Here is a 70,650-nt window from a genome sequence, read left to right as displayed (position 1 = left end):
GAGAGTCTCTTTTAATTGCAAAAACCTATTTATTATCTAAGAAATTAGCATTTGGTGGAGCCTCACTTAAATCCCAAGTTTCACATTTTAGAAGGACTTCGTATTTTGAATCCATATCAACTTTCCAATGTGGTGACTGTAAGGCCTGTTTAACATTTTTAGGAATATCATTAGTAAGATTAATATCTGTGGTTGTAGATGCAATTAAGGTAGTAGAAGAGCTATTTTTAGCTTTAGATCTAGTTATCATTTGATGAGTGTTTTTGGGTGAAAGAGGAGGTGAAGTAGGGGTAATTGAATCTCAATACCCATATCAGAATTATAGAACCTAGTGATGCCTGAGAACGAGACTAAAAGCTCTTGTCTGCTGAATTTGATGAACTGATTGAGTGATCAGAACCACTATCTGGAGACTCAGTATGAGTTGAACATTCTGAAATGTGAGGAGGAGCAAAGAATGGAAGGTACGCTTCTAATGTAGTTACTGTATCAATATTTGTTGGGCCAGGAGTTTAAGCCTGTGATTAATGAGAGTTTGATGGAACAGAGGTGTAGAAAAGCTTAAATATAAAAGCTGCAATCTGAGATGTAGTTAGTGTATGCTGAGTATCTATAGAATGATTAGTCGAAAATGTTTTTTAGTATGAACACAGCCTTTCATCAAATTTAACATATTTGGCCATATGCATTTTTTCATTTCTTGCTAAGCATTTATAGTCTTTGAACTTAGAATCATATCCAAAAAAGAGACCAGAGTTCAAATTTATATTCAAACTTGGTCTTATTATAAGGTCGTAAAAATGGATAACAAGCACATCCAAAAATCTTAATGAAAGTATAATCTGGTTTATGTTAAAATAACACTTCATAAGGACATATATTTTCCAAACTTATAGTTGGGAGTCTATTAATAATGTAAATTGAACTTGTAAAAGTATCCTCCCAAAATTGCATTGGGAGAGGCGCTATTGCCAGCAGAGAAAGCCCCATCTTAGTAATGTGACGATGCTTTCTCTCAACCGAACATTGTTGATGTTGAATGTAGGGGCAGGATTTGCGATGAACTATGCCTTTTGCAACTAGAAAAGTGTTAAAAGAATTCGAAAGAAATTTTGCCCCATATCAGTTTGGATGGATTTCAGCTTGCAACAAAGTTATTTTTCCATAAGCAATTTATAATGTTGTAGGGTTGTAAGTTCTTGAGATCTCTTGCTTAGCATAAATATACTAATAAATTTAGAATCAGCATCAACAAAACAAATGTAATACTTATAGCCATTTCTAAATGTAACAGGGGCAGGACTTTAAATATCTGCAAACACCAGTTCAAATGGTGATTTGTATGTAGTTTCAATGCTAGAAAAATATAAACGATGTATTTTGGCAAGAGAACAGGTTTCACACATATTATCAAGGTGAGGATTAGAAGGTATAGGCAAAGAGCAATGTTTAAGAACAGTAATAATAATTTTTATTGCACAATGACCTAATCTTTTATGCCACAATTCAATGTTTGATACGGAATTATAATTGAAAGCAGAAGCATTACAAGTAGATGCAGTATTACTATTTAAACTGGTAGGAAAAGTATGAAACGGATTACTTTGATTATTCACTAAACTAGGTTGAGGTTTAAGAGAAGAAGTTGGATAACATAGAGTAGTACATGAAGAAGAAATAGACTTTGGAACAGAAAAATGATCAAAAGAGATGTGTTGTTAAAGTAATGATAGAATCTATATTAATTATTATTAAATTATTTCTAAATATTCAGTCTAACAACATTTATGTTCTAGATATTCAAGTTTATCCTTTAAAACAGAGTGTTAAAAATAATTTATGTGTTTATCTCTAAATTCTAAGAAATTATTAGAGTAAGCAAGCAAATTACCATTACCAAAAAAAAATTAATTATTTTATTGGTTTTTATAATTTTACTAAATTTTTAATTAAAGTTTTATAGTTTTTTTTTAAATTAGGTCTTTATATTACTTTTAATTTTATAATTAAGTCATTTTCATATCAAAATTGGTAAAATTAACAAAATATTTCTCCCAAAATACATGTGATCAAAGATCTAATTAGGCTTTTAATTATAAATACCTTTAATCTGCAAAAAAAATTCAATTAATGCTAATACTTTTTACAATTAGAAGGACCTAATCATAAAGTTCAAAATAGTATAAGAACCCAATTAAAAAAAATAAAAATTTAATTAAAAATTTAATAAAACTATAAAGACTAAAAAAATAATTAATAAACCAAAAATAAATATTAAATAAATATTTATTATAATCTTTGACTATTTACCTAAAGGACAAAAAGTCCCTTCACAATTTAAAAATTTTTAATTGATTTTTCACTAATCAAGTATTTGATCTAAGTGACTTTTATAAATTATGACTTATTGATATATCAATGACCATTTAAACTAATTATTTAAATAGAGATTAATTAAATTTTTTTTAATTATGTAGGAATATTTTGTCTTTTAAACAAATAATGAGAACTGATAAACTAATAAATCAAACATCAAATGTTATCACTTTGTTCATCATATGCTTCTTGTATTATGGTGCATCCATTTAAGCCACTTTCATTTTCACTCCTACCCAAATACCCATCATGCTCTTCTTGGCCACACCAAATAATGTTTAAATAATGTTTCAAAATCACAACAACATCTTCACAAGTGTTCTGTCCCCCTTTTGCTTGCTTTATAACTAAATAATGTTATGCAATAATATATAATAGTGTAAATGTAAATGTATAAAATTATATATTAACTTGTGGCTATGCTATATACACACCTTATTATATGATTTATTCCATACTTTTCAACATATACAATGGATAAAAACAGTCATAACTATTTAATTTATAATTATATATAGTTGATCTAAAAAAGATAAGAGTATTTTTAATTTTTTATCTATAAACCATAAAAGATGAGATAAGCCTCAATGTAGTCCCTGAAGTTGCACTCGAGCCTCAAAATAGTCCCTGAACTTAAAAGTTCCTCAGAGTCATCCCCGAACTTGCAGTCCGGGACTCAAAGTTGTCCTTCCGGCAATTTATGGACACATGGCGCAACCGGAAAGCTTAGCTGGCAGCGTCGTTGACATGTAGGACTCACAACGGCTAGCTGATGTGGCAGAGTAAACTCTTCCGACTCAATTTGGTCCCTCAAGTGAAGTTAAAACCCTAATTCCCAAATTTCAAGGCCACATTGTTCACTCTACTCTCTTCTCGTCGGTGCTGTGTTCTTCTCTTCTCCCTCTCTGAAACCCGTCGGTTATGGCTAGCACGAGCAATGCAGCTGGGAGCTCGAACAACCCACGATCATTTGGAAGCATCATGAGGAGAATGAACAGAAACAGAGAAGCTCGTTTGCCAGAATGGTGTGCCTGCAGGTCGAGACCAGTGCTGCGATGGTCAGGGACGGATTCTAATCCAGGAAGACCGTTCCTGGGTTGCCCAAACTACAATGTAAGTATTGTTGTTGTTGATTGCTGTATTTATGGATATAAATTTTGCTGATTGAATTTTCTTTGATGTGCAGACAGTGGGTAAGAAATGGTGTGGATTGTTTTTGTGGGTTGATAAAGTTTTGGAAGATACCATGCCATGTGATGATATGTAAAATCCCCACAATACCCCTTGTTCCTCTTTTTTTCAAACCAAACCCTAACCCTCTTCTAACACACTCACTCACCTCTCACTACCGCACACACTCTCACTCCCCTCACACCCGCTTCCTCACAGCACGCACACCCAGACTCTGACGGAAAAAAGAAAGAAAGAAAAAGGAAAGAGAGAAAAGGGGAGACTGCGAGAAGAGAATGGAGGAGGAAGGCGGGAGCTGTCCACGCCGAGCCACCATGCGAGGAGAGAGAGAGTCGCACCTCATCACCGCCGGCCTGGAGCACGCCGTTCGTGTCCCGTCGCGTTGCCGCCAACCGCGTCCAGCTCGTTGCAGTTGCATCGCCATCAGAGGCCAAAACCGAGAGAGGTGCGTCCGAGAGGAGGGACGAGTGCGAGAGAGGAGACGCGAAAAAAGGACTACCGCTGTTCTGCCTCGCCGCCGTCGAACTGCTACAGCCGCCGTGCCTTGTCTTCGTCGCCGCTAAGCTTCAACTACCGCCATCTCTGTTGGGGGTCACCGTCATTGCTGAATGAAGAGGGAGAGTTTGAGTCGGCCAGTGAAGGGAGGAAGAAAGAGTCGCGATGGAGGAGCCGTTCACCATCGTCGCGTCTGTTGTTGCCATCAACGGAGCTCGTCGTCAGGGGAGCATCACCGACGTCACTACTAATGAACCGTCTCCGTCCCTGTTGTGATCTTGCTCAGCCCTACGCCCCCTTCATTCTTGTCTCTAAATCAGCACAATTTTTCCCCTGTTCTGACTCCATGTATGAAACTGTAACGCTTCCACCTTTACTCTGCTATATTTTCTTCTTTTCTTACATGCTCTGGTTTTAATTGCGATAATATATCTCTGTTTTAGTACTATCGCCCTACTTTTGTTGCGTTTCTACTGGAAATTATCTTGAGTACTGGTATTAGTGCTATCATGGAACGGTTGGAGCTGTTGATGTTATGATTACATCTGCGATGTAGCCGTGGAAGTTGCTGCCACCGCCTCGATCCAAATTCTGCGCTCATTCATTTCATTTTACGTCAATCCTCCTCACCTTGGATTCTGGCACTCCGGGTTCGATATCTTCAGTCCCTTAGGACCATGTTGTGAGTAGGCTTTACATTTATAATGGTTTGGTTTTACGTCTATAATTATTTTGATATATGGGACTTTGAACTTAGTTATACTCACAAAAATTATTATCAAATGATTTTAAATTGGTTTTACTAATTGATTTATTAGAACTAAATATTTATCCTTGTGAAGCTCATTTTAATATGCACATGAGACTATATATTTTTATGAGACTATATGTATGTTTAAAAATAAAAGTTTATATTATCTTAAAGCATTTGGTTTTATTTGAATATGTATTTTTGAAGTATTGAAATTTGGTTGGTACTCACTTATTTTGGAATTGTGAAATATGGTTGAAATGCCTTAAGATTGAGAAAATATGATTGAATATGATTCGGATGAGAAAGTATTATCTAATTTGATTTGATTCGATACCTTATATATTTGAAAGATCAAAGATTTGTTGTATTTGAAATTATATGTTTTGAATTGGTTTGGGAGGCTCGTATTAGAAAACCGTAGTTAACCGCGGTTATGACGTTAACCTAGATGCATCTGGCTCAGACCTCAGCTAGCAGGGGCGTTGCTAGCCTAACGTGTAGGCCACATGTTGGATCTGTTATTCCGTACGGACACACGAGAGGAAAGGGCTACCCTTAGAGGTGGAGCCGCCTAAGTGTGGACTATTTGATTTTATTTCTGTATGAGAACTCTCTTATTGATTCACATATTCATATAAATTATTATTTTCTAACTAAAATTATTTTTATGATAATGTTTATATGGTCTCATGTGGATTATAGATGTATTGTCTAGTCACTGGGTTGCAAAACTCATTCCGTTTTTCTAAAAATATTTTTCAGGAACAAATACTTGAATGTGTGAGCCTTCTATTTAAGAGTAATAATCTGCAATTGGTACTTCATTTTTGTTGAGTTCTTAGACATCATATGCTCCATATGTCACAGGCAGGATCCATCCATATCTATTTATTTTACCTTTTATTAAAAATATGAAATTATTCATTTTAGAAACTGTAAATTTCTTTAAAATATTTGTAACTTTCTTATTTAATTTATATTTGAGTCTGATAGGCTTGCTAGGGAACTGTTTCCTGAGCGCCGGTCATGGTTCATTTTGAGCCGTGACAGAGTGGTATCAGAGCTTAGGTTTAATCTGTGTAATATGGAGCAAGTGTCCTATGATAGGATCACAATTGTATAAATAGAAGCGCGCCTATTTGTACAAATTGTGGCACTATCAAAGGCCTATAGGAATGTCCTCTTTGTCCTCTATGTCATTGTTATCTTCTGATTATTGAGAGCATGCATCCTCTACCGCTTCTTACTACTCTTGTCCTTTTGTACCCAATCTTGACATATCCTTTGGTAGATTTTCTCGAATGTGTTTTTGCAAGGGTTTCAGTTTTGGTTCTGGTTTGCGATTTCTTTCCTAGCTAGTTCTAATTTTCTCCGATTTTGTGAATGTTTGCTTTAATCTTCTTCGTCTTTGGGTTGTTCTCTATGATTCCTAATGTCAATAGTTCATGAGTTACTTAATTAAAAGATTCGATTTATGTTTGTTGTGAATTACCATCTGATTTCCTTATAGAATTGTATTTGTATTTGTGGATTGCATGAATTTGCTGAGTTTCTGATCGAGATGCTTTGTTCTGGATTTGATAAGCGATATTGAGATTTTCCTTCTTATGTTGATGATTTTTGAAGCTAACATAATTTTGATTAGCTTTTGATTCTTTTTCAAATCAATAATTTTGAAAACAGCTATTTAGTTGCTCAAGAATGACTATGTGATGAAACATATGAATAGAGTGTTATTGTTGTTTGTTCGATTGCTGATTTTCTTTGCTTAAGTGTAGTGAATTATTTGAGTGATAAGTTAGCTGGATCAAAAGTCTTTTTCGATCTAGAAATTTAGTTTTGTTTTTCTAATTTGATGATTTGTTTCCATTATGGTACTTTGTTGCTGAATATGAATTTTTGTCACGGAACTACTTCCTGCTTGATAAGTTGAGAGAAAGATTGTGAACGCTTACCTTTTGGTTGGTGATTATAAGATGAATTTTGCTTTTGAGTATGATCTGAAACCTGAGAATTTTTTTAACCCCTTGTTTTTCTGAAAATTTTCTTATTTTCAACCATTGTTCTTATTCTCAGAGGTTTAGGGAGATTGGTTTTTTTTATTTGTAGTGCCTTTGTGATATTTGGATTGTAGATCTTAGAGATTGGAAAGAATTGTTGACGATTTTTGATAAAAAAGACTAGATATCTAATTTCTTAAAGCAAAATAAATTACTTATACGAATTTTTTTCTTTATTATATTCAACTAATTATTATAAACCATGCTTTCTTATTATGTACCCCTTAATAACTCTAGTTTTAAAATTATCTTATTTCTCAACGAAACTTGATGTTTCATGAATTACATTTGGTTGGGTTTGTGGAATAAAATAGTATAAGTAAAATTATGTACATACTTGAGCTATATAATGATACTTTAAATTAAATTTTCACTAGGATTGAAAATATATTATTTATTTTAATGTGATAATATAGAATTTTTGTGAACTTTGTTGCTTTTAAATTTATAAGTGGGAATCAATATTTAAAACAACTTGAGATTTTATTAGGACAATCATAATATATAGAGACTATTGTGGTAAATTTTTCAACAAGTTAGGATTTTTTTATTGAATGATTAGTAATTTGAAAGTCTTTTCTCTTGTAACGAAGTTATTGCTAATTTTATTATTAGTATTATGGAGTATTTACTTGAATATTTCCTTGCTTTACATCTTAATCATTAGCTTCTTTGTCACGATTATGGAAGCTCTGTTCTCTTGCTTTGCACTCATTTAAGTATTTAATTATTATAATTCTTGACTCTTTGCGAAGTTGTTAAAGTATTTCAGCATTTGGCGTTTTGATTTCCATCATAATGTATTTTATACATAAAACCCCACCATTTCTTTAAGCTTTTTCTTTCCTTTTTCTTTTGAGAAATTTCTTTTACAAAGATTTCACATCTTCCTCCAACCATTGATGATTATATGCTCCTATTTTTATTTTATTTATTCTTATGCATATTAAAATTTTAAGAGCCATTAATATCGGTTGAAAACTGCTGCAAAGCAGATATAGATATTTGTCTATATAAAATATGTGCATCACTGTATGCATAATGACTGGTTTACAATTGGTAATTTATAATTTATAGTTGTTGTTCTCCTTTTCACATAAAAAATAGTCAACCTTTTTCTATAACCATAGTTATACTTGCATGTGTGTTATTCATTTATCTAAAAAAAAAAAAAGAAAAACAAAGATAAAGTATATATATTTATGAATATGATTTTTTTTTGGTGTTTTATCTTTACAAGAAATCTTATTTCATACTAATTTTCTAAAATTCTTTTGCTACGTGCTTTGATTATATTAAGAGCAAATTCATAATTGGAGATTTAGACCAAAAAAAAAAAAAAGAAGAAAGTAGTTATTATAATTGATCCTAGTGTGTTAATTGCCAATACTAAATTTTAGTTTTATTATTATTATTATTTTATATGTGAATTTATTTGTAACTTCATACTAAGTTTAGCTACATGATTATAGGAAATCATTTAACTTTATTTTATAATAATGACAAAAATGAGTTAAATATATAGGTGAATTTTGGCCTTGGGAATAATGAGATGATTGCTTACATTTTCTCATTATGTTTTACGCTATTTATCTTTTATTTATAGTCAAAAGCTATTAAATTTTATTCTAGTATACTTAGTATTCAAGGTTATGGCAATAATTATTTCAAATGGCCTTTGTCAAAGAATTCTAGATAAGAGAAAATGAGGATGTTAATTTTTGTGACAATTACTATTTTTAATTTTCATAATTGTACAATTGTCTTTCTAAAAGGTGCGGTCAAATCTTCTATTTGTTGTTTTGCTTTGTCCCTCTGTTATTGCCTTTGTCTTGTTACTTGGAATTTGGATTTATAATTGTTGTGGGTATTTTATTTACGTTGTATATTTGTTGCTGTTTAGTTTTCCTTACCTATAGTGCTGTTGCTTCTTATTGTTTTCTTTAACTTCATTTGTCCTATTGTTCTTATTATGCTCGACAAATATTATAAAAATTTTAGGCCTTGTATGTTCTTCCTCTTCTTTGATTCTAAAAGATTGTGTTTCTAGTCATTCTCTTAAATCTTTGTGAATATTACCGTTGATTTTAGTGGCCATCTCTTGTAAACTTCGTACTTCTTTGGTCCAACATAAACTTGTTTTGACTTCATACACCATCTTTTCTTTTATTTTTCTATCGAAGTTTCTTGATTCAGATTTCCTTGCTAAGATGCGATTGATTCTCTTTTTGGCATGCTTCACTGTTTTTGTATATCCTTGTTTAGTTGCGATCCTACGCATCTCCCCGAATTCTTGCGAACACCATCTGTGATGTTTGCTCTTTTCTGCATAAGTTTTGAATCCTTTTAAGCAAACTCGTGTTTGTTTCAATGTCACGTGCGATTCCCAGATATAGCAAGCGATACGTTAGTTTTTTAGGACACAGCTATCGATGCGGAAGTTCGGAAAGTTGAAATTCGAACACTTGACATAAGACTGGTTGCTACCATGGATATGTACTACAGAACCAAGATTGTATTTAGAAAAGATTGACGAACGATGGTGCGGTATTTTACAACCACACTTACTAACCGGCAAGTGCACCGGGTCGTACCAAGTAATACCTTATGTGAGTAAGGGTTGATCCCACGAGGATTGATGGATTAAGCAACAATAGTGTTTGATAGGATTAGTTAGACAAACAGAAAAGAGTATTTGAATATTCAATCGTGCAGAAATTAAAATAGTAAAGTAAATAAATTGGGAAGAGAATATGGAGAAAATAGTTAAGGGTTCAGAGTTATCTATTTTTTCTGATTAACTTTTCTTACTAACTAATTTAATTATGCAGGATTTAATTTATGTCACGTATCCTATTAAATTCAGATAATTAAAATTTAGGAGAAATAGTTTTCAAGCTGTTGTTCAGGTAAAGAGCTTTTCCAAGTTTTACAAGAACTCAAATAGAAAGATGGTCATACTTCCGTTCCACCCAAATTCATAAAATAAAGAGCGAAAACAATTCTTAAATTATAAATCCATACATAAATAAAATAGAAAAAGCAATAAAATTAATCCATAGAAATAGACAGAGCTCCTAACCTTAACAGTGGAGGTTTAGTTGCTCATGGAAAAGAGAAAATAAGGATTCAGGTAAAATGTACAGAGCTCCAATCTGATGGCATCAGATCCCTTTTTATAACTAATCCTAATAAATTTAAAATCTAATATTTAAAATTAAACTTAAAATAATATCTTTTCCTAATTTAAGATTTGAGTTTAAATTTGAATTAATTAACAGATCTTCAGTTGATGGGTGGGGACCACTTGTTCTGTCCATTCTGCAGCTTCTAATATGTATTTTCAGGGCTGAAAATTGAGTTAAAACAGCCCAGAAATCGCCCCCAGCGTTTTTCTGCATTTTCTGCACGTGGCGCATGTGACGCGTCCGCGTCGTCCACGCGTTCGCGTCATTTGTGCAGATTCCAGTCCACGCGATTGCGTCAGGCACGCGATCGCGTCATTGCGATTTCCTCCATTCCGCGCGGTTGCGTGAGCCATGCGTCCGCGTCGGTATTCGCTGGTCATCTCCTTGGCTTCTTCTCTTTCTCTGCAGAAACTTCATCAAATCCATCCGAATGCTACCTAAATTAAATAAAATTGCACAAAACTCAAAATAGCATCCATAGTGGCTAAAATATAATTAATTCTTAATTAAACTCAACAAATTAGATGCAAATTCACTAGGAAAAGATAGACAAGATGCTCACGCATCACAACACCAAACTTAAACTGTTGCTTGTCCTCAAGCAACCAAAACTAATATAAGCTTAGGATGTGAATTTGCATGAGAATGAGAGTTCGATTAAGCCCATGTCTTCTCTTGTAGTGGGGTTTATAACTGCAATCCTGAATAGTTTTGGCATTTCTCTTTATCCTTTGAAGTTCAGAATGATTGGCATCCATAGGAACTCAGAATTCAGATAGTGTTATTGATTCTCCTAATTCAGTATGTTGATTCTTGAACACAACTACTTTATGAGTCTTGGCTGTGACCCTAAGCATTTTGTTTTCCAGTATTACCACCGGATACATAAATGTCACAGACACATAACTGGGTGAACCTTTTCAGATTGTGACTCAGCTTTGCTAAAGTCCCCAGTTAGAGGTGCCCAGAGTTCTTAAGCACACTCTTTTTGCTTTGGACCACGACTTTAACCGCTCAGTCTCAAGTTTTTCACTTGACACCTTCACGCCACAAGCACATGGTTAGGGACAGCTTGATTTAGCCGCTTAGGCCAGGATTTTATTCCTTAGGGCCCTCCTATCCATTAATGCTCAAAGTCTTGGATCCTTTTTACCCTTTGCCTTTTAGTTTAAAGGGTTATTGGCTTTTTCTGCTTGCTTTTTCTTTTCTTTTCTTTTCTTTTTCTTCTTTTTTTTTTCGCCAATTTTTTTTGCAAGCTTTGTGTTTTTCACTGCTTTTTCTTGCTTCAAGAATCAATTTTATAATTTTTCAGATTATCAATAACATTTTTCTTTTTCATCATTCTTTCAAGAGCTAACAATTTTAACATTCATAAACTTCACTATCAAAAATTATGCACTGTTCATGTCATGCTTTCAGAATCACAGAAAATACCACCACATTTAAGTAAATCCGACTATTTTTAAAATTAACTCAATTTCTCATGCAATACATCACTTCTTTTTCTTTTATTTTTAGATTCAAGTTCAGTGAGTGGTACATGAAACATCTTTTCAGCGTTAAAGCAATTAAATGAAAACTAAACTAGTCCTAGGATTCTAACTAATAAAGGATCATGCAACAAACAAAGAAAAATAACAGGAAACTGGAACATAATATAGAAAAGAGGGAAGGAATAAAAATGAAAGGAACTCAACCACCTTAATTATCCTAGCGGTCGTTTTATTCTTCAGGTTGTGTTCCTCCGTGAAGATGATCCGCCTCCCTTTGGTGCCATAAGAATAGACAAAAAACCTATAAGCGAAGCGTCAACACCAATTTTAAAGGTTTGCTTGTCCTCAAGCAAAGAAGAAATGAAAATAGAAGAGACAAATATTAAAATGAAAGAAAAAAAATATAAAAGGATAAGAGAATAAGAGAGAATTAGGATTGGGAGAGAGAGAGAAAGAAAACTGGGCGGCGCAAGCGACGCGTTCGCGTCAATGACGCGATCGCGTGCGTCGCGCATTCTTCATAATGACGCGTTAGCGTCAGGCACGCGTCTGCGTACCCTAGATTTTGTGCGATTCGCGCGAAGCCAGCCGCGCGTCCGCGTGACTTTCTGTTCGCATGGCTTGGGAACTAAATCTTCATACGACGCGTTCGCGTGGCCGACGCGGACGCGTGGATGGCCATTTATGCAATTGACGCGGACGCGTCGGGCATGCGTCCGCGTGACCAATTTTGTGCTTTTAGCACACTTCTTGCCTCAAGCCAGCTTAACTCTCTGTCCAGACACCTTTTACATCGATTTTTCGGGTCACGCGTCCGCGTGGATGACGCGGTCGCGTGAAGTGGCAAAAATCATGAATGACGCGGTTATGTGAGCCATGCGTCCGCGTGGGCTTGTTTGTGCTAGAGGCATCATTCTTGCGCCACTCCCGTGCAACTCTCTATTCAAATTTATTTTTCACGCACACATGATTGACACGTTCGCGTCAATGATGCGATCGCGTCGTGTGCCTCTTTTTTTTTTTTTTTTTAGCCTGAGGTGTTCGGTTCCTGGAAGAACATAGCTGCATGATCAGAAAATTAGTAAGAACTCAATAAAAATAAAATAACTAAGAAAACTACTACTACGAAAAATAGCTAAGGATACGAAATTATCGGGTTGCCTCCCGACAAGCGCTTCTTTATCGTCACTAGCTTGACGGTCAGCTCCTCTAAGGAGGAGGATCATAGGGGCTCAGCTCTTCACCCCTTACTTTGAACTTCTTTCCTGTGTCTCCATAACGTAGCTCAATATGCTCCAGAGAGAGGATTCTGATTACTGTATAAACCCATGCTGGATTGCTGGTCAACACCACCTTCATTCCTGGGGAGAAACCTTCAGTGGGGATCTTTTTGTTTCTCCATCCTCTGGGTATTTTTTCTTTTTGGGGACCTCCTCCTTGGTGGATGATGCAGTTCCAACACCAAACTTAGGTTTGATGTCAGGCGGAATTTTATCGGTTGTCACCACAGGAGGTTTGAGTTGCAAATTCTGCTGTGCATCATCAGGGGGTTCTTGAAGGTTTGGATCAATGAGCTCAACCTGCATGCACCTCTCTTCTTCACCTGTTGAATGTACATCTTTGAAGACATGAAAGACCAGTTGCTCATTATGCACTCTAAGCACTAATTCACCCACTTCTACATCAATCAGAGCTCTTCCAGTGGCTAGGAATGGTCTTCCTAGAATTATAGAGGCATTCTCATCCTCCCCTGTATCAAGAATCACAAAATCTGCTGGGAGGAAGAACTTACCCACTTTCACCAAGATATTCTCCACTAATCCGTATGCAGGCTTCATAGATTTGTCTGCCATCTGTAATGCTATCTTTGTGGGTTGTGCCTCTTGGATATGCAGCTTCTTCATCACAGATAAGGGCATTAGATTTATGCTTGCTCCTAGATCACATAGGGATTTCTCAAAGGTTGTGCTCCCAATGGTGCATGGAATTTGAAAGCTCCCTGGATCTGGCATCTTCCTTGGCAAGTTATTCTGAATGACAGCACTACATTCCTTAGTCAGGACTACTGTCTCATCTCCCTTTAAACGCTTTTTCTTTGACAACAGCTCCTTCATGAACTTGACATAGATAGGCATTTGCTCCAAAACCTCAGCAAAAGGAATATTGATTTGTAACTTTCTGAAGATTTCCAAGAACTTTGAAAACTGCTTTTTCTTGGTCTCCTTTTGAAGTCTCTGAGGATACGGCATCTTAGGCTTGTACTCAGGAGCCTTTGGCAGTGTAGGATAAATGTCAAGAGAGTCTGGGAATGGGTTGTCTGCACGCTTTGGAGGGGCGTGCTCTACTTCTTCCTTCTTCTCATCTGGAGCTTCTTTTTCAACTACATCTTCATTGACCTTGGTTTCAGAGTCAGCTACTTTACCACTTCTCAATTGAATAGCCTTGCAATCTTCTCCTGGGTTCACCACTGTATCCTCTTGAAATGTACTTACAGACCTCTCAAGTATTTGCTTGCTCAGTTGGCCCACTAGCACCTCTAAGTTTCTAATAGAGGCTTTGGTTTCCTGTATAACTTGTGCTTCCGTACTTGCCACTTGTTCAGTTATTACAGTGATAGCCTTGCATTCCTCTCTTGGATTTAGAATTGTGTTACCAGGAAGGCTGTTAGTGGTCCTCTGATCAATTTCATTAACTTTTGTGGCTAATTGACCCATTTGAATTTCCAGGTTCTTGATGGATGCTCTGGTTTCCTGTCTAAAACCTGTTAATATTGCTTCTAAATCATTGTTCTGCTGGAAACCGCCCTGAGAACTATTGTTGAAGTTCTGAGGTCTCTGAGGTTGGTCCCTCCACCCAAAGTTTGGGTGATTTCTCTATCCCGGGTTGTATGTCTTAGAATATGGATCATTGTTGGGATTCCTAGGACCACTCCCCATGTAATTCACCTGTTCATAAGAAGGTTGAGCATAATCATGATTATCATTTTGAACAAAATTACCTGCCATGTCATAGGAGATTTCTTGGGGTGGATTTTGAGTGTTGATAGCTGAGACTTGCATGCCATCCTTCTGTTGAGTAAGTAGATTTATCTGTTGGGACATAAGCTTGTTTTGAGCAAGAAGGGTATTAACAGCTTCCACTTCCAACACGCCTCTCTTCTGAGCGGTCTCAGAGTTCACAGGATTCCTGTTTGATGAGTATAAATATTGGTTGCTTGCAACCAATTCAATCAGCTCAATAGTTTTCTCTGGTGCCTTCTTCTTGTGCAGTGAACTGCCTGCAGAAGTGTCTAGGCTCATCTTTGACATCTCTCCTAAGCCTTCATAAAAGATATCCAGTTGGGTCCACTTGGAGAACATGTCAGGAGGGCATTGCCTAGTCAGTAGCTTGTATCTCTCCCAAGCTTCATAAAGAGTTTCACCGTCCTTCTGCTTGAAGGTCTGAACCTCCAACCTAAGCTTAGTCAACTTCTTTGGTGGGAAAAATTTAGTGAGAAACTTTGTAACAACCTTTTCCCAAGTATTCAAACTCTCTTTTGGTTGGGAATCTAACCATAGCTTTGCTTTATCCCTCAGAGCAAATGGGAAAAGCATGAGTTTGTACACCTCTGGGTTTACTCCATTTGTCTTCACAGTATCACATATCTACAGAAAATCAGAAATAAATTGATTTGGATCTTCATGAGGAAGTCCATGATACTGGCAGTTTTGTTGCACCAGGGTGACCAATTGTGGCTTCAACTCAAAGTTATTTGCAGTTATAGGAGGCACCACAATGCTTTTTCCATAGAGATCCGCAGTAGGGGCAGAATAAAAGCCAAGCACTCTTCTCTGCTGATCATCCCCATTCGAATTTACCACATTGGCATTAGCATTATTATTTGCCATAGTGGATTCTGCAGCCTTACAAAGTCTTGCTTGTTGTAAACGTCGCCTGAAAGTTCTTTCAGGTTCAGGATCAAAGTCTAAGAGATGTTCTTTGTCTCTATTCCTGCGCATACACAAGCAGAAAACAAGAAAAAATGGGACTCTCTACGTCAGAGTGCAGAGAAGTCCCTGTGAGGTAATCTGTGTAAAATAAAAAAATAAAAATGCTAAATAAATAAAAATTCGAAAATTTTAAAAATAAAAATAAACAGGAAAAATTAAAATAAAAATAAAAATAAATAGAGGACACCAAACTTAATTTCAGAAATTAAAGAAAAATATTAGTGCTAATTTTTATTTATTTAAATAATAATTTTTTTTCTTTTTTTTTTAGACAAAAATAAAGTAAAACTAAAAAATAAAAAATATAATAAAAGAAAAACAGAATAACACGACAGTAAATAAAAAAAACGAAATTAAAAGGAAGTAAGAAAAAAAAAAAAAGAAAACAGGGATACGGGGAATGGGAAATATTAACGTAAAGAAAGAAAAAAATGAAAAAAAAATAAAAATTAAAAAAAATAAAATTTAATAATACTAAAGAAATATAATTAAAGAAAAAAAATATCTAATTTAAGCAATCAAACAATGAGTAGTTGTCAATCACAGTCAATCCCCGGCAACGGCACCAAAAACTTGTGCGGTATTTTACAACCACACTTACTAACCGGTAAGTGCACCGGGTCGTACCAAGTAATACCTTACGTGAGTAAGGGTCGATCCCACGAGGATTGATGGATTAAGCAACAATAGTGTTTGATAGGATTAGTTAGACAAACAGAAAAGAGTATTTGAATATTCAATCGTGCAGAAATTAAAATAGTAAAGTAAATAAATTGGGAAGAGAATATGGAGAAAATAGTTAAGGGTTCAGAGTTATCTATTTTTTCTGATTAACTTTTCTTACTAACTAATTTAATTATGCAGGATTTAATTTATGGCAAACTGTATGTGACTAGACCCTAATTCCTTAGACCTTCCTAGTCTCCTCTAAAATTCATTAACTGCCAATTCCTTGGTCAATTAATTCCAATTAGAAAGTGATAATCAATTTCTAGTTTATATGCCACAAAAAATCTGATTATCCAAGAGGTAAAAGGATTATATGTCACGTATCCTATTAAATTCAGATAATTAAAATTTAGGAGAAATAGTTTTCAAGCTGTTGTTCAAGTAAAGAGTTTTTCCAAGTTTTACAAGAACTCAAATAGAAAGAGGGTCATACTTCCGTTCCACCCAAATTCATAAAATAAAGAGCGAAAACAATTCTTAAATTATAAATCCATACATAAATAAAATAGAAAAAGCAATAAAATTAATCCAAAGAAATAGACAGAGCTCCTAACCTTAACAGTGGAGGTTTAGTTGCTCATGGAAAAGAGAAAATAAGGATTCAGGTAAAATGTACAAAACTCCAATCTGATGGCATCAGATCCCTTTTTATAACTAATCCTAATAAATTTAAAATCTAATATTTAAAATTAAACATAAAATAATATCTTTTCCTAATTTAAGATTTGAGTTTAAATTTGAATTAATTAACAGATCTTCAGTTGATGGGTGGGGACCACTTGTTCTGTCCATTCTGCAGCTTCTAATATGTGTTTTCGGGGCTGAAAATTGAGTTAAAACAGCCCAGAAATCGCCCCCAGCGTTTTTCTGCATTTTTTGCACGTGGCGCATGTGACGCGTCCGCGTCGTCCACGCGTTCGCGTCATTTGTGCAGATTCCAGTCCACGCGATCGCGTTATTGCGATTTCCTCCATTCCGCGCGGTCGCGTGAGCCATGCGTCCGCGTCGGTATTCGCTGGTCATCTCCTTGGCTTCTTCTCTTTCTCTGCAGAAACTTCATCAAATCCATCCGAATGCTACCTAAATTAAATAAAATTGTACAAAACTCAAAATAGCATCCATAGTGGCTAAAATATAATTAATTCTTAATTAAACTCAACAAATTAGATGCAAATTCACTAGGAAAAGATAGACAAGATGCTCACGCATCAAACGACGTGAAGAGGGCTATGTATATCTGAGTTGTCAAGGGAATGAGAGTAGGGAAATGCCAATGACATCGTTTTATCAGGATCCTATCTTGTAACTTTTGCACCTCGTTATACTCATTTCTCATGTTCGGTAAAGTGCTAAAACCATGTAAAGTTTTGAAGATTATATCAATTTTCGAGGACGAAAATTTTTATAAGGAGGGTAGAATGTAAAATCCCTACAATACCGCTTGTTCCTCTTTTTTTCAAACCAAACCCTAACCCTCTTCTAACACACTCACTCACCTCTCACTACCGCACACACTCTCACGCCCCTCACAGCACGCACACCCAGACTCTGACGGAAAAAAGAAAGAAAGAAAAAGGAAAGAGAGAAAAGGGGAGACTGCGACAAGAGAATGGAGGAGGAAGGCGGGAGCTGTCCACGCCGAGCCACCATGCGAGGAGAGAGAGTCGCACCTCATCACCGCCAGCCTGGAGCACGCCGTTCGTGTCCCATCGCGTTGCCGCCAGCCGCGTCCAGCTCGTTACAGTTGCGTCGCCATCAGAGGCCAGAACCGAGAGAGGTGCGTCCGAGAGGAGGGACGAGTGCGAGAGAGGAGACGCGGAAGAAGTACTACCGCCGTTCTGCCTCGCCGCCGTCGAACTGCTACAGCCGCCGTGCCTTGTCTTCGTCGCCGCTAAGCTTCAACCGCCGCCATCTCTGTTGGGGTTCACCGTCATTGCTGAATGAAGAAGGAGAGTTTGAGTCGGCCAGTGAAGGGAGGAAGAAAGAGTCGCGATGGAGGGTAGAATGTAAAATCCCTACAATACCGCTTGTTCCTCTTTTTTTCAAACCAAACCCTAACCCTCTTCTAACACACTCACTTACCTCTCACTACCACACACACTCTCACTCCCCTCACAGCACGCACACCCAGACTCTGACGGAAAAAAGAAAGAAAGAAAAAGGAAAGAGAGAAAAGGGGAGACTGCGAGAAGAGAATGGAGGAGGAAGGCGGGAGCTGTCCACGCCGAGCCACCATGCGAGGAGAGAGAGTCGCACCTCATCACCGCCGGCCTGGAGCACGCCGTTCGTGTCCCGTCGCGTTGCCGCCAGCCGCGTCCAGCTCGTTACAGTTGCGTCGCCATCAGAGGCCAGAACCGAGAGAGGTGCGTCCGAGAGGAGGGACGAGTGCGAGAGAGGAGACGCGGAAGAAGGACTACCGCCGTTCTGCCTCGCCGCCGTCGAACTGCCACAGCCGCCGTGCCTTGTCTTCGTCGCCGCTAAGCTTCAACTGCCGCCATCTCTGTTGGGGGTCACCGTCATTGCTGAATGAAGAGGGAGAGTTTGAGTCGGCCAGTGAAGGGAGGAAGAAAGAGTCGCGATGGAGGAGCCGTTCACCATCGTCGCGTCTGCTGTTGCCATCAACAGAGCTCCTCGTCAGGGGAGCATCACCGACGTCACTACTAATGAACCGTCTCCGTCCCTGTTGTGATCTTGCTCAGCCCTACGCCCCCTTCATTCTTGTCTCTAAATCAGCACAATTTTTCCCCTGTTCTGACTCCATGTATGAAACTGTAACGCTTCCACCTTTACTCTGCTATATTTTCTTCTTTTCTTACATGCTCTGGTTTTAATTGCGATAATATATCTCTGTTTTAGTACTATCGCCCTACTTTTGTTGCGTTTCTGTTGGAAATTATCTTGAGTACTGGTATTAGTGCTATCATGGAACGGTTGGAGCTGTTGATGTTATGATTACATCTGCGATGTAGCCGTGGAAGTTGCTGCCACCGCCTCGATCCAAATTCTGCGCTCATTCATTTCATTTTACTTCAATCCTCTTCACCTTGGATTCTGGCACTCCGGGTTCGATATCTTCAGTCCTTTAGGACCATGTTGTGAGTAGGCTTTACATTTATAATGGTTTGGTTTTACGTCTATAATTATTTTGATATATGGGACTTTGAACTTAGTTATACTCACAAAAATTATTATCAAATGATTTTAAATTGGTTTTACTAATTGATTTATTAGAACTAAATATTTATCCTTGTGAAGCTCATTTTAATATGCACATGAGACTATATGTATGTTTGAAAATAAAAGTTTATATTATCTTAAAGCATTTGGTTTTATTTGAATATGTATTTTTGAAGTATTGGAATTTGGTTGGTACTCACTTATTTTGGAATTGTAAAATATGGTTGAAATGCCTTAAGATTGAGAAAATATGATTGAATATGATTCGGATGAGAAAGTATTATCTGATTTGATTTGATTCGATACCTTATATATTTGAAAGATCAAAGATTTGTTGTATTTGAAATTATATATTTTGAATTGGTTTGGGAGGCTCGTATTAGAAAACCGTAGTTAACGGCGGTTATGACGTTAACCTAGATGCATCTGGCTCAGACCTCAGCTAGCAGGGGCGTTGCTAGCCTAACGTGTAGGCCACACGTTGGATCTGTTAGTCCGTACGGACACACGAGAGGAAAGGGCTACCCTTAGAGGTGGAGCCGCCTAAGTGTGGACTATTTGATTTTATTTCTGTATGAGAACTCCCTTATTGATTCATATATTCATATAAATTATTATTTTCTAACTAAAATTATTTTTATGATAATGTTTATATGGTCTCATGTGGATTATAGATGTATTGTCTAGTCACTGGGTTGCAAAACTCATTCCGTTTTTCTAAAAATATTTTTCAGGAACAAATACTTGAATGTGTGAGCCTTCTATTCAAGAGTAATGATATGCAATTGGTACTTCATTTTTGTTGAGTTCTTAGACATCATATGCTCCATATGTCACAGGCAGGATCCATCCATATCTATTTATTTTACCTTTTATTAAAAATATGAAATTATTCATTTTAGAAACTGTAAATTTCTTTAAAATATTTGTAACTTTCTAATTTAATTTATATTTGAGTCTGATAGGCTTGCTAGGGAACTGTTTCCTAAGCGCCGGTCATGGTTCATTTTGGGCCGTGACATGATAGAACAAGACATTGAGTTGATGATGAGGAATGGAAGATGAAGATGGCTTGGAAATTTGGTAAATTAGAAGCTGAAATTAGGGTTCTAAAAATGGGGAGAATTTTGATGTTTGTGTTCATGCTACTGATTGTAATTGGTGTTCTTGTATTAAAGCTGGATAGACAGTAGGGTCAACTATATCTAGCAAAAAACAAATGACATGCATGTTATATGCATTCCTTGTTCATGTAGTTGTTCCTATCCTTTTGTTTGAAAGAAATGGAAATTAAGGTGTTTGATTATATGCATACTTCTGTTCCTGGACTTCTTTTTAATGAAATAGAAATGGACAGCACTTGAACTAGTCTTAAGTTTGTAACAGAGGATAATATATAAACAAAAGGCTGAGAAAACTCAATTGAATAAAATCATAATTCATAATTCATATTCATATTGGTAATGTTTGATTCAAAAAAGGCCTTATAGAGCCAAAACACCAGCAAAATAGATACAAAAAAATAGCCTGCTTTTCCTAAAATTCCCAACACTGGGACAATGTTTTAGGCATTGTAAACAACATCAGCAAAATAGATACAAAAAGACAGCCTGCTTTCCCTAAACATAATCATCCTAATCTTCATTTTTTGTGTCTGGGTGCCTTGAATCCAGGATTCGGCACAAACTTCATGAAATTTGCAAGCCTTGTAGCAGTTCCCTGTGTTGCACCTTGCATAGGGTTAGGTGGGGGATTCCTTGATGTATGACTACTTCCTAGTGGGGTAGCAGCAGGTGGGGTGGTTACTGGTGGATTGCTACTTCCTGAAGCTGGTTTTTCACAACCCTTGGCTAACTTTCTTTTTAGAGGGAGCTGTGGCGGCCTAACAGGTGAGGGTAGAACCTATCAGCCAAAAAAAAAATGTAACATAGTTAGTAAACTAGGTAAGGATGTGAGTATGATAAATTTAAAATCATATAAGCTCGTGAACCTGTTGAGAGTCATCAGTTGCTTCCAAGGGTGGTTGACTTTGGTCAAGATTGATTTCGGTTGGGGCTTCTGGGACAGGGGCAGCAGAGTTGGCCTGACCTTCACCACCATTAGTAGCAGTGGGTTGTGCAGCGGCAGCCTCTGCAGCAGCAGCTTCTGCAGCTGCAGCAGCCTCTTCGGCAGCAGCCCTCTTTGGACAATTCCTTCTGGTGTGTGCTGCTGCGCCACAACAACGACATCGACCTTTTTTATATATTCTTTTCATCTTCGTCTTCAACTTCTTACTCCCACTTGGCTCCTCATCTGCATCTTTTCTTCTTTTTTTCTTAAGTGGTCCGGGCTTGTTTCTAAATTTTGGTGCTTGTGGTCTGTTATATGGTGACTTTTCCCATAGTGCTTGACCTGGAATTGGATTGATATGGAAGGCATATGTGTTATTATATGCTTCCATGGTCAACCACTGATGACAGTAGTCCTCCGGTCTCTTACCAGCCCTTGCCAGTGCAGCACACGCATGCACACATGGCATCCCTAAACAGCATTCACACAACAACGAAGACAACAACAGTAAGCCTGCAACAAAGGTTGATAATGATAATAAGACTAAGACAATGAATTTAAAAAACATTACCACTCAATTGCCAGAAACCACATGTGCAGAGCCTCTTTCCCAAGTCCACAACCATGTTGGTCGGCCAACCATGTACTTCGAACTTTTCATAATCTGCATCACCAGACCACATCGGGACCCAATTTTTTGATTCCTTCCGTATATTTTCTAACCTGCTACGCTATATAGGAGGTAGAACTCCAGTGTTCGAATTCAGCTTCACCTTGTTCCTAGCTATCAACCTCATTGCATACATTCTGACTTCTTCCAAGAGTGTGATAATAGGCTTAGCTCTAGCATCTTTGATCCTGGAGTTGAAGACTTCACAGGCATTATTACAGATGTTATCTATTTTAGGTGCATTACTGAAGAATGCCCGGCTCCAAGAGTCTCTAGGCTACTTGTTCAAATACTCCCAGGCTTCCTTATTAACCCTTTCAATCTTTTTGATGATATCAAGGAAGCCATCTTGGCTAGTACACCTTGCACAATCCCAGAGAAACCCTCTAAGCTGGAGATCCTTCTATTGCTTGTTGAAGTTCTTCCACAGATGTCAAACGCAGAATCTGTGATGGACATCTGGAAAAACCTCCTTAACTGCATTTATAAGGCCCTGTTTCAGATACCAAAGAAGGGGTCAGATAGTTGTTATCGGGCAGCAAATCTGTCCCTACAGTTATATAAGTGACATCAAAATAGTCCCTAGACTTGTTCAAGTGACATCAAACTAGTCCCTACACATATGTAAGTGACATCAAACTAGTCCCTACACAGCACTGTTATAGAACATTATGCAGAACAAGATAAATGAGTAACAACAGATTGACAGAATATTATGCAGCATATAATTAGTCCAGGGTTAATTCTGCATATATAGACAGCAGCCCAGTGTATTAACATCATATAGATAACTGCAATAGATAGGTTGACACTAAATAACTTAGAATTCTTAAGTCACAACCACTGTATAAATAAGTCACAATAGATTAATTCAGCAACTATAGACATCAGCCATGTGTATAATCATCATGTTGAAACACACCCAATAGGTAACTAATAAGTAACAACAAGTAACTTGTTATAACTAAGAACTATTAAGTCACAACCAGTGTATAAACATCATTTTAAGTCACAATAGATTAATTCAGCATATATAATCAGCAGCCCAGTGTATAAACATCATTTTAAGTGACAACCTATAAATATTGCATACCTTCTGCATATCTGAGATAAAACAGAGCTTGTTCTTCTTATAATCCCCTAGGTCTTGATGAAGTAATTCCAAGAACCATCTCCAGTTTTCAGTGTTCTCAACAGGGACAATTGCATAGGCAATAACATATATATGATTGTTTGCGTCTTGGCCAATTGCAGATAATATCTGACCACCATGCCGGGTCTTTAGAAAAGCCCCATCCAAGCCTATGAGGGGTCTGCAACTAGCCAGAAATCCTTTTTTACATCCCTCCAAACAGACATACATCTTCTCGAAAATTGGATCATCATCAGGGTTGGGCTGAGGTATAACCCTAACTGTGACAGTGGATCCTGGATTGCTCTTCAGCAGTGTCAGCCCATAATCTCTCACCGTGCCATATTGGGCAGCTGCATCACCGTACACAACAGATCTAGCATCTCCTAAGGCCCTGGTCAGTGAAGACTTGTTTAGTTCCAGATCACATTTAGTCTTAAAATATTGCGTAGCCTCGGAGTGTCTCAGATTCGGATATTTTCTTAGTTTCTTCACCAATTTGTAGGCTAGCCACTTCCTATTAGCTAGTCTATTTTTGGTCTCTCTTGCACAGGTGTGGTTATCCATGAATGTCTTGATCTGCCAGCAGTTGTTCTCAGTATTGTTAGAGGCATACACAAGCCAGCCACAGCTCGCATCCTTACACACAGCTCTCATCCTCACGTTATCGTTCTTCTTAAACCAAATCCTTCTACCCTCTTGTATGCAATATTCACGCACAGCCTCTTTGAACTCCATTTTTGTAGTGAAAGTCATTCCAACCTCTAGCCTAAGCTCTCCAAACCTCCCTCATTCTCTAAATGCATGGAATACGTCATCTGAATCAACTTCCTCCAACTCATCCTCAGAGTTTAGAGGAGTCTTCATTTCTTCTGAGTGCCATGAGTCTCCACCATTAGAATCATTATAAGGATCATCCTACACATCATGATAAGGAGCAACTGATGATCCAAACTTAGGAATCGGTCCAAAAATGATTTCATCATCCTCAGAATCTGAGTCTGCACAAACAGGACCATCTTCTTCAACCATAACAGACTTCTTTCCTTTTGTAAGTTTCTTCCCTGGCCTACTTCTCAATTTCACATTACTCTTTCCTGCTGACCTATCCGGAGGCAAGTCTTCTTCACTGGACACTTCATCACCACCAGGCCTATATGCTTCATCCTCTGTACTATCGTCACTGTCATGGCTGTCTGAGGATCCCTCTGAACTAGACAAAGCAACAAAGGCTGTCTTGGGCTGTTTTCCTTTACCAGTTGTTCTTGTAATATTTCCAGTAGCAGCAGCTCTTGTCAGTGGCCTCCTTCCACATGCTGCTGCTGCTATTTTTACATTCTTACAGCCTCTCTTTGTTTTAGCCTTCTTGGTTTCTTTTTCTTTGGACCAAGGTTTCGGAATTGCTGTGGGTTGGAGATTTTTTTGGTAGAATTTTGGGCTTGCTTTTACTGGGTTGGGCCATTGTTTTTGGTGGTGAATTGGGCTTAGGTCCAAGACTTGCAGTGGATTGGGGGGAAATTTTTCCTGCTTTGTTTCGGTTACCAGCAGCCAATGAGGTAGGTGGCTCCTTTGGTTTTGTGGATTCAGTAGTATTCTTTGGTTCAGAAGTTGGATTGCATGGTGTTGTGCTGGGAATTGGTTCAGCTGTGGCATTGGTGGTGGGTTTTGGGGTGGGGATAATGGTTGGTATCAACATCAGCTCCTTGCCAAAAACCACTGGTTCTGCTTCCTCAATATACACAGGCTCAGATACTCCATGTTCGTAGTACACATGAATAACCCCCTTGTTCTGCTGAGCCAGGTAACACATCTCCATCAGCTCATTATCATCTGCTATTGCTCTTAAACCAGTTTGCATAGGCCGATTAGGCACCAGCCACCAAGTTTGGCTAACCTTGTCATACCCAATTTTCTTGTGATAGTCTCGGACGAAGAATACATCCAGCGTGTCTGTATCAATATCCGGTAACTCACAAGTCTCTCCACCGTTGTAAGACATACTCCCATCGGCCTCTGTGATAAACGACCCTCCATGGTAAAATATAATGGTAATTAACGGATCACCCATCTGCCAATATTTACAAAAAAAAAATTAATTGATCACACCCATTGTTTGAAATCAGACATCACTGCTAGTAATAGATTGGAAATATGAAGGTATAGAATAAATGAACTAGATCACAGAATATGGTGTTAATTAATGTAACAATCAAACATTATCAGCTACTCCTACTTGCAAGAATATAATCATAAACAAATTCTAGCTGGAAAAATTCATTGGAATCTACTAGAATGTGGATCACACAAATCAAGTAAAATAATGAAAGCAAGATCATAACTTTATGGTGTCAAACCCTCCACCCCACATGAAAGAAATATGTGCCATAAATCAAACTACCAACAAAAAAAGACACACAAAAATAAAGAAAATCTGCCAAATTTGGAGCTAAAGTAATCACTAACTAGAGAGGTTAAAAAATAATAAAATAATATACAACACTGAAGGTGGAGATGAAATAAGAAAAACCATCTAGAAATAGTAATGGTAAATAGTAGTTAATGAAAGCTCATTAAATGGCATCTGTTATCTTCTTCATATCATAGCATTGACTCAGTCCTAATCTTCTTCTACCAATTTCATCATCACTTTCACTAAGAGCAGTTTAGGAATTATTTTTGTATGTACAGATTTTATTTCTAAGGTAATGTTTAGAATCTGTCTCTGGGACACAAATTTAAAGACAATAAAATCTTTCCGTTCTCCCAACAAGTGGAGATAGTGGAGGCAGGACACTGAAATAGAAATTTTTTTACATTTTATTTTTTCTGTTTTATCCCCGAATGTTAAAATTATTAACAAATACATTTCTCTTTGTATCCATCACTATTGTCTCATTATCTCCATATTTGTATCCCAGAAACCATTTTCAAACACTAACTAGGTGTGCTTAACTATGAGTGAAGCTATTTATTTTTGGATAAGTATGGACATTCGGAACCAAAATGATTGATGAGGAAAATAGAATCAGAAGACAAAAGGATACAATTGTGCCTACATGCCATAAATAAAATGTTTGAAAAGAAGATCATTGAAAAAAACCAATCTATCTGAACCTGCAATTCTTGAGCAGAAAACTCCAGTAAGGCACCTAAGAGTCTCCTCTTGAATATAGGCAATGCTTCCTCACGTCTTCAAGACATTCAAGAATGGTAATAATATACATTAGGACCTTTTTTTTTCTATTCGAAAGAGTGTAGTCATTGAAAACTTTTTGGCAAAAAAAAGTTCCCAAAAGTCTTCTATGTAAAGCTAACTAGTATCATAATTGTGTATTCCAAGAGAAAAATAGTTAAATGAAGCACATAAAGCACAGAAGCACATTTCAGCTAAACTTCAGATAATGGCTTATCATCATTTAAAACCATTCATGAATTTTCTCTTCTACAATTTTCATCATCACTCTCACTAATCAGTCAAGTTCAGAATCCATTATCAGAGTTACAAAAAATTTCAACTCCCAAAAGATCTTTACTTCTACTGTGATCATGCAAACTCTGTTTAACAAATTCATTGATCAGAGTCATTCTCCTGAAACACATTAACAGTTTGGAAACTCCTCCACTAACAGCAGTAAACCCTAACACATAGAGAACACGTTTTCATATCATCAAAACACAAGAAACACTCCTACTCTACAATTTTCTTGGCCAAACCACTACGAAAGCCAGTACTGATCAAACCCTAGCACAGAGAACAGAACAGAGGCGTTCATACCCACCAATTACAATCGAAAAAAACGGCCTGAACTTTTGTGAATATTAGATTAACAACAATATCAAAAAACAGAGGAACCACATTTTTTTTTCATTTTTGGCTTACCTCTTTCAGAGAAACTAGGCTTCCCAACTATGTGTATGAAGGCGAGGAAAACAGCGATGCTCCAGAGCCAAAGTCTTCCACTGAAATCGGTGCGGTTAATGCAGTCGCACATGCGCCATTGGAGATTGAGGGAGGGAGAAGAAGAAACCTCACTCTGTGTTGTGTTTGTTTCGTGTTTAGAGAGGAGGGAGACAATACGTTATTGAAACGTTGAGAGAGGGACGTAGTGAGCGTGAAACGACGTCGTTTCTGTGAGTCCCACGTGTCACCAACGCTGCCAGCTAAGCTTTCTGGTTGCGCCACGTGTGCTGAAATTGCCGGAAGGACCACTTTGAGTCCCGGAGTGCAAGTTCGGAGATGACTCTGAAAAACTTTTAAATTCAAGGACTACTATGAGGCTCGAGTGCAACTTCAGGAAGTACATTGAGGCTTATCTCCATAAAAGATACATAATAACAAATCTAATAAATATCCAACACCTTTTCAAATATTATTTATTAAGTGAAATTGGTAATTGATTTTTTTTTTTTGGGTTTGGTTTCCAAATGATAATATAATATATATTCTGACACAGTGTTATAGTTGCCAAAGGAAATTTTTCTTCTGATACTTTTCTTAGGCCATGATTCAATATATACTAAAGTATTTCAATTATCTAATATGCAAAGTTTGTATCTTAACTTTCATATTTATCTTTTGGAACAACTAACTAATAACACAGCTTTCTTTTTTCCTTACAATGAAACATTTGAATTTCTTTAATTTATTGAAAACATGGCAAAAGAAACTAATAAAAATCTTTATGATTGCATAAGGCGTCATTCCTTTCCATACATTCTATGGAAGTAAGTATTTAAAGAATAAGTTTTTACTCCAATATATAAATGTAATATTTTCTTAAAGAAAAAACAAATAAAAAAATCTTTTTTTTTCCCAACAAAATTTCATTGATTAGATATTAAAGACTCAACCTTATTAAATATACATCAATTTATTAATAATAAATTCTCAAATAGATTTCTAAAAAATATTTACTCAAAAATTATTCAAATTATATTAATCTTTTTATTATTAAAAAATCTAATTTATTTTACAATAATATTTTTTAAATATAATTATCTAAATACATTTAGACGCATTCAATTGTTGACACAGCTGAGCTCGTTAAATAAGATTAGATAAATAATATGTACTATTATTTATTAATACAAAAAATATGTAAAATATTTGATATAATAAAAAATAGTTAATTTGTACTGTAATATCAATAAATATCAAAGTATTATTAGAATTGATCTAAAAAAAATTATATTTTATACATGTATTGTGTTTATAGTAGCTAGAATTCTAATCTAATTTTTAAAATCTTTTTAAGATTTTAAATCCATCAATAATTCTACAATATCTCTACTAATCAGACAATTTAATGATTGTTGCAATTTAATATTTTACACGTTTAATTTATACTTCTAATTTTATATTAAATCTTTTTTTATAATTACTATTATATATAATTGTCTCCTCGCTCGTGTCTTAAAAAATAAGTAACAAGTTTCGTCTTTTTATACGTAATCTTATCTAAAATTATTATGAGTAATGTTATAAGTAAATATTATTATTTTTTATTAGTATTTAAATAATAATAATTTGTATTTATATTTATAAAAATTTTATACATAAGAAATATATAATTTATATTTATATTTATTAAAATTTATATATGTAAATTAATATAATTTATATCTATATATTTTAGAATTTATATATATATAAATTAATAAAATTTATCTATTAAAAATAATTTAATATTTATATCAATTAAATAATAATAAAAAATACTAAAAATTGTGGTGAAAAGTTTCTCAAACATCATTATACACGCCTTAGAAATGTTTTAAATTGATGAGTGTGAGACGTTAGAAAAAAAGTCGCGAGAGAAAAAAGAGAATAGTGAGAGTTTTAATTGTTCTTTTTTAATCCTAAGAAGAGAGTAAAAATGAGTTTTTGGATAATAGGTTATGGAAATTGATTGATATTCTAATTGATTTTACCTAACATGACTGACAGAGTAAATTAAACTAAAATCAATTATAGCTGTACGGTTAATTTTTTTCAAACGAATCAAGTTTTAAATATAATTACTTCGTCTCATACAAAGAAACTTATAAATACATGTAATAATTTTATGGGACACTCTATTATATAGATTGAAGTTGTATAGAGAGAGAATTAAATTTTTTTTATAGTTATTTTTTATTATTTTATTAATGTTTAAAATATAGATCTTAGTATTTTCAATTTCTCTTTCATCACATAAAAAGAAAGATCTATAAATTTACATCTTTATCATATAATTTACCTAGTTTCATTACATGTAAATAAAAGAATTTTGTAATGCCTTATTCAAACATAATCTAATGGTATCGGACATTGTAATTCACCATTTATGTTATGAGTTATGACAGTGAAATAATAAATCATTAGCGAGTATAAAAATAAGTGAAACAGAGGAAGTAGCAATAAAATAGACACTAGTAAAAATCTTTGAGAAATAAACAAATAAAAGGTGTACCACTAATACACTATCACTGATGACGCGTCTTCAGTATTCATCATTGCCCTCTCTAAGTCTCAACTTTGTGTCTCCTTCATCAATACCCAGCAGCTTCCGCTTACTTTTCTTTCTCTCTTCACAAAGAGTTTCTTAATTGATGTTATTAATTAACTGTTTAGTGTTAATAACCACAACTCTTGTTCAGCACATACATACACTTCTTCAAACTTCAAACATATGGCGTCCGCCTCTTCTTCCACTTCAATCCCACTACCACCACCACCAAGATCATGCACCTATCACGTATTCTTGAGTTTCAGAGGAGAAGACACTCGCACAGGTTTTACTGGCCATCTCTATGCGGCCCTCAACAGGAAGGGAATCACAACCTACAAAGATGACCAAAACCTTCGCAAAGGCCATGTTATTTCAAAAGAACTCCTCAAAGCAATTGAAGAGTCCATGTTTGCAGTTATCGTTTTTTCACCGGACTACGCTTCCTCCAGTTGGTGCTTGGATGAGCTCCAAAAAATCATGGAGTGCAACAACAAAGTGGGACAACAGATCGTGCCGGTGTTCTACGATGTGGAGCCTTGTGATGTGAGGCACCAAATAGGAACCTTTCATGAAGCTTTCAAGAAACACGAACAGAGACATAACCGTGAGAAGATCAAAAGATGGAGAGATGCGCTAACACAAGTTGCTACTCATTCTGGTTGGACCTCCAAAAATCAGTAAGCAAACTAGTCATTAACTTATTACTCTTGTTATTACTACAATTTATCTGCTATACATGTTCAAACTTTTAGATCCACATCCATCTAAACAAAACTGCAATCATTATAGGTACCATTTTAATAACATAGATCTGCTTGTTAAAATTGCTCCAGTAAATGGCATAATTAAAATGTTTCAGTAAAAATTTTTTAAGATCGATAAGAGATATTACTCTTAATATTATATAATATTATTATTATTTTATAATACTACATTTTAAATATTTTTCTAAACCAAATAGAGTGCAATGTTTAAACAACGATGGCAACAGTATACTACTAAAAATTAGCCACAATGTTTAAATTTTTTGTACAAACATATCAATTTTTAATTTTTTTTGTGACTGAAATAAATTAAACAAAGAAAAACAAAACAAACAAAACAAGGAACTGCCTAAATAGAGGGACAGTCCCGTTTAAGACTACTCTTAAACTCCTCCCAAGGTGAAAGAAGCTCCACATGCGAAAGTTGTAACTTCATCGCTATCTTTGTCATAGTATCTGCCACCGTGTTTGCATCTCTCATAATCAAACGAAAGTCAACCCGCCAATTCCAATGCATAATATCTCTTATTTTGAGCACCAGTAGATCAATAAACCCAAAACCATATTGAGTAACAAGATTAAATGCTTCCACACAATCCGTCTCACAAATAACATCTCGTTGACCCACATCCCAAGCTAAGAGATATCCTCTCCAAATAGCAAACAATTCTCCTTGAAGAATACTATTACTCTCAATCATTCCCAAACACCCCCTTTGCCAGCTCCCATTACAATCTCTAATAACACAAGCAAAACCAACACTATCACCCGAACCAAAATAACTAGCATCACAATTAATCTTAAAAGTACCAATGGATGGGGGATTCCAAAAACCATTTAGAGTAGAGGGAAAGGACATACGTTGTAATTCAAAGATATTCCTAAGCTCCTTTTCTGAAGTTAATGCCAGACAAATCACTTTTTCCGGAGGCCAAGTTTCATCGGGATTAAAGATGTCATTATTCCTTGCTCGCCATATCCACCAAAGTCCCGAAAAGAACTTGAACGGATGCTCTCTGCTATGATACAAGAACCAGTTCTTCAAATCCAAAGGATGACAAGAAATATCCAACCTATGCCAGACAAGCTGAGTTTTGGGACAATCCCGAATACAATGTAAAACCGATTCCTGGCTAGAAAGACATCTTGGACACTTATCCGATGACGACATCCCTCTTCTAAAGCGAAAACTTGCAGTAGGAAGAGCCTCCTTAAGACACAACCAAGCCAAAAATTTATGCTTTTCCGGAACAAGCTAGCGCCAAAGCCAAAGCCAATTCTCCCGCTCCTCCCAACCAAACAGCTGCTTACACAACCACAAGTAACCATTGCGAGAGTTATAGACTTTGGCAGCAGACCCACTCCAATACCAACCCACTTCCGGACCTGCTTGTTCATCTGGATTGTAAGAAAGAATATTATCTTTCAGATTTTGAGATAAAGGAGAATAAAGAGTATCCAAATGCCACCTACCAACCGACCAAATATCCTGTATCCGGAGATTCGAATCAGAAATGTGAACATAATCGATCTCATTAGATAACCGTCCTTCTTTCCTCCAGCTAGAAAACCAAAAATTCTGGTTCAAATCTCCAATACACCAAGCAAACCCATCCTTCAACACTTCCCAAGCCTTGCAAAGACACCTCCAAATGGGAGAGTCCTTGTTCTTAGGATAACTAAAACAGTCATATAGAGATGATCGGTATTTGGCATCCAACAATTGGACCCATAGCTTGTTTGGCTGCTGGAAGAAAGTCCAAACTAGCTTCCCAAGAAGAGTAATATTTACACAATAAGGATCTCTAATCCCTAAACCTCCATATTTTTTTGGAGTAACCAGTACCTTCCAACTAACAAGATTCAATCCTCTTCCATCAACTTGTCCTTTCCAAAGAAAATTCCTCATCATAGACTCCAATTTACTAATGATTCCTTTGGGAAAAATAGAGACCTGCATCTGATACGTGGGAATAGCAGCGACAACAAAATTAACCAAGCAAAGTCTACCAGCCCGATTGAGTAAACTTCCTTTCCAGCTTGCTAGCCTACTCCGAATCTTATCCAGGACACCATTGAAAGCTAAACGAGTCACCCTAGAATGGCTAAGGGTAACTCCAAGATACTTGCCCAAGTCCTGGACAAATATGATAGAGGATATCCCAGTGAAAACCTCTTTCCTTGTTGCAGAGACATTCTTGGAGCAAAGCGCTTTAGACTTCTCCACATTAATCTTCATCCCATATGCTTTGCAAAAAGTCTCTAAAACCAACATCACATTTTGCACTTGTCTCTTTGTAGCTTTACAGAATAAAAGCAAGTCATCCGCAAACATTAAGTGGGATATTCTTGGTCCCCCTCTAGAAATAGCAACCGGTTCCCACAAGCCCAAATCAACCTGATGACTAATAAAGCATGCCAATCGCTCCATACACAACACAAAAAGATAGGGTGACATATGATCTCCTTGTCTAAGACCTCGGCTAGGAGTAAAGCCATTCAGACGACTCCCATTCTAAAGAATAGATAAGGAAGAAGCAGTGACACAATTCATAATCAAATTAAGTGTAGGAATAGGAAAACCAAAGCTTTTAAGGGTATGAGCTAAAAACCTCCAGTCAACTCTGTCATAAGCTTTCTCCAGATCAATCTTAAATGTCAGTGTGCCTTTCTTTGATTTAGTCTTCTTCATAAAGTGGAGGACTTCTTGGGCAATAATGATGTTGTCAGGAGTTCCTCGTCCCGGAATAAATCCTCCTTGAAGCGGGCCAACAATCTCCGCAAGATGAGGACGAAGCCTATTAACAAGGACCTTCGTGATGATCTTGTAAACTACATTGCAGAGACTAATCGGCCTGAAATCTTTCATAGATACCGGTGATTCAACCTTTGGAATGAGAACTAGTAGAGTCTCCAACATTCTCGGATCAAGAGGAACACCGGAGAATGCCTGCTTAACCATCTTCCAAACATCAAGACCAATGATCTCCCAATATTCTTTGAAAAAGAAAGCTTGAAACCCATCAGGACCCGGAGCTTTAAAAGAGTTCATGTGAAAAACCGCTGCTTTGACTTCCTCCATAGTAACTGGTGCCGTAAGGTTATTGCAAGCTTTCTCATTTAGAGAAGGAAGAGGCACATCACCAAGGCAACCCAAATCAACATCATCCAAATGACAGAATAAGCTTTTATAGAAAGACTCTGCTTCTTGACTCAGAACCTCTGGATCAGTTTCCCACACTCCATCCTTGAGAAAAAGGCCATGAATCTTATTATGCTTCCTTCGCGCAAGAGTTTGAATATGAAAGAATCTTGTATTCCTATCCCCGAACCTTACCCACTGCTCTATGGACTTTTGGAACCATAGGAGCTCTTCTTGCACTAGAGTATTATTATAATCATCAAGCAACTGTCGCTCTTTCTGACGCAAATAAATACTATCCACCACTTCCAAACGCTTTTGTAAATAATTAATCTGCTGCTCTAATTCACATTTCTTAACAAAAATGTTGCCAAATACCTTCGAGTTAAACTCTAGTGAATTCTTCTGTACTTCCGAAAGCTTGCCATGAATTCCTCTATTACCAGACCACCATGACTGGTTCACAATATCCCTATACCCAGGATGAGTAGCCCAAGCAGCAATAAATCGGAAAGGTCGATTCCCTTTAGGCTGAGGACGACCTTTACAACGCACCAGAATAGGGCAATGATCAGACTGAAGCCTATTTAAAACTTCTGCATAAGCCTCTGGAAAGATAGATAACCAACTATTATTTATACAGACTCGATCAAGCTTTTTTGCCACGTCAACATAATTTTTCACCCTCCTGTACCAAGAAAACTGCCTCCCAATAGTCTTCAGATCAAACAAGCCACTATCCCCTAATGAAGTAGCAAACATGTCTGCTCTTTGATGAGAAAACTGACAGCCCTTAGATTCATAAGAAAATTTGACTTCATTAAAATCACCAAGAACAATCCAAGGTCCTTGAAAAACCATGGATTGTGCAACAAGATAATCCCAAAGGAGAACCCTTTTATTAAATTGAGGACTGCCATAAATACCACTACACCTCCAAATTAAATTATCAAAGTGAACCTCAACAGTAACACCCTGATCAAAAGCATCAATGAACTTACAACAAACACCCTTCATAGAGGATAGAAACCAAATACCTCCCTTATGCCCCTCTGCTTCTACTATACCAACAGAGTGATACCCAATCTTTCCCAGAATAATTTTAAATGCTGAAAAGGGGAGTGAGTTTCAACCACAATAAAGAAAACATGTCTAAATTTCCTAACAAGTTCCTTGCAATGCACACGGGCTAACTTATTAGAAGCACCCCTAATATTCCAAACAATCATATTTAAACTATACATAAATAATAGGGACAGAATAAATAAGAACATAAAACTCTAAACAGAATCACCAACCTCAATAGGTGGTTTGTCCTGCGGTACTGGCACACTCTGATCCTCAATAATTGCCACCTTCGGACCTCCTGACACTGCACCTGCCATGCTTCCATCTACTAAGGTTTCCTCCATTGTGCCACCATTTTTATCAACTGGCGAGTTCTGCAAGGAGGAAGGCCGAGGACGCTTCCGTAGAGAAATTCCACGACGTGCAGGAGTTTTGCGTGATGGAGATGGCGCAATTTCATGTTTTTCTCGCTTCCCCATCCTAATGCCAATTGATTTACCTCCATCACCATGCAAATTGGGTCTTGGAACCCTTCTCGAACCAAACTTGTGCTGCTTTCCATCTTGGTCCTTCAAACCTGATGACTGGCCCATTGTGAATTTTCCCTTACGGAGCACTTGTTGCCAACCCTCTCCATCATCCATGCATGCCTCATTAACATGAGTATCAGGCACGTGAGGAGCCAATGATTTCGTAACCACATCCTTCCCTTTAACAACTCCTAATTTCTCACCCAAATTACGAGGATTCTCACCCAAATCACGAGCTTCTGATTCAGCCTCTTGTTGAATCTCATGATTATTGTGTGGCACTAGTGTCGGGGCTTCATTATTTTTTTCATCACCAAAGGAATTCTCGTTTCCTTCCAAGGACTCCTTCTCCATGCACAACGATTTATCATGCCCATATCGTGCACAAGTAGCACAAATCAACGGTAAACTCTCGTACTCCACTTCATAAGTCACACCCTCCACTATAATATGTTTGATTACAGGCAACTCAAGATTAATTTGAACACAAGCTCGAGCATATTTTCCTCTTTCTGCAAGCTTAGTAGCCAAATCTACTTTCACCGGAATCCCTATTGCAGAAGCAATTCGCAGCATTGCTTGTTCCTGGTAGCACCAAATTGGAAGTCCCGAGACTTGAATCCATACCAACGTTGATCCAAAGGATTTTTCGCATGGCCTAAAATCCACATCCCATGGCTTTACTGCAACATAGTGACCGTCTATCAACCACGGGCCACCAAGAATGACTTTCTCACGATCCGTAGCAATATCAAATTTAGCCAAAAAATATCCAAACCCCACATCCAACAAATCAAACCCTCCTTTGATGCGCCATACTATCCGAAGCTTATGCATGAGAGCCGTGTAGCCATAATGCTTATCCAGCACCTTGATCACGATGGCTTCCTTGTAAGGTTCAGCTAGACAACTCTTTGCCTCCTTGGTAAAACTGACACTTGGGGGATGAGAATCACCCTGCTTACCTGTCACCGTCGCGATACCATCCCCAGATAAAGACCCTACTAATGCAAAGGCCTTAGACTTTTCTGCACCAATGACTTTATCTCTAAAAGAGACCTTGGATGGCTTTTCTAACCCCTCTCGAGAAGAACCCTCCTTAACACCGGATACACACCCACCCACGCTCTCCCCCTTATCTCTTCCCGATGGCATGGCCATCTTCCTCACTGTGTTTCACCCTCAACCGTTCGCCCACGCTCTCTCCTTCTCTCATTCTCCTTGAGTACGGAGTACGTACTCTTTCTCTGCTAGGGTTTTTACTCTCTAGTCTTTATATCAATTTTTAATTGAAAAACAAAAGTAAATTATAACAAATTATATTCTGGTTCCTATGATTTTTTTTTTCAAAATAGATTTGAAACATATCTACCCTACATTCATAGTTTAGACTTTAGAGTAATACATTAATTGAATCAATTTCTAAAAATTTTTTAGTTGAATATTTTAGTCCTTAGAAAAAAACTTATTATAAAATTAGCTTTTTGATTTTTTCATTCAGTTAAACAAATCAATCTTTAGTGGATCTTTCTTAGAAAAAATAAATATTTGAATTAAAATTTATAGTAATATATGGAATAATTTCTTTTCTTCTTCAACGTAGATACAATCACGAGCCAACGAGCTATAACTCAAATGGCATAGTCTCTCTACTCACTTAGAAATCGCAAATTCGAGTCTCTCTGTTTTTAGTAAAAAAAAATCACAATATGAACGAATTATTATAAATTTTAATTCAAATATAATCATGGAATAATAATTATATATGGTTATTTTAATCTACCATAATTTTCTTCTTGAATTACATATGAAATAAAGCTCTCGAAATTAGCTAATAATAAAATAATATGATAACACCATGGAGGCATGGAATCAATCACAATAGAATGATATTGATAATGAATGCTAAAAATGCAACGTAATAACCCAAATTAGTCCTAAAAAAAATTGTCAGAAAAATTTAATTCTCAGCAAATTTTAACCATTCAACCAGTCTCTGACTTTATATTTTATTAGACATATTAATCTTCGTCTTAAATTTTGGTAAAAAAATTAGACAAATCAATGCATATTGTTATTTAATAATAAAAAAAAATGATCCCTAAAAATTTTTTAAATTCTAAGATGAGTTCTTCCATACAAATAAATAATCTTATGTGAGAATTAATTTGTCTATCGAAATAAAAATTTAAAGGCTAATTTAATAATTAAAATTTGTTAAAAATTAAAATGTCAGACTAAAAAATTTGTAAAAACTAATTTGGAGTATTTCTCAAAAATATATATTGTATTATCCTTTTTTGTTTCTTAATAGGCATAAATAGATATCAAGAGTCATTAATTTTTTATGATGATTTATATAACCAGAAATACTTTGGTATAATACGGTTTGTTAGTATGTCACCTAACTAATAATAACTAGAATAAGACTTGGAGGAAGAACTAAATTAATTATACTATATAAAATAAATTTAAAAATATTATATTGTTTATAAATTAATTAGATAATATATGAATTAATATTAAATTTTATATTTATTTGTAAAAATATTTATAATTTCTATATAATTCAATATAATTATTTTAAAAAACCAAAAGAAAATATATAACAACAAAAGTCTTGTAAAGTTGGCTACTTTCTTAAATATTGACTTATGTGTGTTTTCTAATATTTTTATATAATAGAAGAATTTCTTATATACTATTATTCTGTTTTTAAAGTTAGGAGTGAGGCTCGAATTCGAGATCTCGTGAGGAGGAAAGACTATATCATTTGAGCTATACCTCGTTGGCTTCTTATATACTATTATACTTTATCATAAAAATTTAAATATAATTAATACTAAGAAGATATAATTTTTTTTTCATTTATTGTGTGAATATTTTCCATAAACAATCATTCAGACTTTGAAAAACAAATTTTATTTGTTTGTTGATATTTTCGATTTAATGGTATTGTATAGTGTAATTTTGAAGTTTTTTTAGTGTATTTGGATTTTGGAGATAATTAAAAAAAATTGAAAATAAAAATATAAAAAATGTAGTATAACATTATAAATATACTTTATTGTTTATTAATAACGATATATTAGAATATATCCATAATAAACAAATATTGTTGTATTATTATGCACTTTAAATATTTGTAACTGAAAATTGTTATTAATATAGTTTTAATATAGATATTAATTATATTTAATCGTTACTTCTTAATTTAATGGAATAATAATAGGTATTAAATTTAATTACTTTTGTATTATTACTATATATAATTTCTAATTTTTATTTTGCAAAATTGTAAAATTATTAAATTACCATGTATACAAAATTGCTGATGATGCGGCACAATCGTAGAAACCAATATGTCATAAACTCATTTTATAATAGATTTGTATCAATTTTATATAATAAAAATTAGATTCAATGAATCAGGTATCAAATTAAAATAAATTTATAAAAAGCTATATCAAATGAATAAATTACCTGGAAAATATATATAGCTTATTGCAAATAAATTTTGTAAAAAAGAAAATTGTTTTTGTAAACTTCAGTTGTTTTGTTTTGCGTCTTCCTTTATCTTATTACAAAATTTCTTTTTTATAAGAAAAGAAGTTGCTATATTACAAAGAAATTCTCTTTCCTTGAACAGCGACGAAGCAGTACTTGTGGAAAATATTGCTCAACATATATTTGAAATATTGATTCCTAAGTTTCCATCTTCAATGAAGAATCTTGTGGGGATTAATTCAAGAGTGGAACAAGTGATTACTCTCATTGGCCTTGGATTGAATGATGTTCGCTTTATAGGCATATGGGGAATGGGCGGCATAGGTAAGACCACTATTGCTAGAGCTGTCTTTGAAACCATTCGATGTAGTTTTGAAGTTACTTGCTTTCTTGCTGATGTAAGGGAGAACTGTGAGAAAAAAGATATTACTCACATGCAAAAGCAACTTCTTGATCAAATGAATATAAGTTCAAATGCTGTTTATAACAAGTATGATGGGAGGACAATAATTCAAAACTCTTTACGTCTCAAAAAGGTACTTCTTGTTCTTGATGATGTAAATCATGAAAAACAATTAGAAGATTTGGCTGGAGAAAAAGCTTGGTTTGGTCCTGGAAGCAGAATAATAATCACAACTAGAGATTTCCATCTGCTAAGGAAAAATAAGTTGCATGAAACTTATAACGTTGAAGGATTAGTGGAAAATGAAGCCCTTAACCTCTTTTCTTTAGAAGCTTTTAACCTGCCAAAACCTTCAGAAGAGTTTTTGGCGTTGTCCAAAGAAGTGGTCAAATACAGCGGTGGTCTCCCATTGGCACTTAAAGTATTGGGTTCCTATCTTAATGGTAGAGGTATTGAGGTTTGGCATAGTGCTATTGAAAAAATAAAGCATTTTTCACATTCTGAAATTATTGATGTATTGAAAATAAGCTATGATGGTTTAGATGATATGGAAAAAGATATTTTTCTAGATATTGCTTGTTTCTTTAAAGGATGGCAGAAACATCATGTAACAGAGATATTAAAAAGATGTGGTCATGATGCTGAAATCGGTATTGATATTTTGATTAATAGATCATTGATCACTATAGACAAATATGATTATGATTATTGGTTGGGGATGCATGATCTGCTTGAAGAAATGGGCAAACGAATTGTAATTCAGGAATCTCAGAATGTTGTTTGTAAGCGTAGCAGATTGTGGTGTTTGGAGGATGTTGAATTTGTACTTACTCAAAAGAAAGTAAGTGTCGATTTTTCTCAACTATAGGATGCATAGAATTAAAATAAGAATTTGACAATGTCTTTGATATTATATCTAGGTAACTAAAAACTATTTTTGTTTTTATGGTTATCTCAATCAGTATAGTTTTTTCATTGGTTTTTTTAATTGTTTATTTATTTATTTACGTGTATCTGTAGAAAACTAAAGCAACTCATGGCATCGTTCTACATGAGTGGTATAGCGAGACTGAAGTGAATCAGAGAGATTTATCTTTCTCAAAATTGTGCCAGTTAAAGCTACTCATTTTAGATGGCGTGAAAGCTCCCATTCTCTGCGATATTCCTTGTACATTAAAGGTATTTTGCTGGAGACGTTGTCCAATGAAAACTCTGCCCCTTACAGATCATCAACGCTATGAGCTTGTTGAAATTAATCTGTCTAAAAGCCAAATTGCAGAGTTATGGGATGGAAAGAAGGTAGATCTTTTCATCAACAGTTCTATCAAATTTTATTACATAAACATTTCCAGCATAAATATTAACCATGTGATATATGTTTTTTTTTTATGTTTTTCAGGTTTTAGAAAACTTAGAGCACTTATATCTATCATGGTGCAAGCAGCTGAAGCAAACGCCAGATCTTTCTGGGGCTCCCAATCTTAAAAAACTTAATCTTCGGGGATGCGAGGAGCTGGATTATATTCACCCGTCTCTCGCACACCACAAAAGGCTTGTTGAATTGAATTTAGAAGATTGTAAGAGACTTGAAACACTTGGAGATAAATTGGAGATGAGTTCACTCGAGAAACTAGATCTTGATAGCTGCAGTAGTTTGAGAAGACTGCCAGAATTTGGGGAATGCATGAAAAAGTTATCGATTCTTAATCTGAGAAATACAGGTATAGAAGAGCTACCCCCAACGCTTGGAAATTTGGCTGGCGTGTCTGAGTTGAACTTAAGTGGATGCGACAAGATTACTGGTCTTCTCTTATCACTTGGATGTTTCGTTGGCCTTAAAAAGTTGGTGTTACGTGCTCTTCCACAGAAAACTGATGGGTTAGAGTCCCTCACAGTCAGAGCTGATTATGATGATTCTGACAGCTCATCTAGAGAAGAGTCGACCCTTTCCTATGATATTGCCCACTTAGCCTCGTTGACGTATTTGGATTTATCTCGGAACAGGTTTTTAAGAGTTCCTATAAGTATCCATCAACTTCCCAGACTTACACATCTAAAGCTATCTTTTTGCGATGAATTGGAGGTTTTACCAGAGCTTCCATCAAGTCTAAGAGAATTAGACGCACAGGGTTGTTATTCACTGGATAAATCATATGTTGATGATGTCATATCAAAGACGTGTTGTGGCTTTGCAGAATCAGCTAGCCAAGATCGTGAAGACTTCTTGCAAATGATGATCACAGGGGAGGAAATTCCAGCATGGTTTGAGCATCAGGAAGAAGATGAGGGAGTATCAGTCTCATTCCCACTTAATTGCCCTTCAACTGAAATGGTCGCACTTGCTCTCTGTTTCCTATTTAACGGTATCGAAGGATTACAGCCTTCGGTGATCTGCAACGGGAAAGAATTCATTAACGCGAGTTTTTACTGGTGGTCTAGTTTATATAATTTGTTGTTCATTGTGTGCGTGAACGGTTACTATTTTAGTAAGCTGTTATGCCACCACAATCGCTTCCAAATGTTATTTCCATATGCTGACCATCTTGGTATCCGAGTACAGAGATGTGGAGCACGTTGGGTGTACAAGCAAGACATTCAAGATTTCAAGAAAAGAAAAGCAACTCTAGAAGACTTCAACTGAACATGGACATGATTTCACATTCTTCAGCTTCTATAAATAAGATGCTCGTGGTTGACTCTCCACTGTATGAACAAGAGATAGAGCCAGCCGCCACAGCGGAGGGCTCTATTCCCCATTTGGCATCTCGCAAAAGCTCTCACCCACCTCATAGCTCATGACACACCTTTCTCAATATGTTACATGTATCATTGCCAAGCTTAGATCTCCTCAGCTAAATGGTTCCCCAGATCTGAAGCTTTTGACACAGCTCATTGCATCCATCCCGAAAGAAATGTAAATCTTTTTTATATCAATATTGCTATTTGAACTTTGCATTTTAGTTTGTAATTCTTTTTCTTTCTATTTTTAGGAAAAATAATATGTTGCTTTCTGATAGAGGAGAGTTTATGTTATCTGATTACTGGGAATGTGTTTTTGTGTTAAATTGCGTGTTTCAAATTGTGAGTATGGAAAAAGATGGCTGGGGAGGAATATGAATTGAGCATTTGGGGATTGTAATTGAATTCATGTGTGACGGCTTTTCTTTTTTCTTTTCTTTTTGAATGTCTTGGGAAAAATATTTTAATCTTGGTTTCATGTGTAAATTGCTTACACTAAATTTTTTATTGGGTTTGAGGATTTTTAAGAAGATGGCGCTTGAGATTGAGAATGGTTTGAATTTTTCGTTGCTGCAGCATAGAACTTGTTTGACAACCCAGATTGAGATTCATTTCAGAGGGAAAGAGAAAATCTGCAGGCCATGGAGAGTACCAATGTCAACTTAGTTGCCATTCTTGTAAGTTTCGAGTGTTTTGATATGCGATTATTGATAAAGAATAACCTATATGTTGTCTAGTTCTGTGGGTTATGTCTTTGATGTACCTCATTAGAACTTTGATTACTAAAGTTTGATTGCCATATGAATCAAAGGTTAATGGGTATTGCATTATGTTTCTTCTTTTATACAGTGTCTTGGGGATTTGATAAATCAGTGGTGTTTAATTTATCTGTTAGACATGGTAATCGATGCATCATCCCTTAGAGAACATATAGAATGTGCAAAGCTTATCACCTTTACATTCTCTGATTGACCAATGATTACTTCAATGATGAATGCCGCCGAGATATCGGGTTTTAAACTTTAAACTTTTGATTCAGCCCAGGAACAGGTCAGCCAAGGTGAACCTGAAGATTTTTCTGATTATCCTTTTTTTCATGCCAAAATATAATTCCCCTTCAACTGAAACCATTGCACTTGCTCTTTCTTTCCTATTTGATGTTGACAAAGACTCGGAAGAACAGCCTTCGGTGATAATTTATGCATTGTCTGCGTGAACAGTTACTATTTTAGTCACTTGTTATGCCAACACAATCGCTTTCAAATGCTATTTCCCAGTAATTATGAAATCCGAGTAAAGAGATCTGGAGCACGTTGGGTGACTAAGCAAGACATTCAAGATTTCAAGAAAAGAAAATCCCAAACAGGGAAAACAAAAGAAACTCTTGAACTGAACTGTTGGGCCAACCGTGGGGAGCTCTCGACAACCGGGGAGAATTCGGGGAGGAATCAAGTGAGAAAACATAAGATGAGAAGACACCATATCCAACTCAAAACCTTAAGGTGTCAAGTTAATGGGTCTCTCATCTTATAAACTCCTCACTCTTCCATGCTTTCTTTGATGTGGGACTAACTTTAACACTCCTCACACTTGCAATACTAACAATCTCCCCCTCAAGTGTGAGCCTCCACATCAAGCACTAACTCCCCCTCTTTCTAACTCCTCCACCACCACGAGTATTCGTCCATCACACCGCCGCAAAACACCGCGGGACACGCCGCCCGGACCACCTTTGCCGGGAAGACTTTCGATGCTTCACCTTGAATACTCCTTAAACCAGACCGATTAAACCATCGGCTCTGATACCACTTGTTGGGCCAACCGTGGGGAGCTCTCGACAACCGGGGAGAATTCGGGGAGGAATCGAGTGAGAAAACATAAGATGAGATGACACCACATCCAACTCAAAACCTTAAGGTGTCAAGTTAATGGGTCTCTCATCTTATAAACTCCTCACTCTTCCATGCTTTCTTTGATGTGGGACTAACTTCAACACTCCTCACACTTGCAACACTAACACTGAACATGGACATCATTTCACATTCTTCATCTTCTAGGAATGAGATGCAGTTGGTTGACCCTCCAATGTATGAAGAAAAGGAAGAGCATGATTGCCAAGCTTAGATCTCTTCAGCTAAATGGCTCCTCATATTTGAAGCTTTTGACACAGCTCACTGCATCCATTCAACTGCCTTTTGAACCCAGAAAGAAATGTAAATCTTGGGTTTATTTGAAGTTTGTATTTTAGTTTTAATTCTTTTTCAAATTGCGGATATGAGAAAAAAGAGGGATAGGTTGGGGAGGAATATGAATTGAGCATTTGGAGGTTGTATTTGAGTGTGATGGCTTTTCTACCTTTTTTTTTTCTTTTCTCCTTGAATATCTTGAGGACAAAATTGAATCTTGGTTTCATGTGTAAATTGTTACAATGGGGTTATAGGGACTTTTTAATTGGGTTGGAGGGTTTTTAGGTAGATAGCTTGAGATTGACAATGTTTTGAATTTTATGTTGCTGCGGCAACGAGTGAGACTTGGCAAGCATGACGTGACAGATTCAGATTCATTAGAGAGTGAAGGAGAAAATCTGCAGCCCATGGTAAGTACCAATGTCAAATTAGTTGCCATTCTTCTATGTTTTCAGTTGTTTCGATCTGCGATTATTGATAAAGAATTACCTATATGCTGTCGGGTTCTGCGGGATATGTCTTTGATGTACCTGATTAGAACTTTGAAAGTTCTTACTTGATAAACCTTTAATATGCTGATTCCTTTCTTAAAACAACTGCATGTTTTCAATTTGCAGACATCTTTTCTTTCCAAAAAAGGTCCAGCTTTCAAAGAAAAGAATACACATTGGACAAAAGCAACTCTCTGTGCCCAGATACCTTTATATCTTCCATTTTTCAACCAAGTTCATCTTGAATTGTATCAAAGGATTTGCAGTGTAGGAACCATTCTAGTTTTGATTTTGTATCCTCCTTTAATTTGAAAACTTCTAATCTTATTGTTGTTGAAAATGAATTGTGATCTTAATATTGATGTAAGATTTTTTTCCCTTTTATAATCATGGTATGAAGGATAAAAAATTAAAATTTCCATTTTGTGAAATTACTAAAAGATATGTTAATGTTGATCTCGTAATCATAGATTGAATGTACCATGCATGCTGTACACTTCAATATTAAGTTACTGGTAAATTGCAAACTTGGATAGGTATCTCATAAAGTAGAGATTTGAACAACATATTTTTCTGAAGGTAAGATACATAGATTGAAAAGGCATGGATTTATTAGGAAATTTTGTTGCTTCATCATACATATTCTCCTCCACTGCTGTAACTTCTTTTATAATTAAAAATCTCGTGACATGTTCAGGAAAATGATATATAAATTTAAAATATGTATGATGAAGTTTTATGAAGGATTAATGCAGATAATTATTAACTCAAGTGCTGAAGACAATTTATAATCTGGTGCAAGAACTTTGATAGTTAAGTGTTTGACATGAACAGAGCTGAGATAATGGATTTATGTGAGACAAATATATTTGAAGATGATGTGATTGATGAAGTGATCAACTTTGGGAGAGAAGAAAGGTATGGCCCTTTTCCAAAAGCTAAATTTAATTTTGTTAGAAGAATAACTCTTGAAAGCTAATAACATTTTCACATTTTTTAAATATTTTTTAATATAGATGTTAGTATTGCATGTCATGATATAATGTCTCTTTCCTTTATACGCATTATGCATTATAATAACAATATTATGAGCATTGATTAAAAAACTGAGGGAATGATCATTCGGTAAGGGAAGGTGACCCCCCAAAGACAAAATAATCGAGATGATCCTTCGATAAAGGAAGGTGATCGAATTGAGATGATCCTTTGATAAGGGAAGGTGATCGGCAAACTTTTGGGAATGAACCTTCGATAAGGAAAGGTGACTCCTATCAATTTGATAATAATATATCTTTGTTGCCATAACTTCCTTCTTATGTATGTCTAAATAATCTTGATTGTAAATTGAACTGAGGGAATGATCTTTCAGTAAGGAAAGGTGATCCCCAAAGACAAAATTTCCATATGATCCTTCGGTAAGGGAAGGTGATCGATCAAGATGATCCTTCGGTAAGAGAAGGTGATCGCCAAAACGTTTGGAATAAGAACTTTTGGTAAGGGAAGGGAACTCCCACCTTTTATACTGGTTTGAGCTCAATACCTTCAATAAAAGTTACGAGAAAAAGTAATGAAAAGTATCATGAAAAGTGTGATTATGATTGTTCTTCTGTTATCTTTTTTATTTATAATTATGTTTATTATTTCATTAAAAAATCCTTCATTTATCCAAAGTTCCTTTTTGTATGATGTATGATATTGTTCAAGATCTTTATTTTGTTCAAGATCTTTATCTATTCTGTTTGACTTATATATGCCAATGTTACTATTCTTTTCTTATTTATTATTTATTTTGCCTTGTTTTATGGCCTATAAGGACATAAAACTAAGGTTTATGAGTTTGCATTTTATATGTTTTAACGCTATAGGCGTTTTGTGTGCGTCATACATGTCATACCATAAATAAATGAGAAGCATCTAAAAGTCACACCACTCCGACTAACAAAGACTTTTGAAATACTAATTAAACAACATTGCATTATCACTATTTTTATTTTAAAACTCGAAGTGACTAGGGATGAATACGATGACACCATATAGATAAACTATTAAGAAATTTTTGTTTCTCACCCCTCTCTCCGTACTATCTTCAGGAACGATGCAGTACAAAACAATACACTGCTCAGTTGAGGTAAAAAGACAAGTGCATTATTAGGAGCAAGCTATCGAGGACGTAAATACAAAACATTAAGCGTTTACCTTAAGAAGGAAGAATATGCGATTGTTTTAGCCATAGTTATACAAATTAAGAGAATTAGGATTTTCTGTGCGTCTTGTTTTATTTTTATTGAGTGATTGCAATTGTAACTATGATATTTCTTTTTATGATTATTTGGTATGAGTAAAGCTTGTCATTGTTGAGCCTTCATAGTTTAGCACGCCCGTTTTTCATGTTAATATTTCCAGATCCACTTATATTTTTCAACTAGTAACTATTCTAATAAAAACTAATTATTCAATATTTTTATATATAAATTATTTTATATAAATATTTTATATTTGTTTTAAAAAAAAATTCGCAAGGTTTTGAATATCAGCTACTAAATATAATCCACATAAACCCTAACTTAGTTTAAAACCATTAGGGTGTTATAAGTGCTTGAGATATGTTACTTAGCATAAAAATACTAGTAAATTTAGAATGAACATCAACAAAACAAATGTAATACTAGTAAATGTAATACTTCAAATGTCTGCAAACACCAGCTCAAGTGGTGATTTGTATATAGTTTCAGTGCTAGAAAAATATAAACGATGTATTTTGACAAGAGAACAGATTTCACACATATTATCAAGGTGAGGATAGGCAAGGAGCAATGTTTAACAACAGTAGTAATAGTTTTTATTGCACAGTGACATAATCTTTTATGCCACAATTCAATGTTTGATACAGAATTATAATTAAAAGAAGAAGCATTACAAGTAGATGCAGTATTACTATTTAAACTGGTAGGAGAAGTATGAAACGGATTACTTTGATTATTCACTAAACTAGGTTGAGGTTTAAGAGAAGAAGTTGGATAACATAGAGTAGTACATGAAGAAGAAATAGACTTTGGCACAGAAAGATGATCAAAGGTATAGATGCCATCTCTAACTATGCCTTGGAAGAAATGCTTACGAGTAGCCTGATCACGAATTACAACAAAATTAGGTCAAAATTCAAAGAAAACATGATTATCAAAGGTAAATTTGGATACACTCATAAGATTGTGTGTAATTTCAGGAACAAGTAAGAGATTATTAAATCAAAACGATAGTAGCAATTGTAAACAACATGATCAAATTGACCACAAAGTTGGCATGAAGGGCGATTATTGGTGAAACCAACTCTGCCTCTACCTCTTGAGTTACGACCACCTCTTTCACGTCGTCCAAAGACGCCTCTATTATCATTGAAGGTCATAGAAGATTGAGCAAGGTTTACCATGTGCATACTTGTGTCAAGTTTCTTGAAGCGATCTAACATATTGTTAAATGCAAGAAGATAATTTTCAGCCTCTACAACACAATACGACCCCAATTTCGACATCACAGTGCCTATATACACTGAATACTCTCCTGAAAGGTCATTTGAAATAGCTTAAATGTGATCATCTTCCAGTATGATATAACCAATAGCAAAAAGAGAGTTAACAATCTTACGAATCTAAGCCAAATACTCTAATGCAGAGGCACCTTTCTTATCCCAAATTTCATAAAACCAAGTTGAACTAATTACTTTATTCTGAAAATTGACAATCGTCAATGCAATGATCCAGGAAGAGAGTGTTAGATCTTGTAGCTTCCAAGTCTTGAAAGATTCTGACTCAGATTGTATCTTCTTGATTGAATCTTTAGTGAATTGTTCTAAAACTTTGTCTGCATAAAGATGATCTTCTATGCTTATACTCTGAATAGTAAGAAGAGCCTGATATCTCCATGTTGAGAAGTTATTCTCGTTGAGCTTATTTGAGATAGGAGAAAATGCTTTTTTGTTGGTGAAATTTGCTAAAGAAATTTCCATGATAGAAGGAGAAAGAAACACTGATGATGGTGTGGGATGGAGGGAGAGATAAATTAGACTCTAGATATCTTATTAAATCCTAAAAAATCTATTTCAGAGTACATAGCAATAAATCTTTGATGAACGAAAAAAAACAAGTATGAATAAGAAAAAACATAAGAAAGAAGAGAATTTTTTATTAAAATTCACAAGTAAAATTGTATATTACAATTTTATATCTTTTACACATATATAGTACAGAGATATACAACTGTATGTATATAGAATTCTGTAATATACTGCTAACTAACTCATTAACCACTTGTAATGTTAATAATCCCAACACTCTCAATAATTAATAATTACATAAACTTAAATTTCATTATTCGAATAGTGATTGCTATGTTATTATAATGCACTAAATTTGTGCTAATGCAGAGTAATGAGATGTGTTGCTAAAGTAATGCTAAAATCTATATTAATTATTATTAAATTATTTCTAAATATTCAGTCTAACAATATTTATGTTCTAGATATTCAAGTTTATCATTTAGAACAGAGTGTTAAAGATAATTTATGTGTTTATCTCTAAATTCTAAGAAAATATTAGAGTAAGCAAGCAAATTACTATTACCAAAAAAAAGTTTAATTATTTTATTGGTTTTTATAATTTTACTAAATTTTTAATTAAAATCTTATATTTTTTCAATTAAGTCTTTATATTATTTTTAATTTTATAATTAGATCATTTTCATAATAAAATTGTTAAAATTAACAAAATATTCCTCCCAAAATACATGTGGTCAAATATCTAGTTAGGTTTTTAATTATGAATACCTTTAATCTATGAAAAAAAATATTCAATTAACTCTAATACTTTTTACAAAAAGAAGGACCTAATCATAAAATTCAAAACAGTATAAGAACCCAATTGAAATGAAAAAAATATAAGAATCTAATTAAAAATTTAATAAAACTATAAAAACCATTAAAATAATTAATAAACAAAAAAAATAAATATTGAGTAAATATTCTGACTATTTGCCTAAAAGACAAAAAATCTCTTCACAATTTGAAAATTTTTAATTGATTTTTCACTAATCAAGTAATTGATCTAAATGACTTTTATAAATTATGACTTACTGATATATCAATAACCATTTAGGCGAATTACTTAAATAAAATTTAATTAAAATTTTTTTAATTATGTATGAATATTTTGTCTTTTAAACAAATAATCAGAACTGAAAAAAAAACATTTACTCCTAAATATAATATATTACTTGATATAGTTCAAAAAAAAAATTACTTGATATACAATTCTTGACATTATTGAATGAGTCAAGTAAAAACTTGGCCTTGTAATATGACATAACACAGTTGGCCCATTTGTGTCTTGGCATTACAAGGCAAAGCATAAACTAATAAATCAAACATCAAATGTTATCACTTTGTTCATCATATGCTTCTTGTATTATGGTGCATCCATTTAAGCCACTTTCATTTTCACTCCTACCCAAATACCCATCATGCTCTTCTTGGCCACACCAATGTCCAATGGTCAATATTTGTCTTCTTTGATGTTTATTCCTTTTTTTTAATGTCCCTTTAATTGTTGTATTTTAATTTGTTCTTTGGAGTAATCTTTAATTTGTCCAAACCCTATTCACCTGGTCCCCCTTTCGTCATCTCTATACACATGATGTTCTTAGGTTAATCCCCCTTTTATATATATCTTTCTTTTCTTGTGGTCAACATACAGTGTTGAAACTATTACATCAGAGGAAATTTCCACACATCTTGGGTAGGCCAAGTTTCAAAATCACAACAACATCTTCACAAGTGTTCTGTCCCCCTTTTGCTTGCTTTATAACTAAATAATGTTATGTAATAATATATTATAGTGTATGTAAATGTATAAAATTTTATATTAACTTGTGGCTATGCTATATACACACCTTATTATATGATTTATTCCATACTTTTCAATATATACAATGGATAAAAACAGTCATAAACATAACTATTTAATTTATAATTATATATAGTTGATCTAAAAAAGATAAGAGTATTTTTAATTTTTTATCTATAAACCATAAAAGATACATAATAACAAATCTAATAAATATCCAAAACCTTTTCAAATATTATTTATCAAGTGAAATTGGTAATTGATTTTTTTTTTTTTTGGGTTTGGTTTCCAAATGATAATATAATATATATTCTGACCCAGTGTTGTAGTTGCCAAAGGAAATTTTTCTTCTGATACTTTTCTTAGGCCATGATTCAATATATACTAAAGTATTTCAATTATCTAATATGCAAAGTTTGTATCTTAACTTTCATATTTATCTTTTGGAACAACTAACTAATAACACAGCTTTCTTTTTTCCTTACAATGAAACATTTGAATTTATTTAATTTATTGAAAACATGGCAAAAGAAACTAATAAGAATCTTTATGATTACATAAGGCGTCATTCCTTTTCATACATTCTATGGAAGTAAGTATTTAAAGAATAAGGCTTTACTCCAATATATAAATGTAATCTTTTCTCAAAGAAAAAACAAATAAAAAAGTCTTTTTTTTCCAACAAAATTTCATTGATTAGATATTAAAGACTCAACCTTATTAAATATACATCAATTTATTAATAATAAATTCCCAAATAGATTTATAAAAAATATTTACTCAAAAATTATTCAATTATATTAATCTTTTTATTATTAAAAAATCTAATTTATTTTATAATAATATTTTTTAAACGTAATTATTTAAATACATTTAGACGCATTCAATTGTTGACACAGTTGAGCTTGTTAAATAAGATTAGATAATAATATATACTATTATTTATTAATATAAAAAATATGTAAAATATTTTATATAATAAAAAATAGTTAATTTGTACTGTAATATCAATAAATATCAAAGTATTATTAGAATTGATCTAAAAAAGATTATATTTTATACATGTATTGTGTTTATAGTAGCTAAAATTCTAATCTAATTTTTAAAATCTTTGATGTTATGATTTTAAATCCATCAATAATTCTACAATATCTCTACTAAATCAGACAATTTAATGATTGTTGCAATTTAATATTTTACACGTTTAATTTACACTTCTAATTTTATATTAAATCTTTTTTTATAATTACTATTATATATAATTGTCTCCTCGCTCGTGTCTTAAAAATAAGTAACAAGTTCTTTGATTGAAATATTTCGTCTTCCTCTACGTAATCTTATTTAAAATTATTATGAGTAATGTTATAAGTAAATATTATTATTTTTTTATTAGTATTTAAATAATAATAATTTATATTTATATTTATTAAACTTTATATATATAAATTAATATAATTTATATCTATATATTTTAGAATTTATATATATAAATTAATAAAATTTATTTATTAAAAATAATTTAATATTTATATTAATTAAATAATAATTAAAAATACTAAAAATGGTGGTGAAAAGTTTCTCAAACATCATTATACACGTCTTAGAAATATTTTAAATTGATGAGTGTGAGATATTATAAGAAAAATACTCATTAATCACGGGTAAAAAATTTTGATATGGAAATAAAATGAGTGATGTACTTTAACATGGTAATTTTTGGTGTTTTTTAAAATTGTGGAAGTACACAATTCGGACCCTCCGATTTGTGTTTAAAAAGTTAAAAAAATTCAGAGTACACAAATCGGAGGGTCCGATTTGTGTTAAAAAATTTGAAAAAATTCAGAATACACAAATCGGACCATACGAGTTGTTTGATTTTAAAATTTTGCTTAATAAATCGCATGGTCCGACTTGTGGTTAGGCAAATATGAATTTCGGAAGCTAGAAAACGGATCCTCCGAATTATTTGTTGTTATTAATTTTTTTATGAAAGGAAGAACTCGCATGGTTCGAGTTCTATTCATTGACACCACATGGCTCTGAAGTACCTGTATTCCCTACATCTGAGTCCAACACCACTTTTTCTTCCATATTTAAATTAACACTCTCTTCAATCACACTTTTTTAAATTATATTTGAAAAGCATAATCTATTTATAAAATAGACTACATTTTTTTTCATGTTATGTTATTATAAGAGAAAAAAATACAATTATGACATCATTTAAAAAGTATAACCTTAAATATTATAAAAATTATTTATAAAACGTAGCAGTATGTTGATATCTATAGGTACACGTTTTATAATAAAGAGAGTGCTTTTAAAAAGTAACTTATTTATTCTATTTTGGATGCGTCTCAAAAGTGTTCCTAATGTATATAGGCCCAAATACATATACTATAATACTACACTTAGAGAATTTTTTATTTCCTTTTTACACCACCACCAAAATTAAACCCGCGCCCTTCATCTTCAGAAACCTCACCACCACCTTCGCTGTTTTCACCCCTTCACCTTTGCTCACCACCACTCACCGGCGCCCTTCTCCTTCGTCTTCATCTTCGCTCACCGGCGCCCTTCACCTTCACCTTTGATGCCCTGTACGCCGCGTACCCCGACCGTAGCGCCGCTACCAGCGATGTTGTTAGCAGGACGATTCTCCCTCTGCCATCGCGCTTCACTCTGTTCGTTGCCTCCACAAGAACGCGCCCGGGGTGTTCACGCTACTCACCATCGTTACCTTTGTCTCACTCTGTATCCTCTCTGAATCTCTACATCTAGAATGGAGATGCCTCAGGGGTTTAGGGGTTTTGAGATGGTGCGTATGAATTTTTTAGGGGTTTTGATTCATCTAATTTGTTTGTTCTGAGTTTTAGCGTTTTTATTTTGATTGTTTTGAATTTTTCGTGTATCTGATTTTTGCCCGGCCATCGCAGTTCGTCACTTCCTTCATCCGTTCCTTGCGGCATCATTCACGTCGTCTTCTCCATTCTCCATTAGCGTCACAGCATCTTCTCTCTTCTTCGCCGCAAGCGTCGCGTCGTCTACCCTCTTCTCCGTCGTGAGCGTCGCATCTTGTCATCTTCTTCTATGGACTTGTTCGTCTTCTCCACCGATGCAATAGTTTCGTTCATCATCTCTGCCAGCGCAACCTTACTTGCCGCTTTCTGCTCTGGCTCCCTTCGTCTCTGGTAAGCTTCCATTTTTCCTCTTCCCTTGTTTTTTGCCTGATTATATGTTGAATAGTGAAACATTACTTGTAATACGGTGGTTTATGTATTGACTATACTCTTTTGTGTGAAACCATTTTGAGAAAATTGATTTCTAATGTTTTGTTTTGTTACTTATTTGTTTGATAAGAACATCCCTGGATTAAAGATGTAAGAAGTAATGCAGGTTATATTTTGTTTCTAATGTCTTCTTTTGTTTCTTGTGTTTATGTTTTCTTTTTGGTATTTTTTATGAGCTTTGATTTATTTTTAGTGCCAATAGACATATTTTTCAAGTTTTAAAATCTCAGTCGCGGTAAAGATTGACATTAGGGTAGGTTAAAAAGTGCAATGGAGACAATACTTTTTTGTTGTTCTTCAAGCCCAGAACAAAAGTTTAGGCACTGCAAATTAGGTTTTGAAGGTATATAGTGACCTTATGGGATTTGTTTACGGTGATGATCAATCACTTTAATTCTATATATGCTCACATGACTTTAATTCAGAACATAAATCCAATAGAGATTGCACTGGAATTGGATATCAATGTTGCTTGTGTTGATAGAATTGCTTGCTTCGATGATATTTTTCTCTTAGTGCACATTATGGAGCATGCATTAATTGTTAACCACGTTTAGGTTGAATTCTAAGCTTGATTTAGCAGATCACTGCATGAAGCTTGGTCTGAGATTTAAAATCAGTTAAATTTATTTTGTTTGCTTTTTTCGACAATGGCTATTGTTATCAGTGCAAGATGATGATTTTTAAGAGGAATGACTTGACTTTTACTGTAATATCACGTACTGCAGTTTTGAAAAGGCCTTTGATGAAGTTATTTTTCCAAAGGGGGAACCTAATGCTATTTCTATTAGTAAGAGAGATGTCGAGCTTTTACAGCCAGAGACATTCATTAATGATACTATCATTGACTTTTATATTAAGCATGATAATAGAAGTTATAATATTGCTATAATTTTAATGAGTATGTACTACTTGTATTATTCAGAAATTGGTTTTCTCCCCCTTTCTCTGGCATTTGTACATGCATATGTGTTATCTCTGTATCTCATCAATTACCCAGGGAAGGAAGGAGGGTAAATCTTTGTAAGAGTGAGCAATATGTATTCCAGTGTTGTAATTTTTGCAACTTCAATAATATACTTTTTCAATAGCTTCTTCTTTCAGAAGCTTGCTGATTTAGACAGAGATCCATCAAGTGCTTGTGAGGGTAAAGCAGCATTTCAACGCGTTTACAAATGGACAAGAAAACTGAACCTTTTTGAGAAGGATTATATCTTTATTCCTGTTAACTACAGGTGAGAGGTTTATACATGTGCCTTGCTTGCCCTTTTGGAATTTGCTGCATCCTAATAAGAATTACTGGTGCCTTGATGACAGTCTTCACTGGAATTGATTGTCATTTGTCATCCTAGTGAAGTGATAAGCTTCAAAGGCAAGATATCTTATTTGCCTATCAATTTATATTCAATATTTTATTATAGATTGAAACACAAAAGTAATAGCTGATTATCCACAAAAAGGTAGGTAGGTGGAAGCAGTCTATTACCTTGTCAAAGAAGGATAACCTCTATATGGATGCCATGGAGACAGCCTCACAATCTGGTGATCATGAACTTGCGGAGGAGTTGCTCGTTCATTTAATTGATCAGGTACCAGGTTCAGTTTCCAATTGCATATATGATTTATTTTCTTTCAACATCCTTTTGTTCTCTGCTAATGCACTGCGTAATGGCACACGGCACTAGACCTTATAAAAATGTTACTATATATCCATTCCTTTTACAATTTACATTGGTTATTGCATATTAGCGGTATGACTTGTAGCATGTGCAATTTTAGGCCTATGTGTTAGGCTGTTAGCATTTAACAGTTTCTGTACTAATAACAATAAATTTTACAAAATTAACCTAATAACCCTCACTAATTGTTATTAAAAAATATTGGTGTCTATTGCTTCTTGAAGTGTTTATCTTAGTGCTGTTCAGCTTCCTTTAGACAGCTAGAACTTACTTGAAAGTTGATGTCAATGAGCACCTATTTAAGTTGTTTATCTAAATATATCATTTATATTTAATTAATGGCAGAGATGCCGCTTTATTGCAACCATATTGACTTAGAAAAGATGCATTTTTGTAGTATATTTTAGTGGACTTTGTGCGGATATACATGTTGGTGATGATTGTTAATATTGGTTTAGTTGAACTTAGACTATAAACTAGTTATCTACTTGCATAATTTCTAAATAAAAATTGTCATATAAACAATGACTTCGCTCCATGAGTTTTGTTTAAAATTTTTTGCTTATTAAAATGCATCGTATCCAATCTTCACTCTCCCCTCTCCTTCTAGAGTTATACAGGTTACCACCTTTTACTTGTTTTAGCATGTAGTAATAGGCTCAACATTGTTTCTCTTATCTGAACTTAAACTGTTTTTCTTTGTGGGATAAATTTGGTAAAATAACTTCTGATTATAGACTTGTTATAACTGTTGAATATCACTTGTGGCAATGGCTTCTCAGCTTTCCGAGGCAAAGAAACGAGAACGGGCCTTTACGAATAGGGAATGCTGGAATCAGTTGCACTTAATGGGAAAAGCCAAGAATTTGCTTCAATATATGTTCAACTTGGTCATGCTAGGTGCTTTATTTGACGTCAATAGTTTTTTCTCTGCTATCAGAAGATTAATGACTTTTATTAGAAAATAGTTATGTAGGATATAATATTTTAGTTTTTCATAGTTTATTAGTAATAAATTCTAAGTGGTCTAATGTATATTTTGATATGGACATGCTTAATTTAGTGTGAGATGTATGAATATTCAATTATGATCATTCCAATATTTTTAGTTCATTATAAATATATTTTGTTTAAGGATAATTTTTATTATTTAAAGAATATTATTTAGTATTATTATGTATTTATTTTTATTTTATAATTTTTGACTAATTTAATTAAAAATACAGGATTATATATATAATCATTTCACTAAATATTAGGTTTTAAAAAAAAGATTATTAGAGGAGAGAGTAGAGAAAATAATGAGGGATCTAAGGTTACACTTATATAGAGTAGTAGTTATGGTATACAATGTGGTTATGCTTTACAGGTGATGCAGTAGCGTTGAAAAGCGTAGCCTATTCTGGTAAAAATGGAAGTTGAAAAGCGTAACTTTTGGTTCCGGACAGCATCACTTGAAAAGCGCATCTTATTCCCAAATGTCAAAAGCGTAGCCTTTGAGAATAGGCAACGGCCGAATAGGCATCCCTCACTAAAGTGTCTTCGTAGCTCGAAAAGCGTAGCCTTAGCCTAAGACATCATTTTTTTTTTCACTTTTGGCTACACTTTTTAAGTATACCTGAATGAGTGTTTTTCTTGTAGTGCATTAGAAAAAAAAGTCGCGAGAAAAAAAAGAGAATAGTGAGAGTTTTAATTGTTCTTTTTTAATCCTAAGAAGAGAGTAAAAATGAGTTTTTAGATAATAGGTTATCGAAATTGATTGATATTCTAATTGATTTTACCTAACATGACTAACAGAGTAAATTAAACTAAAATCAATTATAGCTGTACGGTTAATTTTTTTTCAAACGAATCAAGTTTTAAATATAATTACTTCGTCTCATACAAAGAAACTTATAAATACATGTAATAGGTTCATTACATGTAAATAAAAGAATTTTGTAATGCCTTATTCAAACATAATCTAATGGTCTCGGGCATTGTAATTCACCATTTATGTTATGAGTTCTGACAGTGAAATAATAAATCATTAGTGAGTATAAAAATAAGTGAAACAGAGGAAGTAGTAATAAAATAGACACTAGTAAAAATCTTTGAGACATAAACAAATAAAAGGTGTACCACTATCACTGATCACGCGTCTTCAGTATTCATCATTGCCCTCTCAACTTTGTGTCTCCTTCATCACTACCCAGCAGCTTCCGCTGACTTTTCTTTCTCTCTTCACAAAGAGTTTCTTAATTGATGTTATTAATTAACTGTTTAGTGTTAATAACCACAACTCTTGTTCAGCACATACATACACTTCTTCAAACTTCAAACATATGGCGTCCGCCTCTTCTTCCACTTCAATCCCACTACCACCACCATCAAGATCATGCACCTATCACGTGTTCTTGAGTTTCAGAGGGAAAGACACTCGCACAGGTTTCACTGGCCATCTCTATGCGGCCCTCAATAGGAAAGGAATCACAACCTACAAAGATGACCAAAACCTTCGCAAAGGCGATGTTATTTCAAAAGAACTCCTCAAAGCAATTGAAGAGTCGATGTTTGCAGTTATTGTTTTCTCACCGGACTACGCTTCCTCCAGTTGGTGCTTGGATGAGCTCCAAAAAATCATGGAGTGCAACAACAAGGTGGGACAACAGATCGTGCCCGTGTTCTACGATGTGGAGCCTTGTGATGTGAGGCACCAAATAGGAACCTTTCATGAAGCTTTCAAGAAACACGAACAGAGATATAACCGTGAGAAGATCAAAAGATGGAGAGATGCGCTAACAGAAGTTGCTGCTCATTCTGGTTGGACCTCCAAAAATCAGTAAGCTAACTAGTCATTGACTTATTACTCTTGTTATTACTACAATTTATCTGCTATACATGTTCAAACTTTTAGTTCTATATCCCTGTAAACAAAACTGCAATCATTATAGGTACCATTTTTAACAAATAACATAGATCTGCTTGTTAAAATTGCTCCAGTAAATGGCATAATTAAAATGTTTCACTAAAAATTTTTTAAGATCGATAAGAGATATTACTCTTAATATTATATAATATTATTATTATTTTATAATACTACATTTTAAATATTTTTCTAAACCAAATAGAGTGCAAATTTTAAACAACGATGGTAACAGTATACTACTAAAAATTAGCCACAATGTTTAAATTTTTTGTACAAACATATCAATTTTTAATTGAAAAATAAAAGTAAATTATAACAAATTATATTCTGGTTCCTATGATTTTTTTTTGTCAAAATAGATTTAAACCATATCTACCCTACATTCATAGTTTAGACTTTAGAGTAATACATTAATTGAATCAACAACAAACAACAACAACAAAGCTTTGTCCCACTAAGTGGGGTCGGCTACATGAATCAAACGACGCCATTGTGCTCTGTCATGTATCATGTCTACAGAGAGACCGTTTACATGTAGATTTCGTTTGACCACCTCATGGATGGTCTTCTTAGGTCTTCCTCTACCTTTCGCCCTTTGTCCATCTTCCATCTCATCCACCCTCCTGACTGGATGTTCTATCGGTCTTCTTCTCACATGTCCAAACCACCTGAGACGCGATTCAACCATCTTTTCCACAATGGGTGCTACTCCAACTCTCTCCCTTATATCTTCATTCTTTATTTTATCCAATCGCGTATGACCACTCATCCATCTCAACATCTTCATCTCTGCCACACTCAGCTTATGTTCGTGCTCCCCTTTAGCCGCCCAACACTCCGTACCATACAGCATAACCGGTCTTATAGTGGTGCGATAGAATTTACCTTTAAGTTTTAAAGGCACTTTTTTGTCGCATATAAAACCAGATGCACTCTGCCATTTTGACCAATCTGCTTGGATCCTATGATTTACATCCTGTTCAATCTCTCCATTATCCTATATGATGCACCCAAGATACTTAAAACTTTTAACTTTTCGCAGGATGTTTTCTCCAATCTTCACCTCTATATTGGGGTTTTCCCTTCTCAGACTGAACTTACATTCCATATATTCCGTCTTGCTACGGCTTATGCGCAGACCATACACTTCTAGAGCTTCTCTCCATAACTCCAACTTCTTATTTAGGTCTTCCCTTGACTCTCCCATAAGGACGATATCATCGGCAAAAAGCATGCACCATGACACAGGCTCTTGGATGTGCTCTGTGAGTACTTCCAAGACTAATGTGAAAAGGTATGTACTTGAGGATGATCCCTGGTGTAATCCTATACCAATAGGGAATTTCTCTATCACACCACCTTGAGTCTTCACACTAGTTGTGGCCCCATCATACATGTCTTTAATTGCCCGAATATATGCGATCCTTACTCTCCTCTTTTCTAAAACCTTCCATAAGACCTCCCTTGGTACCCTATCATACGCTTTTTCCAAATCAATAAACACCATATGTAGATCCCTTTTATTACTACGATACTTCTCCATCATCCTTCTTAATAGGTATATCGCTTCAGTGCTAGATCTGCCTGGTATAAATCCAAATTGGTTCTCTGTTACTTGTGTCTCTTTTCTCAACCTCCGTTCTATCACCCTTTCCCATAACTTCATAGTATGACTCATAAGCTTAATTCCTCTATAGTTTCCGCAACTTTGTATATCCCCCTTATTCTTGTAGATAGGTACCAAGGTACTCTTTCTCCAGTCATCAGGCATCTTCTTTGACCTTAAAATCTCATTAAAAAACATGGTTAACCAGTTGATGCATTTTTCTCCAAGACCCTTCCAAACCTCAATCGGGATATTATCAGGTCCTACTGTCCTGCCATTTTTCATCTGCTTTAGAGCCTCTTTTACCTCGAAGTCTCGAATCCTTCGATAGTAGTCAAAGTTTTGATCTTCTTCCCTTGTGCATAATCGACCAAGGCTCGGAAGAGTCTTCTGTCCCTCATTAAATAACTCGTAGAAATAGCTCTTCCACCTTTCATTAATCTTCTCCTCTTGATCCAATACCTTTCCATCCTTATCCTTTATGCACTTAACCTGATCCAAATCTCTCGTTCTTCTTTCCCGACTCTTTGCGATTCTATATATACATTTTTCTCCTTCTTTCGTGCCCAAAGACTGGTAGAGACCCTCATATGCTCTTGTTCTTGCTTCACTTACAGCCACTTTTGTCTCTTTCTTAGCCGCCTTATATTTTTCCCAATTATCTGCATTGCGGCATAAAGACCACTCTTTAAAGCATTCCCTTTTTGTCTTTATCTTTTCTTGTATACTCGCATTCCACCACCAGGACTCCTTGTCTCTTGGTCCTATTCCTTTAGATTCACCAAAACTTTCTTTTGCTGTTCTTCTAATAACTTCTGCCATCTCCCTCCACATCTCTTCCGCGCTTCCATTCCCATCCCACTTTGCCTCTTCTCCTACCCGTCTTAGAAAGCTTCTTTGTTCCTCACCTTTCATCCGCCACCACCTTGTCCTTGGGTTCTTCGTATGATGTCTTTTCTTCAACTTTTGCTCAACGCGAAAATCCATGATGAGCACCCTATGTTGTGTTGTCAAACTCTCTCCCGGGATAATTTTACAGTTAATGCAAAATTTTCGGTCGACTCTCCTCAACAAGAAGAAGTCGATTTGAGAGCTTGTCATGCCACTCTTATAGGTTATAAGATGTTCGTCTCTCTTTTTAAAACATGTATTTGCGATGAGAAGATCAAAGGTCGAGGAAAAGTCCAAAATAGTTTTACCCTCGGCATTGATCACCCCGAAACCATGGCCTCCGTGAATACTCCCATATCCAGTCACTTCTCTCCCAACATGGCCATTTAAATCTCCTCCTAAGAAAATCTTATCTCCCAAAGGTATGCCTTGAACCAAACTCTCTAGATCCTCCCAAAACCTTATCTTGTGTTGTTCGTCCGAACCCACTTGCGGTGCATAGGCGCTAACCACATGGAAAGCACCTCCCTCCACCACAAGTTTGATAGAGATGATCCGATCTCCCACCCTCTTGACATCCACTACGTCCTTCTTCCACTGCTTATCTACAATTATTCCAACCCCATTCTTATTCTTCACCTTTCCTGTATACCAAAGTTTGAAACCAGAAGTATCCAACTCCCTAGCCTTTGCACCAACCCATTTCGTTTCTTGTAGGCACATAATGTTAATCTTCCTCCTTGTCATGGTGTCCACCACCTCCATGGACTTTCCTGTTAGAGTGCCTATGTTCCATGTCCCAAATCTCAACCTTCTGTCGCTTCGACCTTTACCTTTTACTTTGTGAACTAGCTTATTTACCCTCGTCCGTTCACGAAAACGCGAGAACCCTTGCTCATTTAACACTACATCCGGGCACCGATGCAGCGGCTCTTGCTTTGACACCGTACTCGAGCCATACGGCGCGTTGCTTCCGGGCAACGACCTAGCTTTAGCGCAATAATGTCTTTGATTCATGTTATGGGGGTTCGGCTATATTTTTATGTTGGTTGCCGAAGACCTAACACAACCCTCCTCCTTTATCCGGGCTTGGGACCAGCTATGTACCGCAAGTGTAACATAGGCGGAGTTTAATACATTAATTGAATCAATTTCTAAAAAAATTTTAGTTGAATATTTTAGTCCTTAGAAAAAAATTTTATTATCAAATTAGGTTTTTGATTTTTTTCATTCAGTTAAACAAATCAATCTTTAGTGGATCTTTCTTAGAAAAAATAAATATTTGAATTAAAATTTATAGTAATATATGGAATAATTTCTTTTCTTCTTCAATGTAGATACAATTGAACAAGCCAACGAACTATAGTTCAAATAGTATAATCTCTCTATTCACTTAAAAATCGCATATTCGAGTCTGTTTGTTTTTAGTAAAAAAAAAAAATCACAATATGAACGAATTATTATAAATTTTAATTCAAATATAATCATGGAATAATAATTATATATGGTTATTTTAATCTACCATAATTTTCTTCTTGAATTACATATGAAATAAAGCTCTCGAAATTAGCTAATAATAAAATAATATGATAACACCATGGAGGCATGGAATCAATCACAATAGAATGATATTGACAATGAATGCTAAAAATGCAACGTAATATCCCAAATTTGTCCTAAAAAAAAATTGTCAGAAAAATTTAATTCTCAGCAAATTTTAACCATTAAACCAGTCTCTAACTTTATATTTTATTAGACATAATCATCGTCTTAAATTTTGATAAAAAAATTAGACAAATCAATGCATATTGTTATTTAATAATAAAAAAAATGATCCCTAAAAATTTTTTAAATTCTAAGATGAGTTCTTCCATACAAATAAATGATCTTATGTGAGAATTGATTTGTTTATCGGAATAAAAATTTAGAGACTAATTTAGTAATTAAAATTTGTTAAAAATTAAAATGTCAAACTACAAAATTTTTAAAAACTAATTTGGAGTATTTCTCAAAAATATATATTGTATTATCCTTTTTTGTTTCTTAATAGGCATAAATAGATATCAAGAGTCATTAATTTTTTATGATGATTTATATAACCAAAAATACTTTGGTATAATACGGTTTGTTAGTATGTCACCTAACTAATAATAACTAGAATAAGACTCGGAAAAAGAACTAAATTAATTATACTATATAAAATAAATTTAAAAGTATTATATTGTTTATAAATTAGTTAGATAATATATGGATTAATATTAAATTTTTATACTTATTTGTAAAAATATTTATAATTTATATATAATTTAATATAATTATTTTAAACCAAAAGAAAATATATAACAACAAAAGTTTTGTAAAGTTGGCTACTTTCTTAAATATTGTCTTATGTGTGTTTTCTAATAATTTTATATAATAGAAGAATTTTTTATATACTATTTTTTTTTTTAAAATTAGGAGTGAGACTCGAATTCGAAATCTCTAAGCAAGGAGGAAAGACTATGTCATTTAAGCTATATCTCGTTGGCTTCTTATATACTATTATACTTTATCATAAAAAATTTAAATATAATTAAGACTAAGAAAATATAAGTTTTTTTTTTTTCATTTATTGTGTGAATATTTTCCATAAACAATCATTCAGATTTTGAAAAACAAATTTTATTTGTTTATTGATATTTTCGAGTTAATGGTATTGTATAGTGTAATTTTGAAGTTTTTTTTTAGTGTATTTGGATTTTGGAGATAATTAAAAAAAAACAATTGAAAATAAAAATATAAAAAATGTAGAACATTATAAATATACTTTAAAGGTAATGACCAAATTAGTACCCGAAAGATTCAAACGCTGACATTTTAGTACCTGACTATTGTTATTGACAAAATAGTACCTGAATGTTTTAAAAATTTGTCAAGCGTGTCCTGGTGCTTGCCGGACCATGACTCCGGCGAGTAAGATGCTTACGTGTTCACCGGTTTTTGCTGACAAGAGAAATTTATTTTGAGTTGGAATTTATAATTAAAAATATTATTCCAAACCCTAATCCCTCCCCCTCCCTCATCGTAACCCCCTTTCCCTTTCCCTTTCCCTTTCCCTTTTCCTCTCCATCGCACTCCATCGCAGCTCCTTCCCTCTCCCTCCCTCTCATATCATATCATCTCATTTCATCTCATTTCTGTAATAAAAAAGAACAACAATCTAATATCTCAAAATTCCATCCTTTCAAAGCAACTACAAAGCAAAACTTTCGATTCTCTCTCTCAGATCAGAGAAGAACAGGACGAGAATATGAAGAAGAAGAAGAAGAAGCTACAATTTCTGAACATCCCATAAATCTGTTACCTTTTCTTCCTCTTCGCCTTCTCTCTCCTCTCTACTGCCGCCGCCATCTTTACCGTCACTTCCCTCTATACCAACAAAGTTGTCTCCTTTTCCTCCACCATCTCTGCAATCCCCAAAATCTTCAAGCGTTTGTTCATCACTTACCTCTGAGTCACGCTTTTGATGTTTATATGTAACTGTCTTCAGGATTTTCTTGGTTTTATTTATTATAGCAATTGATACACAGAACTCGTTTATGCAGTTTTTCACGGTTATTGTGGGTGTGTTGGTCATTATGAATTTAGTAGAATTGTTGGTGCAGAATATTTTTTACTGTTTGCAAAAGTTACCATCACCAAGGGATTGATAAGAGTGCTTTACATGATCATCTTGGTAAGAAATTTGGGGGGTTTGTAGGTGGATTTTTTCTTTTTCTATTTTTTTTAATGTAATTGATGGAATATTGTAATACATTTAGAAAGAAATATAAATGGTATTGGTAGATTGTAATTTGAATTGTGATATTGTGTTCATTTGTGCATGCTTCTATCTGTGCCTTTATATGATCTGCGATAGGAGGGAGAGGGAAGGGAGCAACGATGGAGAGGGAAAGGGAAGGGGGCTGCGATGGGGAGAGAAAGGAAAGGGAAGAGTGTGTTGGGGGCTGCAATGGGGATGGAGGGGGAGGGGAGGGGGGCTAGGTTGGGTAGGGGAGGGCTGCGATGGGGAGGGAGATGGAGGAGGAGTCTGCATTGGGGAGGGAGAGCTTAGGATTTGAGGGGTGGTTTGCCATGTCACCAAAATACGGTGGCCATGTCAGCATTGTGTTTGTCAGAGATTTGCTCTGGCGAATTCGGGGATACGCTTGTCAAATTTTAAAATTTTTTAGAGACTATTTTGTCAATAACAAAAGTCGGGTACCAAAATGTTAGCATTTGAATCTTTCGGGTACTAATTTAGTCATTACCTCTATACTTTATTAATAATGATATATTAGAATATATCCATAATAAACAAATATTGTTGTGTTATTATGCACTTTAAATATTTGTAACTAAAAATTGTTATTAATATAGTTTTAATATAGATATTAATTATATTTAATCGTTACTTCTTAATTTAATGGAATAATAATAGGTATTAAATTTAATTACTTTTGTATTATTACTATATAGAATTTCTAATTTTTATTTTGCAAAATTGTAAAATTACCATGTATACAAAATTGCTGATGATGCGGCACAATCATAGAAACCAATATGTCATAAAGTCATTTTATAATAGATTTGTATCAATTTTATATAATAAAAATTAGATTCAATGAATCAAGTATCAAATTAAATTAAATTTATAAAAAGCTATATCAAATGAATAAATTACCTGGAAAATATATATAGCTTATTATTTCAAATAAATTTTGTAAAAGAAAATTGTTTTTGTAAACTTCAGTTGTTTTGTTTTGCGTCTTCCTTTATCTTATTACAAAATTTCTTTTTTATAATAAAAGAAGTTGCTATATTACAAAGAAATTCTCTTTCCCTGAACAGGGACGAAGCAGTACTTGTGGAAAATATTGCTCAACATATATTTGAAATATTGATTCCTAAGTTGCCATCTTCAATGAAGAATCTTGTGGGGATTAATTCAAGAGTGGAACAAGTGATTACTCTCATAGGCCTTGGATTGAATGATGTTCGCTTTATAGGCATATGGGGAATGGGCGGCATGGGTAAGACCACTATTGCTAGAGTTGTCTTTGAAACCATTCGAAGTAGATTTGAAGTTACTTGCTTTCTTGCCGATGTAAGGGAGCAATGTGAGAAAAAAGATATTACTGACATACAAAAGCAACTTCTTGATCAAATGAATATAAGTTCAAATGCTGTTTATAACAAGTATGAGGGGAGGAAAATAATTCAAAACTCTTTACGTCTCAAAAAGGTACTTCTTGTTGTTGATGATGTAAATCATGAAAAACAATTAGAGGATTTGGCTGGGGAGCAAGATTGGTTTGGTCCTGGGAGCAGAATAATAATTACAACTAGAGACGTAGAGGTGCTAAAGGGACCAGAGGTGCATGAAACTTATAAGGTTGAAGGGTTAGTGAAAAGTGAAGCCCTTAACCTCTTTTGTCTGAAAGCCTTTAAACAGGAGGAGCCTACAGAAGGGTTTTTGGATTTGTCTGAAGAAGTGGTCAAGTACAGTGGTGGTCTTCCATTGGCACTTAAAGTATTGGGTTCCTATCTTTATGGTAGACCTACTATTGCGGTTTGGTATAGTGCTATTGAAAGAATAAAGAAGTCTTCACATTCTGAAATTATTGATGTATTGAAAATAAGCTATGAGGGTTTAGAAGATACAGAAAAGGATATTTTTCTAGATATTGCTTGTTTCTTTAAAGGATATGAGAAAAATTATGTAACAGAGAAATTAAAAAGATGTGGTCATGATGCTGAAATCGGTATTGATATTTTGATTAATAGATCATTGATCACTATTGACGAATATGATGATGATGATTATTATTGGTTGGGGATGCATGATCTGCTTGAAGAAATGGGCAAACAAATTGTAGTTCAGGAATCTCCGAATGATGCTTGTAACCGTAGCAGATTGTGGTGTTTGGAGGATCTTGAATTTGTACTTACTCAAAAGGAGGTGAGTGTCGTTTTTTCTCAACTATAGGATGCATAGAATTAAAATAAGGATTTGACAATGTCTTTGATATTATATCTAGATAACTAAAAACTATTTTTTCGTTTTTGTGGTTATCTCAATCAGTATAGTTTTTTCATTGGTTTTTTTAATTGTTTATTTATTTATTTACATGTATGTATAGAAAACTAAAGCTGCTCATGGCATCGTTCTACGTAAGGAGTATAGCGAGACTGAAGTGAATCAGAGAGATTTATCTTTGTCAAAAATGTGCCAGTTAAAGCTTCTCATTTTAGATGGCGTGAGAGCTCCCATTCTCAGCGATATTCCTTGTACATTAAAGGTATTTCGCTGGTTTAGTTGTCCACTGAAAACTCTGCCCCTTACAGATCATCAACGCTATGAGCTTGTTGAAATTGATCTGTCTTGTAGCGAAATTGTAGAGTTATGGGATGGAAAGAAGGTAGACCTTTTCATCAACAGTTCTATCAAATTTTATTACATAAACATTTCCAGCATAAATATTAACCATGTGATATTTTTTTTTTATGTTTTTTCAGATTCTAGAAAAGTTAGAGCACTTGGATCTGTCAAAGTGCATGCAGCTGAAGCAAACGCCAGATCTTTCTGGGGCTCCCAATCTTAAAACACTTAATCTTTCGGCATGCGTGGAGCTGGATTATATTCACCAGTCTCTCGCACACCACAAGAGGCTTGTTGAATTGGATTTAAGCGAATGTGGAAGTCTTGAAACACTTGGAGATAAATTGGAGATGAGTTCACTCGAGATACTAAATCTAACCTGGTGCAGTAGTTTGAGAAGACTGCCAGATCTTTCAGGGGCTCCCAATCTTAAAAAACTTAATCTTCGGGAATGCAAGATGCTGGATTATATTCACCCGTCTCTCGCACACCACAAGAGGCTTGTTGAATTGAATTTAAGGGGATGTGATAGACTTAAAACACTTGGAGATAAATTGGAGATGAGTTCACTCGAAAAACTATATCTAGAGTGGTGCACTAGTTTGAGAAGACTGCCAGATCTTTCTGGGGCTCCCAATCTTAAAAAACTTAATCTTTGGAAATGCAAGAAGCTGAATTATATTCACCCGTCTCTCGCACACCACGAGAGGATTGTTGAATTGGATTTACGTGAATGTTGGAGTCTTGAAACACTTGGAGATAAATTGGAGATGAGTTCACTCGAGAAACTAGATCTAAGCTGGTGCAGTAGTTTGAGAAGACTGCCAGAATTTGGGGAATGCATGAAACAGTTATGGATTCTTATTCTGATACGTACAGGTATAGAAGAGCTACCCCCAACGCTTGGAAATTTGGCTGGCGTGTCTGAGTTGAACTTAAGTGGATGCGACAAGATTACTGGTCTTCTCTTATCACTTGGATGTTTCGTTGGCCTTAAAAAGTTGGTGTTAGGTGGTCTTCCAGATAAAACTGATGGGTTAGAGTCTCTCACAGTCAGAGCTGATTATGACAATTGTGACAGCTCATCTTTGAGTAGCCTGACCCTTTCCTCCGATATTGGCTCATCTAGAGAAGAGGCGACCCTTTCCTATGATATTGTCCACTTAGCATCGTTGACGGAATTGGATTTATCTCAGAACTGGTTTTTAAGAGTTCCAATAAGTATCCATCAACTTCCCAGACTTACATGTCTGAAATTACGGGGTTGCTCCGAATTGGAGGTTTTACCAGAGCTTCCATCAAGTCTAAGAAAATTAGACGCACAGGGGTGTGATTCACTGGATGCATCGAATGTTGATGATGTTATATCAAAGGCGTGTTGTGGCTTTGCAGAATCAGCTAGCCAAGATCGTGAAGACTTCTTGCAAATGTTGATCCCTAGGAAGGAAATTCCAGCATGGTTTGAGCATCAGGAAGAAGATGACGGAGTATCAGTCTCATTCCCGCAGAATTGCACTTCAATTGAAACCATCGCACTTGCTCTCTGTTTCCTAATTGAAATTGAAGAAGATGCTGACGAAAAAATGCTATCGGTGATCTGCAATGGTAAAGAATTCATCAACGAGAGTTTAGACGTGTTCGATGGTTCAGATAATTTGTTCATTGTGTGCGTGAAGGGTTACTATTTTAGTAAGCTGTTATGCCAACACAATCGCTTCCAATTGTTATATCGAGATAATGACTATCTTGATATCCGAGTACAGAGATGTGGAGCACGTTGGGTGACTAAGCAAGACGTTGAAGGTTTCAAGAAAACAAAATCAAAAACTGGGAAAAGGAAAGCAAGTCTTGAACTGAACATGGACATGATCCCACATTCTTCAACTTCTAGGAATAAGATGCTTGTGGTTGCCCCTCCACTATATGAACAAGGGGAAGAGCGAGCCACCACAGCGGAGGGCCCTATCCACCATTTGGCATCTCGCAAAAGCTCTGACCCACCTCCCTTTGCATCCCAGTTCTCATAGCTCATGACACACCTTTCTCAATATATTACATCTATCATTGCCAAGCTAAATGGTTCCCCAGATCTGAAGCTTTTGACACAGCTCATTGCATCCATCTAGATAAAAATGTAAATCTTTTTAATATCAATATTGCTATTTGAACTTTGCATTTTAGTTTGTAATTCTTTTTCTTTCTATTTTTAGGAAAAATAATATGTTGGTTTCTGATAGAGGAGAGTTTATGTTATCTGATTACTGGGAATGTGTTTTTGTGTTAAATTGCGTGTTTCAAATTGTGAATATGGAAGAAGATGGGTGGGGACGAATATGAATTGAGCATTTGGGGATTGTATTTGAATTCATGCGTGAGGGCTTGCTTTTTTTTGAATGTCTTGGGACAAATATTTTAATATTGGTTTCATGTGTAAATTGCTCCAATGAGGTTACAATAATTTTTTTTACTGGGTTCGAGGATTTTTAAGAAGATGGTGCTTGAGATTGAGAATGGTTTGAATTTTTCGTTGCTGCAGCATAGAACTTGTCTGACAACCCAGATTGAGATTCATTAAAGAGGGAAAAAGAAAATCTGCAGGCCACGGAGGGTACCAATGTCAACTTAGTTGCCATTCTTGTAAGTTTCAGAGTTGTTTTGATCTGCAATTAGTGATAAAGAATAACCTATATGTTGTCTAGTTCTGTGGGTTATGACTTTGATCACTAATGTTTGATTGCCATATGAATCAAAGGTTAATGGGTATTGCATTATGTTTCTTGTTTTATACAGTATCTTGGGGATTTGATAAATCAGTACTGTTTAATTTATCTGTTAGACATGGTAATCGATGCATCATCCCTTAGAGAACATATAGAATGTGCAAAGCTTATCACCTTTACATTCTCTGATTGACCAATGATAACTTCAATGATGAATGTCGCCGAGATCTCGGGTTTTAAACTTTAAACTTTTGATTCAGCCCCAGGAACAGGTCAGCCAAGGTGAACCTGAAGATTTTTCTGATTATCATTTTTTTCATGCCAAAATATAATTCCCCTTCAACTGAAACCATTGCACTTGCTCTTTCTTTCCTATTTGATGTTGACAAAGACTCGGAAGAACAGCCTTCGATGATCTGCAATGGTAAAGAATTCATCAACGGGAGTTTATTGAACATGTCGCATGGAGGAGATAATTTATGCATTATCTGCGTGAACCGTTACTATTTTAGTCACTTGTTATGCCAACACAATCGCTTTCAAATGCTATTTCCCAGTAATTATGAAATCCGAGTAAAGAGATTTGGAGCACGTTGGGTGACTAAGCAAGACATTCAAGATTTCAAGAAAAGAAAATC

General features: G+C 34.9%; 6 protein-coding genes, 1 long non-coding RNA gene and 1 other non-coding gene across 20 annotated transcripts; 6 read left to right on the top strand and 2 right to left on the bottom strand.

Annotated features, from left to right (window-relative positions):
• Positions 1–3,297: 3,297 nt before the first annotated feature.
• LOC107635081 (uncharacterized) lies at positions 3,298–4,735 on the top strand. The gene is made up of 4 exons (XM_088483652.1): positions 3,298–3,489; positions 3,563–3,639; positions 3,766–4,420; positions 4,619–4,735. The coding sequence occupies exons 1-4, from the start codon at positions 3,298–3,300 to the stop codon at positions 4,733–4,735; spliced, it is 1,041 nt and encodes a 346-aa protein (XP_088339778.1).
• Positions 4,736–14,914: 10,179 nt separating this feature from the next.
• LOC148569338 (small nucleolar RNA R71) lies at positions 14,915–15,018 on the top strand. Its single transcript, XR_015882189.1, has one exon. It is a non-coding gene; the product is annotated as a small nucleolar RNA R71 (small nucleolar RNA).
• A 2,524-nt stretch (positions 15,019–17,542) lies between these two features.
• Positions 17,543–19,361, top strand: LOC107637146 (uncharacterized). Its single transcript, XM_088484998.1, has 4 exons — positions 17,543–17,577; positions 17,808–17,938; positions 18,520–19,046; positions 19,245–19,361. The coding sequence occupies exons 1-4, from the start codon at positions 17,543–17,545 to the stop codon at positions 19,359–19,361; spliced, it is 810 nt and encodes a 269-aa protein (XP_088341124.1).
• Positions 19,362–22,232: 2,871 nt separating this feature from the next.
• On the bottom strand, positions 22,233–24,041 carry LOC107637147 (uncharacterized). The gene is made up of 3 exons (XM_016340589.1): positions 23,265–24,041; positions 22,485–22,648; positions 22,233–22,359 (listed from the first exon to the last, which is right to left on the bottom strand). Exons 1-3 carry the CDS (start codon positions 24,039–24,041, stop codon positions 22,233–22,235), a joined length of 1,068 nt encoding a protein of 355 aa, XP_016196075.1.
• A 5,734-nt stretch (positions 24,042–29,775) lies between these two features.
• Positions 29,776–46,978, top strand: LOC107635083 (TMV resistance protein N-like). Of its 6 annotated transcripts, XM_088483679.1 has the most exons (8): positions 29,776–30,471; positions 38,948–40,049; positions 40,229–40,507; positions 40,608–42,122; positions 42,524–42,624; positions 44,751–44,891; positions 45,459–45,542; positions 46,715–46,978. In XM_088483679.1, exons 1-4 carry the CDS (start codon positions 29,975–29,977, stop codon positions 41,847–41,849), a joined length of 3,120 nt encoding a protein of 1,039 aa, XP_088339805.1. In that variant the 5' UTR covers positions 29,776–29,974; the 3' UTR covers positions 41,850–42,122; positions 42,524–42,624; positions 44,751–44,891; positions 45,459–45,542; positions 46,715–46,978. The 6 variants fall into 6 exon arrangements, with proteins under 6 accessions (XP_088339805.1, XP_088339807.1, XP_020977504.1 ...); XM_088483681.1 differs by lacking the exon at positions 44,751–44,891; XM_021121845.2 differs by having other exon boundaries at positions 45,459–46,978.
• A 468-nt stretch (positions 46,979–47,446) lies between these two features.
• LOC148569337 (uncharacterized) lies at positions 47,447–48,798 on the bottom strand. The gene is made up of 2 exons (XR_015880819.1): positions 48,267–48,798; positions 47,447–48,182 (listed from the first exon to the last, which is right to left on the bottom strand). It is a non-coding gene; the product is annotated as an uncharacterized LOC148569337 (long non-coding RNA).
• A 4,114-nt stretch (positions 48,799–52,912) lies between these two features.
• On the top strand, positions 52,913–56,607 carry LOC107635084 (putative ubiquitin-like-specific protease 2B). Of its 5 annotated transcripts, none has more exons than XR_015880817.1 (6): positions 52,913–53,336; positions 53,455–53,709; positions 54,900–55,043; positions 55,126–55,180; positions 55,273–55,397; positions 56,270–56,607. XR_015880817.1 is itself a non-coding variant. In XM_088483684.1 (5 exons), the coding sequence occupies exons 2-4, from the start codon at positions 53,609–53,611 to the stop codon at positions 55,139–55,141; spliced, it is 261 nt and encodes an 86-aa protein (XP_088339810.1). In that variant the 5' UTR covers positions 52,913–53,336; positions 53,455–53,608; the 3' UTR covers positions 55,142–55,180; positions 55,273–56,157. The 5 variants fall into 5 exon arrangements, 2 of the variants coding, with proteins under 2 accessions (XP_088339810.1, XP_088339809.1); XR_015880818.1 differs by having other exon boundaries at positions 55,269–55,397; XR_015880816.1 differs by having other exon boundaries at positions 55,126–55,397.
• Positions 56,608–57,604: 997 nt separating this feature from the next.
• On the top strand, positions 57,605–70,077 carry LOC148569336 (TMV resistance protein N-like). 4 transcript variants are annotated; one of them, XR_015880814.1, is made up of 5 exons: positions 57,605–58,308; positions 65,762–66,872; positions 67,054–67,212; positions 67,430–69,426; positions 69,829–70,077. XR_015880814.1 is itself a non-coding variant. In XM_088483678.1 (5 exons), exons 1-5 carry the CDS (start codon positions 57,812–57,814, stop codon positions 69,317–69,319), a joined length of 3,357 nt encoding a protein of 1,118 aa, XP_088339804.1. In that variant the 5' UTR covers positions 57,605–57,811; the 3' UTR covers positions 69,320–69,560. The 4 variants fall into 4 exon arrangements, 2 of the variants coding, with proteins under 2 accessions (XP_088339804.1, XP_088339803.1); XR_015880813.1 differs by having other exon boundaries at positions 67,054–67,332; XM_088483678.1 differs by lacking the exon at positions 69,829–70,077 and having other exon boundaries at positions 67,054–67,332; positions 67,430–67,581; positions 68,002–69,560.
• The last annotated feature ends 573 nt before the right edge of the window (positions 70,078–70,650 follow it).

Source organism: Arachis ipaensis, chromosome B4 (genome assembly GCF_059453495.1).
Source record: "Arachis ipaensis isolate K30076 ecotype BB chromosome B4, ASM5945349v1, whole genome shotgun sequence".
Classification (NCBI taxonomy): domain Eukaryota; kingdom Viridiplantae; phylum Streptophyta; class Magnoliopsida; order Fabales; family Fabaceae; genus Arachis; species Arachis ipaensis.
The sequence above is the reverse complement of the archived record's forward strand: the minus strand, read 5'-3'. Positions and strand labels throughout refer to the sequence as shown.

Bases quoted from the DNA above. Each gene is read 5' to 3' on its own strand.
- LOC107635081 (XM_088483652.1), top strand. From the start codon at position 3,298: ATGGCTAGCACGAGCAATGCAGCTGGGAGCTCGAACAACCCACGATCA. The intron at 3,640-3,765 runs GTAAAATCCCCA...GCTTCCTCACAG, and splicing joins ACCATGCCATGTGATGATAT to CACGCACACCCAGACTCTGA. The intron at 4,421-4,618 runs GTAACGCTTCCA...TCTGCGATGTAG, and splicing joins CTGACTCCATGTATGAAACT to CCGTGGAAGTTGCTGCCACC.
- LOC148569336 (XM_088483677.1), top strand. From the start codon at position 57,812: ATGGCGTCCGCCTCTTCTTCCACTTCAATCCCACTACCACCACCATCA. The intron at 66,873-67,053 runs GTGAGTGTCGTT...ATGTATGTATAG, and splicing joins TTGTACTTACTCAAAAGGAG to AAAACTAAAGCTGCTCATGG. The intron at 67,333-67,429 runs GTAGACCTTTTC...ATGTTTTTTCAG, and splicing joins AGTTATGGGATGGAAAGAAG to ATTCTAGAAAAGTTAGAGCA.
- LOC107637147 (XM_016340589.1), bottom strand. From the start codon at position 24,041: ATGGAGTTCAAAGAGGCTGTGCGTGAATATTGCATACAAGAGGGTAGA. The intron at 22,649-23,264 runs GTATGCAATATT...TTATAAATGCAG, and splicing joins TTATCTCAGATATGCAGAAG to TTAAGGAGGTTTTTCCAGAT. The intron at 22,360-22,484 runs GTTAATAAGGAA...CTTCAACTCCAG, and splicing joins TCATCAAAAAGATTGAAAGG to GATCAAAGATGCTAGAGCTA.
- LOC107635083 (XM_088483681.1), top strand. From the start codon at position 29,975: ATGGCGTCCGCCTCTTCTTCCACTTCAATCCCACTACCACCACCACCA. The intron at 30,472-38,947 runs GTAAGCAAACTA...TTCCTTGAACAG, and splicing joins GGTTGGACCTCCAAAAATCA to CGACGAAGCAGTACTTGTGG. The intron at 40,050-40,228 runs GTAAGTGTCGAT...GTGTATCTGTAG, and splicing joins TTGTACTTACTCAAAAGAAA to AAAACTAAAGCAACTCATGG.
- LOC107637146 (XM_088484998.1), top strand. From the start codon at position 17,543: ATGCCAATGACATCGTTTTATCAGGATCCTATCTT. The intron at 17,939-18,519 runs GTCGCACCTCAT...CCATGCGAGGAG, and splicing joins CCACCATGCGAGGAGAGAGA to AGAGAGTCGCACCTCATCAC. The intron at 19,047-19,244 runs GTAACGCTTCCA...TCTGCGATGTAG, and splicing joins CTGACTCCATGTATGAAACT to CCGTGGAAGTTGCTGCCACC.
- LOC107635084 (XM_088483684.1), top strand. From the start codon at position 53,609: ATGGACTTGTTCGTCTTCTCCACCGATGCAATAGTTTCGTTCATCATC. The intron at 53,710-54,899 runs GTAAGCTTCCAT...CTTTTTCAATAG, and splicing joins TCTGGCTCCCTTCGTCTCTG to CTTCTTCTTTCAGAAGCTTG.